The sequence below is a fragment of the Falco rusticolus genome, chromosome 2, assembly GCF_015220075.1.
Source record: "Falco rusticolus isolate bFalRus1 chromosome 2, bFalRus1.pri, whole genome shotgun sequence".
In the NCBI taxonomy this organism is placed as follows: Eukaryota; Metazoa; Chordata; class Aves; order Falconiformes; family Falconidae; genus Falco; species Falco rusticolus.
Genome location: NC_051188.1, coordinates 93,224,168 through 93,296,256, shown reverse-complemented (window position 1 = coordinate 93,296,256; position 72,089 = coordinate 93,224,168). Strand labels below are relative to the sequence as shown.

At 42.6% G+C, this 72,089-nt stretch overlaps 1 protein-coding gene and 1 long non-coding RNA gene across 2 annotated transcripts; both read right to left on the bottom strand.

Annotated features, from left to right (window-relative positions):
• Positions 1-21,922: 21,922 nt before the first annotated feature.
• Positions 21,923-36,574, bottom strand: LOC119143258. Its single transcript, XR_005102641.1, has 4 exons — positions 34,556-36,574; positions 33,086-33,287; positions 23,057-23,198; positions 21,923-22,140 (listed from the first exon to the last, which is right to left on the bottom strand). It is a non-coding gene; the product is annotated as an uncharacterized LOC119143258 (long non-coding RNA).
• Positions 36,575-43,096: 6,522 nt separating this feature from the next.
• ASB9 (ankyrin repeat and SOCS box containing 9) lies at positions 43,097-62,619 on the bottom strand. Its single transcript, XM_037377323.1, has 8 exons — positions 62,159-62,619; positions 55,724-55,803; positions 54,481-54,588; positions 53,337-53,487; positions 51,057-51,191; positions 49,509-49,700; positions 45,958-46,123; positions 43,097-44,735 (listed from the first exon to the last, which is right to left on the bottom strand). Exons 1-7 carry the CDS (start codon positions 62,250-62,252, stop codon positions 45,999-46,001), a joined length of 885 nt encoding a protein of 294 aa, XP_037233220.1. The 5' UTR covers positions 62,253-62,619; the 3' UTR covers positions 43,097-44,735; positions 45,958-45,998.
• Positions 62,620-72,089: the final 9,470 nt, after the last annotated feature.

The window sequence follows — 72,089 nt, the reverse complement described above, 5'->3', positions numbered from 1 at the left end:
CAGAAAGGGCATAGACTATGTCAGAAGTCTCAGTCCCTAGCCTGAGGGTTTTCCAAGAGGGGTCTCAAGACTGCTATTATGGTTGAATTTCCCTTCCATCTAGACTGGTGAAGGACCTGGAGACTGCATCAGGCCCTGCAGATCCCTCAGCATGCCAGCTCGTTAGCGTCCTGTTAGCTTAGAAGCTGCTAAGCACACCAGGATGGGCTGGCCACAGGCTGCCGGCGGGCACTCACACCACCAGCCAGTGGGCTGCCTCTTCATCCCTGCTGCACAGGGAAAGCGTGAGCAGCAACAGCTTCCAAAGCCTTTTGCTAAGAGCAGTGCAGCCACCCTACTGACCTGAGAAGGGAGCAAACGTGTGTCAAAGCACTGTGATTGCATGAGGATGCTTCTCTGACGCAAGGTCTCTGTGTCTAAACAAACCCCTCTGATACTGGGACACCTATGTTGTAATGAACAGCCTGAGTTCCAAAGAAAGACTGCAAAGGGCAAGGAAGATCTGTAAGTGGTCCTCCAGAGAAAGTGGCATACCTTTCACCTCCTCTTGCCCTTTTACTGGACAAAATCTGTGATTCTTCTCTTAGCAGTCCTCAGCACCTTGAAGCCTCCCTACCTGGATGTTCTTCTGGCAAAGTGTAGATTTCATTTGGATCCCTTTCATTTTTATCTGAAGCCTTTGTTCCCACAAATACCACATATTTTTTCAGAAACAGCAGTGAAGTATTAAAGCCAAGTAAGCTTTAATGAGATTTTTCTATAAATCTCTGAAATTTTTCTATTATTTTCTAACAGGCATGACCGATCTTATGAAGACTCAGAGTTTTAAGCATAATTGATGCAGGAATAAGAGCAAACTACTCCAAAAATTGCCTGGTTGTTTTAAAGACATTGAGTTAATTAGAGACATATTCTTCTTAGTGGTCGTTCATTAAAAGATCCTTGATGCAACTGAAATGTTAATTTTAGCAGAAATGATCTAAGGGACACAAAATATTAATTGATGCATGTTTAATAGTTTTTTAATTAGATGTTTTATTAGCAGAAATAGTATCCAACTGCAGTGACTTTCACTAGATTTTTAAGTGTTTGACTACACAAGGTTGGATTCCCTGATCACATTACTACTGCTGTCTTATTGCCATTCCCAGGATGCCTTTGGATTTGCTCAAATTGCAATAACTACTTTTTACAGTGCATTAGTTTTGCAGCCTGTGATTAGCAGGGCAAGGTGCTCTGTAAGAAACATTGGGGAGTGAATCAGGAATGGAAACGAGAAAGCCAGTATGTGCAGAGGCAAGGTATTGTTAATCACATTTTACAAAAGGTATATGTGGTCTATGGACATAGAAGGAGAAGGTAAGAAGGCTGGGTCCACTCACTGTTAAGAAGAAAAGGCTCAGGGGACATCTCGCAACTGTCTACAATTCTCTGATGGGAGGGTGTAAAGAAGACAGCCAAACTCTTCTAAGTAGTGAACATTAATGGTACATGAGATGATGGATACAATCTGGAATGAGGGGAAAACCCAGAGTAGGAGCTTAGAGATGTTCTAAGATTTTCATCCTTGGAGATACTCAAATGCAACCAGGCATGACCCTGAGGAACCTGCCCTAGCTGGACCTACTTTGGGTGAGGGGATGGACCAGGTGGACTACAGAGGTCCCTCCAGATCCATTTCAGCCTGTGATCCCATGGTTTACACTACAGAACAGGTAATGACTGTGCAGGAAGAACAGCCCAACAGGTTTCTCTGGTACTTCTGAGTCATGACAGTAACCAAAGAGACAGACCTCCCAAAGGGCAGACCTACTGTCGGTGACAAACAAGAGAGGTTCCAGACACAAAGATCTAGTATGTGCCTTCTTGGGGATCCCAGATTACACAATATCCTAATTACATGTTCAGGGGTACGTGTTCATTCACCTGTTACGGTCCCTGCCCATCTCTGCTGGTATGTAAATATTTGATTCTTGAATGTGCAAACAAGGGGCTGATGTGGTTGTCAGCCAAAAAATAAAAAATCCTGGAAAAAACAGGACAACGCAGTGATCTTTACTCACAAACTCAGGAGAAGTGGTACTGTTTCAATTCCTGTGGCCTTGGAAAAAGTTGGCAAGGTCTGAGAAAGCACTCCTGTAATGCAGTATTGAGTGTGACATGCGCAGCAATGAGGTTTGATTGTATTGCAAACATATTCTTAGCAGCTTATGTCTCCTCTGCTGCTGAATTGGGAAAAAATCAATCCATGTAAGCTAGGAATACTACATCTGCCCTCAAGAATCTTCTCATTTTCAGCTTTCTTTAGAAATTCATATTAAACCAGAGGTTTATTAAAAGCAAAACAAAGCAAATAGTTGATTCATCAGTCTTGTATCACTCAACTGAAGTTAGGGTTGTACCACATCATTAATTTTCCTGTTATCACCATCTTCTCTTTCAGGACAGGGCACAAGCAGGCACTGCATGTGATTGTGTTAAGGGCAGGCAGGGGCAAAGAACAGGTCTAACATTTACTTTTAATGGATGATTTTAATAGATTCAGAGGCTAGAGAGAGCATATGGCAACTAACACTTTTGCAACACTCAACAGGATACAGAATTGAAAGATAGTCAACTGTCCCTGAGGAAAGACTTGTACCCAAGTGGATTAATTTTCCCCCATTTGAAAAACTATGGTCTAATTAAGTAACAGATGCAGATGTTGTATTTCAGACTGTGCCTGGTATTTGCAATTAGCAAAGGAGAAATGATGTTCATTTCTAAGATGACATGAGTGTTGGGAAGGGGGGGCAGTTTATTTTTCCTTTTCCTGTAGTGTTGTGCATTTTTAGGATTGCCATTCTCGAGTGTCTGATCTTTCTCAGACAAGCCGAACGAGCCACCTTGAGGGGTGGCAACAGGGGGAAGATGCAGACCCTAGACGATGAGTTCAGATGGGGTCTGTCATGTAGTTCTGGCAGTTTTCTGTGCTTTGGTACAAGCTGTTGACAGGTTTAGCTGGGCGAAGCCTTTTGGAAAGCACAAAGGCCAGTGCTTGTGCTATACATAGGGGATGTGCCTTCTTCACAGACATCAAGGTGGGGCGGTGTAACCAGCCCTCCCTTCCTGAGCTGCCATGTTAGTCTGCCCTTGGCCAACAGGACAGGCTTCATGCATGGCAAGAACCTAAATTTTCAACACAGATCTGCAGTGCCTGGCCCCAGAATTGGAGGGTGTGTGCCTGCAGGGACATGTGTACTGCTGCAGCCTGGCTCCTGAGCTGTGCTGGCAGGGCTGGGCTGGGCTGGCAAACCAAGCACCTGCCCCGAGTGGAGTAACCAAATCAAACAAATGCCATTTTCTGTTACCCTACTCGATTCCACAGCAGGAGTCTCTGCCCAGCATCACCCGTACCCCAGACCAGCACAGGTAAGTAAGACAGAGGAACTTGTTCCCCTGGTGCCCAAATCCTCCGCTTACCTGCAGACAGAAGCTTCACTCCTGTACTCTCTTCCTCACCTTCAAAGAGTGCCTTATCTTCTGCTGTTTCAGCCTTACCTGAACACATTCCCTGTAATGGCATGATAACAAAAACCAACATGGGGATTAGGTGGTTAAATCCCACTAAGCCCCAGTTAATGGTATACATGGGAATCAGGCAACATATACTTTTACTTTCATTTATCACTCCCGGTGTGTCTTATGTGGCAGTCCAAGTATTACATTTTGCTTTTATCTGCAAGAATATTTTTGCAACAGCCAACCTTGGGCATTGGACTGAAACTAGCAGCTGAAGAAATTACTTGCCATTAAAGAAAAAAGCTGTTTCTACACCACTAGTTAGTAGAGGAATTGATTCAGTCAGTTGGGGAAAAGTTTTCATACGCTGGCATCAGAAGGTAAAGCTTCAGACTCGTCTGGTATTTTTCCACTCAGACTTCTGAACTCAGAGAATTCCATTTGCTGATCATTTTACCAGAAAATTATCACTTCTGAAGGAAAGTTATTTACTCTGACTGCTGTATTAGCAGCCGCAGCACAGACCAGGTGTGCACAAGAGCTATGAAAGAGTGCCATCTCCTGGGCCTTGGGCTGCTCTGGGAAATCTTGTTCCTGGGCTTTTGCACATCCTGGCACGCACACTCGGAAGACAGCTGTGCAGAAGCCATTGTGTAATTAGTGTATAATGCTAATTCTAGAAGGAAGGCCTTTTGTTAATGTCATCGTTTAGTAGCCTGTTAGCTGGGCAGATAAGCTCTGAGACTGTCTAATTTAGAAAAAAAAAAAGGAACCACTGTGTTAATATTGCATAAGCTTGAAGAATTGCAGCCATTATAATGCTCATACAGCTGCTGTATTAGGGAGATATGTTGAACTGCAGGTGTGGGGAGCAGTTTTCACATAGCTCAACAGCCCACAAGCATTATGAAATGCCTGCAGCACCAACACTGACTGAGCTGCAGGGAAGCCAGGTGCCTGCAGCTTTTTTTTTTTTTTTTTTTGAGCCTTTGGTTTTGGGGCTATTTAGAAGACTGCTCTTTTCATTTCTACTAGTTGGTGATCTCCTCCCATCTCACATGGCTCAAATTTCCTTTTTCATTGAGTGGAAAGACACAGAGACCACTTACCCTCCTGTTAAGACTCCCCAGGTGACAGAGCCAAGTTGGGGAGGAGCAGTGTCGTGAGGAAATTTGTGGGTTTGTGATTTGCAAGGAACAACTGAGATCTTCTGCCTTGTGCCTTAGCCCATACTGCTGGACTAGTCAAAACAGCTGACATTTTAATACCAGCCTTAAGAAAAAGAAAAAAAAACCACAACAAAACAAAATCAAAAAGAAGTATTATTTAATGAATCCCAGTTCCAGGGACAGAGCTCCCCAATTTCCAGAGCAGTTAAGCTATACTTTTTCCTGCCTGTAGTTTGCCCACTTTAGCTTGATCAGAGAAAGCTGTTTCCCATCTCCATCATTCCTAAATTATACTGGTCTTCCTCTCATTGGAATTAGTCGCATCATTACATCAAACTTTAATCACTTGCATAGAAAGTATCGGGTGTCCGGTAAGCACAATTACATGTTTAATGCTTCAAAATCCATTCCCATCCTACCTAACCTGTCCATTCACTGAACAGTTGTGATTTTGTCTTGACTGTCATGGTTTGACCCTAGTGGGCAACTCAGCCACACTCAGCTGCTCATTCATTCTCCCCCAGTGTGATGGTGGAGGAAATCTGAAGGAATTAAGAAGGGTGAAGCTGAGAAAACTCACTGGGCTGAGATAAAGGCAGTTTAATGGATAAAGCAAAAGCTGTGTGCACAGGCAAAGCTAAAACAAGGAATTCATTCACCACTTCCCATTAGCGGGCAGGTGTCTAGCCATGTCCAGATAAGCCAGGCTCCGTCATGCGTAACAGTTACTTGGGAAGACAAACACCATCACTCTGAACATCCCCCACTTCCCTCTTCTCCCTCCACCTTTATATTCTGAGCATGATGCCATACGGTATGGAATATCCCTTTGGTCAGTCGGGGTCAGCTGTCCCCGCTGTGCCCCCTCCCAACCTCTTGTGCACCCCCAGCCTGCTCGCTGGTAGGGTGGGGTGAGGGGCAGAAAGGCCCTGGCTCTGTGTGAGTACTGCTCAGCAGGAACCAAAATGTCTCTGTGGTATCAACAAACCCAAAACATAGCACCATATCAGGTATTATTAAGAAAATTAACTTGATCCCAGCCAAAACCAGTCCATTGGGCTAAAGTCGAATTTCTCTTTATCTAAATCTGCAGTAGAGGAAGTGTTGCAGTGGATTGCAGTTTTGCCTGCTTCTCTTTGTCTTTGAATTTTCCAAGACTTCCCCCCTACAAATGATAAAAGATCTTAATTTATCTGCTCTTTTTTCTATTGCTGTTTGCTCCTTTTTCTCAGATTTTTCAGTGCTTTTAAGATGCGTGAAATAATAGAAAATAATCTGCTAGACCTGCATATGCAATGGGTTTGATAACAATCTGGGAAGACTATTCTGTGTTTCTAAAATTATTCCATCTCTTCATTAAGAAATTCGATCACAGTTCATTTGTCACTGCACTTAGCATTCAGGCCATGCACATAATAAAAAACTTGCTCAGGATTCTTTATGTTCTGCACTCTCACAGTCTGTGCTCTACCCTACAGGTCCCAGAAATGCCACTAAAACATATCATGGAGTATTTCATTCTTAGAAGATATAAAACTAGCGCAGATGAAATAGTATTATAGCCTTTTTTTTAATACACAGCAATGGCTAATAATAAAAAAATAAGCATACCTCTATTGATCAATATATATTGGACATACATTTTGAGTACAGTCTGATTGAAATTTGCCAGGACAGAAGTAAAATGCCTTTGCATTTTCAATACTGAAAGCAACCTCAAGAAATCTGAGTAGGTACTACATCCTGCCTCTGTCAAACCAGCTGGCAAGATCCTCGGTTTCAACAGGACAATATTTCAATTCATTCCTGGCCAATACCAAGAAGTCAATAGCACTTACTATCCAGTCCAATACCTTACAGTCAGTGCTTGGTTCCTAGACAAACTATTTGGGCTTCTTAATCTAAGACCTGTCAAACACTCTCCACTCCTGCAGTACTATGTTACGTGCACATGCTCCCACTTTTTTATTCTTCTGAGAATGGTGCAAGTGACTTAACTGGGTGAAATAATACAGAAAGTAATCTAACACTGATCAAATGTATCCCAGTTAGGTTCCTAAATACCTACAAAGATTTGTCCTGTGTTGTTTTCTACTGTGCCATCTCTCTCTTGATATATCTCTAAAATATATTGCTCTGTTTAGCTATTAGTCAGTTTTATTGGTGGCTCTGTAGAGGTTTGTAATGAAAATACTAAGATTGATGTGAATGCAGTATGAGTGAAAATCTTTGTGTTTAAGCAGTGGAAGAAGCAGCAGAGCAAAGATTTTTAAAAAGGTCTGTAATGGTAAGAAAAGACACCGTGCTTGGCATACCACTCCCAGGACACCATTTCTAGCAGTAAAATGGGAGCGTGCATTGTCATGCCAAGCCCAGAAGATCTGCGTTATGAGAAGACCCCAGCCTGCTGTACTTTCCAGCAGACCTTGCATCCTAAACCAGGAGGGTGGCACCAACATGGCAACAGATCACATATGCCTTTTCCTGTTAGCCTAGCTGGAAGTCAGACATATTTTCCAAGGGAAAACAGAGAATGGGCAGCAAGCCTGCTTGCTTACAGCCCTTGAAGCCAGCACCATGCTGAGACTAGGGACTGCTCCCTAAGAGCTGATGGGACCTAAGGGTTATAACAGGTCTGTCCAAACTGTCATTTGTGGTCACTAGTCAAAAGGAACTCCATAGATGGACTCATGAGGACCTGACAGCCAGAGTCCTGCCCTCTGAGCATAGTCTGCTTGCACACATATGCCTTGGCACTCATGAGGATGGAGGATGTGGGTGTAGGAGCTGTGCAAGAGGAGTGCAGATGCATAAACACCACTTAATTAGGGATCTTGTAAATAAATATCATCTTCCCTTCTATACCATCTCACACTGAGGTTTTTCACACAATCCTCCCTACAGTTTATAACTTGTTTCATACTAGTGTTACTGGTTACCAAATACACTAGGTGGTGAAGAGTAAGCCCTTGACTGAAGGTACTAATCAGAGCATCTGAAGAACTGCTCTGCATTTCTTTGGGTTTTGAGTGCTGATGGCTTGGGAAGGAGTGCCTGTATGGACTCAGCTGGGGACAGGAGCCTTCTACAGCATCACTTAGGGATGCTGCACAGTGGGAGAGCAGTAGGTGTGTGTCTCCAGGGGCTGTCAGGGTGGAGGATCCTGTGACAGAACAGCAACGATCATAGGACAACTCAAGGGGTGATGTTAGAGCAAACACCAAGAAATGTGGAGGAAAAGGGAGGAGAGGGTTGCACATATGTGGTGGAGGACAACAAGAATAAGGAGGTAAGGAGGTGAAGGAGGTGAAGGAGGTGGGAAGTCCAAGGATACAAGCAAATACATCACATGAAGAGTAAAAATATAAAGACTGTGAGAGGAAAAAGAAAAATAACCTGGCATAATATAGGATAGAAAGTCTGAGAAGGACAAAGAGTAAGAAGACTATGTGAAAACTTAAGTAGCATATGACTAATAGAAGAAGTGCAGTTTGTGGCTCTTTTATGAGGCCTATGGATTTCACAGGAAATTAGGCAAAGTGAAATAGAAAATAACATCTCAACCTGTGTAGGTCATCGGCTCCATGGAGGATGTTGGAGGTTTTATGCATTTATTGCTGTTGAATTATGAGGTTGAGTTGATAATTTTGAACAGAGAAAAGTAGGAGAAAAATAAAACCTCTGGCTGATTTATTCTTTAAAATAGGTGACAGTTCTGTGAGGGAGGGGGAGAACTTTGATCTCTGTGGGGTCAGGGTTTACAAATCTATGGTTTTCCCTCAGTAGGTGCAGTGAACCACAAGAATAATCCTCCACCTAAACAAGGTAAATGGCCAGGACAGGGAGGAGGTCCCTCAGCCCTCACTCAGCTAGTTTCAAGCTACAGGTAGATAGACACTGATAAGGAGGAGGACCACAAGACTTTCACTCAGACTAGCATCAGCCCCATTGTGCTGCAATGCATAGCACTGTGACAGGCAAAACAAAAGCAAGTCCAGGCATCAGACAGCACTTGCTCCCAGAGATGCTACCAGGGAGCTCAGAAAGGGTCACCATGGCACATAGCATCACCATACTCCCACTCCGGGAGAGTCATGCTGGAGGTTGTCATAGATTTGTAGAATCATAGAATGTTTTGGGTTCAAAGGGACCTTTAACATCATCACATTCCAGCCTCTCTACCGTGGGCAGGGACACTTTTCACTAGACGAGGTTGCTCAAAGGCCCATCCAAGTTCTTGCCAGAAATTCTGTCCTGGTTTTGTCTAAAATCAAGTCCATTTTCTTCTTAGTAGCTGGTACAATGCTGTGTTTTGGATTTAGGATGAGAATAATGCTGATCACACACTGATGTTTTTAGTTGTTGCTAAGTGATGTTTATATTGTCAAGGACTTTTTAGCTTATCAAGCCCTGCCAGCGAGAAGGCTGAAGAGGCACAAGAGGCTGGGAAGGACACAGCCGGTACAGATGACCCAAAGTGGCCAAAGGGATAGTCCATACCATAGGACATCATGCTCAGCATATAAATGTGGGGGCAGAAGGAATGGGGGAACATCTGGAATGATGGCATTTGTCTTCCCATCACCATTACATGTGATGGAGCCCTGCTCTCCTGGTGATGGCTGAACACCTGCCTGCTGATGGGAAGTGGTGAATGAATTCCTTGTTTTGCTTTTCTTGTGCACATGGCTTTTGCTTTACCCATTAAACTGTCTTTATCTCAGCCCAGTGAGTTTTCTCACTTTTACCCTTCTGATTTCCTTCCCCATCCCAACAGCGAGGAGTGAGTGAGTGGCTGTGTGGGGCTTAGTTGCCAGACAGGGTTAAACCATGACAACTTCAAAGAATAAAGTTACATCACCTACAAAAAATTCCATGAGACTGGGAGACAGCTGTGTCCTGCCTTCCTGCCAGCTCCCCTGCAGGGTTTCTGGTTTGGACTTCTGTATGGTCAATCCTGCGTCACCCAGGCTATGCCCTTTTGGTCTGGCACCTGCGGAGATACCTGGCAGGAGGTAGGATATAAGTCCCCATGGAGCAGCAGATGGTCTGGGAGCAGTGAGGTTCACAGGGGTCATCAGCCTTCCAGCTTCCTTGCCATGTAGCCTGGGCACCTTGGCACTTTGCTGTTCTAGGGTCAAGTCTGTTTCAAAAGTAAACTTGTTCTCAGACCTAAATTCTGTATCCTTCTAACAGAACATTTCTAAAAACAAAACCAAAACCAAAGTAAAACAAAACAACAACAACAACAAAAAAACCCCAAACAACCTAAAAGAAACACAAAAAAAACCCCAAAAAGTAAAAGAAAAAGTGTTTTCCCATTCAGAACAAACTGTCGATGAAAGGTGTACCTTTTAACTAGCTCCAGCTAGAGATGTCAGCCAGGCTAACCATGTTCACATGTTTGCAGTCCTGACTGAAAGGCTTTGTTATTGCCATATTCCAAACCTGTTCAAGTAGGAGCAAAAGGTTAGTTCTTATTATTTTTTCATCAGGTAGGTACACTATAGGGCAGTCTTGTACTCTGTCCCCACAGAGTTGTTCATTGTTTCTGCTATTCATTCACACTCCATACAAACATAAATATGGTGAAGGTATCTGCTATTTTGTCTAAAGCAGAGATGCTTCCTTTGAACAGAAAACTCATTTTTTTCATAGTGGACTTGAGGAACACTTGGGAAAGCTGATCCAAATTAGCAGTGAGTGTAAAATTAAATTGGAATTTAAGCTGACTGAGTGTAATATGCCATTCTCATACTGGTGCGATGCCCTCATTCCCCACTATGAAAATGAAGCAATTACTGAAAAGAAGTAAATCTTCAGAGGTTGAGGACTGCAGAGTTAAACTTCATTAAACATCAGTTGAGGCTCTTCCTCAGAACTAAGGGAGAACATCTCCCTCTGCCCGAAGAGGTGCCACACAGCATGCCTCAGCTAGGCTTACCATCCAGAAGCAATATTGCTGCACTCCTACAGCAGTTCACCTGTGCTAATGGAGGCTGTTTCTCAGTGAAGATAACCATCTGAGGCAGAGCTCCATCTTTATTATGATTACACATCTTCCAGCTCCCAATTAAGCCTGGATACCCTGATGTGCCACTGTATTGCCTATGGTACTGACAGACCTAAGGTAGAATTCATTTAGTTTAGTATAATACATTTTGAAAGTGACTTAACTAAGTATTGGGATGACTTCTACTCTGAAAGAAGAATATTTGCATAGGGATTTAGTGAAATGGAACTAAATTTGCACAAAATTTTGAAAGACAAACTTTCTTAGGTGATCTCTGCTTACAACCCCCCCCCAAACAAAACCAACTCTCCTTTTCTTTGGAGAAGGTAGAGATAGGAAAATACATTGAAGGGGAATTTAAATGTACAGCTTCTACCTGCCCATCTGCCTCTGACCGCCCACTACCTCCAAAACCAGAGAAAAGAACCGAGAAACTGTAAAAGATTTAAGAAAAAAAAAATAAAGACTGGTGCAATGAAGGGGTAAAATGCTCAGGACTTTCAGGTTTTGCTGTTCACACTTCTGACAAAAGGTACCTTCTGCTACTCCACTTACACTCTCTCTCTATTGCTTTCTTTTACTTGGGACAAAGGACTCAGGAAGTGTTGGGGGGTGAGGAAGAGAGAAGGCAGGGATTTATAAGCATGGGCAGGAGAATAGCTTTTGACCCCTTCACAGTGCTGAAGGTGTTCCTTCCAGTCCTCTTTCTCTATTAAGTAACTGTGTAGGAACTAAGCTTTAGAGATTTAAACCAAACTCGGAGGTCTATGAGGTGGGGGAAGAGTAAGGGGAAGGCACTCAGGCTCAGTCTGCCACCTGGAAGGCTGGAGAGATTTTACAAATCCTCACTCACAACTTTCACAGCTAGTATGTACGGAAGAAACCATAAGTAAGAGATAGTGAAGTACCTTGCACTGAGGCAAGATTCTCAAACTTGCACAAAAGCAGCTTCATATCTTTTTTTTCCCAAAAATAATTTGCCCTTCAGTTTTGGCAAATAAATCTTGGCTTTTTCTTCACCATTATTAATACTTCCTGTGTTGTTGAGAGGAGGGTGAGAGAGGAGGCAAGAACAATCAGTGTGAAATTCATGAACATGGAATGCATTGTCTGCCTGTGGACAGTGAATAAAAATAAAGATGCATTCCTAGTAGGAGCTGGAGGCTGTTTGCTGCCAGTCCACAAAGGACTGGGGTGGATGGTTGGTGCTGCTGAGTACTGACCTCTGGGAAAAAGTTCCCTCCAGCCACCGCAAATCAGCACTTGTCCTGCAAGGAACAGATAACAGAAGAAATGCAGTGCTCCAATAACCCCTGAAATGATACCAGTTATAATTCCTTTTGCTCTTTTAATGTAGTTGATGGAACAAATTGTTTGGAATTGTGATGACAAAAACCTTCAGACTAGATTGAGTTCTCCATAAAAGTTTACAATACAATTTACAACTAACTACAGCTACAAAATGCAAACAGCTCTTTCCTTTTACACGGCTTTTTCCTCCTTTCATGGCCAGTGTGTCTGTCTTCAGGATATACTGGTGTATGCCTAGGAAGAGTTCATCTAGGTGCATGTATGCCTTCGGGTTAAATGATGGCTGTAGTCTAACAGGGACCTAGGCAGAGATCCAAGTAGTGCAACAATAACCAGTGATTTATGAGTGAGTGATGTAAAATGCAATAAAGATTCAGAATCAAGTGACATAATTGGTGTGGACATTGAATGAGGTGTTTAAAAGGCTTAATATACTGAAAGGTGAAGCTAGGACATAGGAATGACTGAATCTTTTCCAGTAGGGTGTTTGAGAAAACCTATTACTGTTTGATATAGATCAACAAAAGGAAGGTGAATTGCTTTTGTTAAAGTGTATGCCTCCCAAAAAACATTCTGTTTAAAACTAAAAGTGTGTGGTATGCAAACTTGGTGAAGCATTTTTCCAGAACGGCTTCTTGTCAGAAAACATGTTGATTTTGCAAATAAGTTAATCTTTTCATAAAAAACCTACAAAATGAAAGCAACCTTTCATTAAGAAGCTTGTTGAGATCCAGTTTATAGGAGAAAGGGACAGTCCCACTCAGTAGTTTCATGATCAGACAGAAGACCTATGTATTTATACATGGAAATACCATGTGCAAGAGCCCTTGCCTCTAGGTATTTTGGTGGACAAACCCACTCTTTCTTTTGCCTGAACTGAACTTTGTCAGAAAGGTAAAGAATCCCACAGGCCCTGAAATGAAATTGAATCACAAGATGTGATTTTTATTTGTAACAGCTGCAGTTCATTAACATAGGTTAAAAGATAATTCAATCTTTTGGTCTTTTCTTGGATTTCATTAATTGAAGAAGTAGAAACCTGTTGCACACAGATTCAAAGGCTTCCATCCCTTTTCTCAAAGCTCAAGATTTGCTCCTCTTGTTTTACTGCAGCAAGGCTAGTCCTTGGCTAGTTCCAGGCTACCACACATTCCTTTCTCTTTTCCTCCTAATAACTGACTATTGTCTGTGTAACTGTATTGAATAGCACCATCAAAAACAATATGCAGGGCATGGCAATCCCTTCCTGCAGAAACATGCCTCATTCACCCATCACTAAATTCCATCTCCTGAATCAGCTAGCCACGGTCATAACATAAATGAGCTCCTTCACCCATGAAAAACTCTGCCTGTATGTATTGTATTGTGGTACAGACCATGATAATATCTCCCACTGTCAACCAACATTTTCATAACCCAATAAAACCATTCTGGGTTTGCTTTGACAGTGTGCTCTGTCCATAACAAGGTGCTGGCAGCCCTGGCAGCACCATTGACTGAACAACCCAAGTATTATGTCAGGAGTCTGAGAACACTCCTTGCGCTTCCTACACCAGAGGGGATGCTGTTAGCGACTCAGCATGGACATAGAAGCTGGAATAACCTGTCATGTAACAAACGTGTCCTCTAGCAGCAAGGTCTCTCCTGTTCAAGCATATAGATTAGTTACCGATTTCTGAATCTGGTTCTAGAAAAATGCCTGAGCCCTCAACTGCAGGTCAGCAAACTGCACCCAACAAAGGGTACTCAACAAAAATTACTTTCGGAGGTGGTAGTGTCATGGGGACACCAAGACACTTAAAATGAATAGTCCTTACTTTACCCTACTACAGCCTCCCCTGACTCTGCTTCCCTTGAAAATCATCTCATATATACATATATGTGTGTGTGTATCTATGTGTGTACATATATATGCGAGATGTCTCTCCATGGTTTTCACCTATATCTATAGACAGGTTTTGCTATCTGGTACGTGCCCTCTGGGCCAGAGTCCACAGCCCACTGAGCAGTGTGCTTCAGAGACACAGGAGACTTAGACTGCAGCCTTTATTGTCAATCCCCTAATTTACAACTGTTGATTCACCCTCCTGGAGCTCCAGGGAAACAAATGTAGCCTTTCTCCTTTGGTAGACAAAGATATATTTAATATGACATAATGCAGGAAATGGCATATGAGAACCATTAGTCAAAAATAAGAGTATGAGTAGTTTATAGTTTTCGTTTACCTTCTAGAGGGAGCATACATCTACTATACAACTACCTATACTTAAACTAAGTGGTGATTACAGGACGAATATATTATAGAAGCATGAGACAATGATAAGCCAGCATTTTTTATTGGCAATAGATTAAAAGAAATGTTATGAATGCCAAATAGTCAATAGGAATGTTTTTTACCTCTTTAGACTAAGATGAAATGGCTTGATCATATCCTATTACCTTAAAAAAATGTTGCTCACTGTTGATGGAAATAATGAAAGGTGAACAGAACCCGTTTTCATTCCTCTGTCCTTGAACCTGTTTTCATGCAGAGGTTCTCATCTGCAGGTATCATCACCCATATTAATTGCTGAACTTAAGTAAGAGGCATAAGATTTCTGCTTAAATATATATTGTCTTCTTTTTAATATCTTCAAAATGTTGGGTACCCTCGACTTTATATATCTACTTTTCTCCTTTTAGAATTGTTTCAAATTCCATTCTTTAGGCACATCACTATTTTTGAATATTTTCTGCATATTGTTGTAGCACCTGAATTTGCCAAATCAAAGCAGCAAAATTGGTTTTTTCCTGACCTAAAAGCTTAGTCTCTGTGGGGTGAGCTAATTCCTCACTCCTATTTGGGGGTCAGCATAGAACAATTATGTTCCAAAAACCTTGAAGTGTTGTAGATGACAAAATAATTTCCATTTTAGCATCAGTTGTAATTACTGATCATTTAATCTCTGATTTTTACCGACACACATAAAAGCCTTTGAAGTCCAAGCAAGATACCAACAATCTGGAAAACAAATTTGTAATTCTGCCATGTCTATTCTTCCAGGTGGGGCTGACAGAGTTAATCTAGTTATGAACATATTTACTGATGCCTTTTTATACCTTATAATGAACCTTAACCACTATTTAGAACCCTCACTCTGTGTTATTACTCTAGGTTTGTTTCATATGTTAAATGGGAATACAACCAAGTAGTTTAAAAAATTCCTTTCTAATATTACACTTTCTACTTTAACACACAAGCTCTAAAACTGCTCAGAGCGAATTAAAACAAATACAAACAGAGAAGTGAAGAAAAATTAGAACAGAAAGATATAAACTAATTTTTAAAACTCCATTAGGAAAGCAGTTCAGGAAAAGCCAGAGGGTCCTCACGTTAGCTGACAGTGATAAGAGGAATGGAGTATATCGAGGACAAGACATTATATAGTAGAAGTCAGAGAGTCAGCTTGAGGGGTAGGAAACTCATTTCTTCTCCAACAAGTGTGCGGTGATTATAAAATATAAGCATGCTTATTTTTCCAATAAGTTCTTATTAGCACTATAATGCTTCACATGAATCCCAGGTCACTAAATTATCACATCTCTTCCTTCATTGTTCAATAGCTCAAATCTTTCCCATTTTCTTCTTGTGTGGTTTTAAGTCAATATTCATGATAGCTGCAAAATGACCTTTAGCTAAGATGAGAAGACGTTGTCACTGATGCGTGAATGCACATGTATCCATGTACACAGGTACACACTTATCACTTTGGCATATATTTATAGCAGCCCTGGATTTTAATTAAGAGTGAAGAACTCTTGAGAGAGTGGGTCACAATCTGCTTGTCACAGCAATTTATTGACCTGATTGTCAGCATACCAGGTATTAGCCATAAGTACCAAGAAGGCAGAACTTGATCCCTCCTATTGTCTGTGCTGAATTGTCAATGGGATACAATATAAACATCATTTTCAGCTGCCTCCTAGGGTGAAATTACATGACACAAAAACCACCAAGATCTGGGTCACTGCAGTGGATTGACCCTGGCCAGACACCAGATGTCTACCAAAGCCACTGTCACTCCCCTCCTCAGCTGGACAGGGGAGAGAAAATATGACAAAAGGCTCATGAGTCGAGGTGAGGGCAGGGAGATCACTCAGCAATCACCCTCACGGGCAGAATAGACTCTACTTGGGGAAAAAAATAATATAATTTATTACCAGTCAATCAAAGCAGGGTAATGAGAAATAAAACCAAATCTTGAAAACACCTTCCCCTCACCCCTCGCTTCACCCTGGGCTCAGCTTTACTCCCAAATTCTCTACCTCCCCCAAACAACGCAGGGGGACAGGCAATGGGGGTTGGGGTCAGTTCATCACACACTGTCTCTGCCGCTTCTTCCTCCTCAGAGGGAGGACTTCTCCCACTCTTCCCCTGCTCCAGCATGGAGTCCCTCCCATGGGAGAGAGTCCTCCATGAACTTCTGCAATGTGAGTCCTTCCCACGGGCTGCAGTTCTTCACGAACTGCTCCAGTGTGTGTCCCTTCCACGGGGTGCAGCCCCTCAGGAGCAGGCTGCTCCAGTGTGGGTTCCCCACGGGGTCACAAGTCCTGCCAGCAAACCTGCTCCAGCCTCGGCTCCTCTCTCCATGGGGCCACAGGTCCTGCCAGGAGCCTGCTCCAGTGCGGGCTTCCAAAAGGGTCACAGTCACCTCCTTTGGGCACCCACCTGCTCTAGCATAAGGTCCTCCACGGGATGCAGATGGATATCTTCTCCACTGTATGCCTCCATGGGCTGCAGGTGAATATCTGCTCTACTGTGGACCTCCGTGGGCTGCAGGGGGACAGCCTGACTCACCACAGCCTTTGCCACAGGCTGCAGAGCCTGGAGCACCTCCTGCCTCCTTCTGCACTGACCTGGGTGTCTGCAGGGCTGTTACCCTCACATAGATTCACTTCTCTCTTTGGTTGCAATTGCTGTTCATGGTTGGGTTTTTTTTTTCCTTTCTTAAATGGTTATCATAGGAGGCCTTCCACCATTGCTGATGGGCTTGGCCACGGCCAGCAGCAGTTCCATCTTGGAGCCTGTTGGTATTGGATCTACTAGGCATAGGGGAAGCTTCTGGCAGCTTCTCACAGATGCCAACCCTGTAGCCCCCCACTACCAAAACCTTTCCATGCAAATCCAATACAGTCACAAAGACCCACCACTGACTCAGTAACCCTTGAAAATTATCAGCACAGAATGGACTACTGATCAACCTGTGCCACCTGGTAGTGTCATTGCCTGAACACATTTATTTTCCAAAAAGGATAAAGGTTAAAGGAGTATCTGATGAAACTGGTTCTCATCAGAAGCATGTACCTTCCTCCAGATCATTGAACGTGATAAATGAGAGCGTGCCAAATAACAGAAAGAGCAAGTTTGAATATATCCTTCAGTTTTATTTCTGTAATGGAGTAACCAATGTGCAATTTTAAACAAGTACTTTCCCACTTACTTTGCTGGAATAATAGGACTAGTAATAGAAGTCTTATTGAGATTAAGAATAAGGCTTTTAAAATGATTTAGAAGACATTAAGTTCAGTGCTCCTGGGAAAGGGAGCATCTCTTTCTACAAAACAGCAGTTTTCACAATGTCCCTTTCCCTACCAAGCTGCAGTGATAAGTTCAGGGACTAGGGGCATCGACTGTCAGATCAGGGGAGACAGATCTCTCTCTGCTCTTCACTGGTGGTGGATTTTGAGGAGACAGGTTACAATTCTGGTTGCATGTATGTCCTGACACAGGCATTGCAACACAATCTATGAGGAAGACTAAGAGGTTTCAAGAAAAGCTTACCTGAACCTTCCACTGTGACTTGTGGAAACCAAAGTTTCTTAGGAAAGTATCGCTTTTTGCCAACTTCTAGTTTCATAGGAAAATAATGAAAAAGCAACACTGAAGCTATCAAAATAAGAGTCTCACATTTGGTTTCAAATGTTTTTTCCTTTCCAAGTTGTTACAGATTAATTATAGCAAAAAATGTAACTTTAAACTTAAACCAATTTGAAACTACCACAAAACCTTTTTTTATCTAATGGAAATACATTTTTGATGATGAATTATTTTTTAAGTTATCATTCCAGTTTCAGATGGAAGAGAGCCTTCTCTGGCAGTACCAAGGACTGAGAGCAGCAGTATTCTTCCACATTCAGTTTTCCAGGGGAAGGATGGAAAGTTTGTTTATTTGAGTGTAGATTTGAATATAAGGCTTCCATGGATCTCCCCTTTAGATCTAGTGATCTGCCATGTAGCACAACTTCAATTGCCATTCCAGGACACTCATCAATGTCCTGGACTTCACCAATGATGGAAAAAGTAAATGTGCTCTACTGAAACATTGATGCTGCTCACAGATGTACGGGAAGTAAAACTAGACTCATTTACAGCCTTTCCTTCCAGCTGTGAATTCAGCTGTTACAAAGAGAGCTCTTGATTATTCTTGACATATTTTAGTTTTCATGCGACTTACAAAGCCTTTCTAAAAAGTCCCTTTAACAAAAATAACATCTTAATGTAATTAATGGCAGTTTGATGCAGTCATCTAAAAGTGATGGTGTTAAAATATCTGCAAGCCATTATCACATCTGAAGGAATATCACACTATAAATTAGAATAAGATTAATATTATAGTAAAATCATTTAAATAACAGGTTCAATGACTGGTATTTTCTTCCACCTCAATCCAGAACCCCATAAAAACTGTATGTTCTTTAGTATGTAATGAATTTTTACTGCATTAAAACACTTTCTAATCAACTTGGGCTGCGTGATTTATCTGCTTGATATGATTCCCAGTGCTTTAATACAGAGCAGTCCTCTAAAATAACCTGAAACAATGCAAGCTTCCTTCTTATTTTTTATTTAGGAAATTGATTCCTATTTTTTCCCCTCCTCATTCCTCACTTACCTGCATTCACAATGTAGAAAAGTTTACTTACTTAAGGCCTGAAAAAGTAGTTGGAAAGGCATTTCATTGCCTTTACTTGAGACTATTCTAAAGTAATAGTAGTCATACTTGCACAGAAGTATTTGCATTAACGTTCAGTCTAGGGTACCTTGATTAAAACAATTTTGAAAGGACAACTTGCCTTACCCACTGATAATAACTCAATCTGGAACTGCCTTGGTTGAATAATTTCTGAAAGTTTGTAGCTCTTTGGATTAAAATGAAGTCCTTGGGATATACTGGACAAGGAAGGCCAATAGCTATAAGCATTAGAAATAAGCATTTGAAAACTGTCATCATGATTTTGGGTTTTTTTTCTTTTCAGGTTAAATGAATATCTCCAACAGGAAAGAGTAGAAGATTGATTTGAACAAATGTTGAGCTTCACCATCCCTTTTTCCCTTTTGCACAAGTTGTTCAACATGATGGAATACAATACAGCTGCTCCAGAGCGAAGGCATTCTGTTCTGTGTAAAGGTCCCCTCAGAGGGGAGCGTGCTTTCTTGTGGCTGCAGCCATTTCTTCTGTAGTATTGATGTTCTCCAGGTGACTCATGTGTGAAGCTCCATGTGTCTATGTTAGATATGTCCCTTCCATATGTCTATTGCAGAGAATGAGTGTACTGGAAGCACTTGGCAGTAAGAGAGATATATATTTAGAACAGCAGGGGACTTCCCCTGGGACGGGGTCCCAGCAAAACTCTGGAAGTGCAGTAGAGACCAGGAGAGTCTGCAGATGGGATTAGCTTTCAGGGAAAGGAAGACAAGGCATGGTGCTTAGCTTTTCTTACATCTACATGCCATACTGAGAGTGATTAAGGGGAAACCGCTGACCTTCTACATATATCCTCTTCTGCTCTTCATTTTCCCTAGAGAATAGACAGCTAATTACTACAAATGACTGGGGAATAGAGCTATGAAAGGCTTTTAGTACTTACATCTTGCCTAAGTCCAAAGTTGTGATGCTTTAAACCTGTCTCATCTGGTGCTGAAAGCCTGGAAGCATATATGCATATTTAGTGCAGCATCCATATGAACACAAGCTAGATTTAGGTATTCCAAGTAGAAATAACATTTTCAAGCCTTGAAAGCCCAGATCCTGCACTTTTGGCCCATGCTTACATCCTCCTGGCACTCACAAGCTAGATACCCCTCTATCTGTGCCAGTGAAGGGGCCCAGTCTGCCAGATATCCATACACCAGGTCACTCGGATCATCACAATGCAGCACGGTGACAGTCAAGTGGAAGGGCCAGAGTGCAGGAACTGAGTTCTCCTGACCTAGCCTGTGTCCTCCCCCTCTAAAACTGTCTAGCCACTAGATCATACACTTGCTATAGCTTGCCAAACAAGGAAGAATTTCAACAGACATATCTCCTTTCACGTCCAAAGCACATCTCAGATTGCAAAACACCCTGTAGCTTTATGTTTAGGACACTCTGGTTGGAGGGAAGAAAAAAACAAGCACCAAAACCAACACCAAAATCATCAAATGAAGCAAAAAACCCCCAAACCCAATACCCTGAATAACCTGAATGCCCTTAAACCAACAACTTGAATACCTTTATTCTTATTGCCTTGGAGAAACAGATTAAGCCTTGATAATCCAACTGAGTTCTTATGGCAAATCTTGGCACTTTCTTGGGGAGAAGGGAGGAGTAGAGGGGTGCATTCAATGCAAAACTACCAGGTGGGGACTTGTTGCCAAGATGTAGGTGCCTACATCCACAGTACGTTGGGATTTAAGACTTATTTCTGTATTTCTGAGTGGCGATATAAATGTCTTATTGTTCAGTGTGGTAGTTCCTGATTATCTTCCTGTGATACCCCTCATTTTTCCACTCTTCTGCTTTATGGAGTAGTACACCCCGTTGTGGTGGTCAGGCATGTAAAAAGCAAGGTAGCAGAGCACACTGCCCTCAGGCACTCCCATTTTCTCATGTTTTTCACTGTTGGTATTTTCACAAGAGGGGAAGTGAGGTGGAGACATAAGCTCCATTCACCCATGACCTTGGATGCAATTTGATTGAAGGTTATCTAACCAAACATAATCTCTTCTGAACACAGACTCACAAAGCATTAGCTTGCTGTGATTGTTCAAATAGATGAGGAAAAGATAGAAAGGGAATTTTCGGAATCTAAACAAAGTTAGGAAAAAGACCAACAGAAAGGTTATCTTTTTTGTGGAGGTTCAAAAAATAATTCATCTTTAAAATGACTACATAAAAATAGAATACTTGGTTTCAAATTCAATGCATCTGGCCAGGTACTTTTGAAGGCTTTCTATGGCTTTGTGTGCCTGTAGCCGAAGAAACCATCGTGGCAGACTACAAAAGGGGGAGAAGGCACTATATGGTGGCATCGGCTACATTTTTCATGGATAACGTTACCTGCTGTCTACCTTGAGACATCCAATCCTTTTAAACAAAAAAGCCCAGGAGTAACTTTTCATATTGAATACAAGGCAGCTCTTCCCCTCGAGAAAACCTTTGCCAAAATCTTTCTGAGCCCAATTTCCATCCTTTACCAAGTGTTGGCAGTGCACTTGCCAGCACCAAGACAGGCACCGGCATGTGCTGGAACAGAACCTACTCAGACATGTACGTGCCCGAACAGCAGAGATTTCACTGGCTATCCCCTACCTGGCAGAAGTAGGCAACCCAAGTTAAGTGTGAAAAGTGACACACAGCAGACAGTTATAAGGTACTTTACAAGGTATTGTCCGTATTTTCCTGTTTTCCAATATATAAGTAGAATATTCTTATCTTTTTAGACACATCTTGATAACAAAGAATCTGCTCTATTCTTTTTTCATACCATGTAATACCCTTAAACAAACCTCTTCTGTATGCACACGGATCAGTCTACGAGAAAAGTTTTCTTTAAGATCTCCACCAGCCAAGAAGCATGAGGGACACCACAGACTGAATAAATAACATAAACCCCAGGAAAAAAAGACTAAACATGGGAGAATTTATTACCTTGATTCCCAAGCTTCAGATAATTTATTTGGTGCAAACACCCACCCCACTACCCATCTGCCTGAAATTTCAGGAAGACCATGTTTGTTCCATATTTCCAGGACAGCCCCCCTGAACTGGCAAAGGGGGTTTCACAAATTTCCTTGGCCAAAGGTGTCTCATCTGCTGTGTCACAAGGCACTTGTCCCCTGGGAAACTGAAAAAATCAATCCACATTTTATTCCTTAAGCAAGATTTACGCAATGCATACCTAGTTCCACCTAACATACTTTGGTGACAGGGAAGAGAAGGGCATCACAATAAAGTTAAATAAAAAAGACATTCAGACATCTCCAAGTACAGTATTCTTTGACAAGCTTTTCTGACTAATATGCAGCTGAATTAATTCACACATGGATTCATCCACTTAATAAGGCAAGCAGCTATACGTGCACTTTCATTGGGGATTATTGAAGGGCACGTTGTCATTGATAATAATTACAGCGTAACAAGGCAAGTGAGAAGCTCACAGTCATTCAGAGTGAAAAATGCCATCCCTAGATCAAGAAGTAGGGGTAACTTTTCTAGTTACACTGTAGGTCAGCCCTTGGTGTAACTTAAAAACCATGTCCCCACTGGGAGCTGCACGGCAGAGCTGGTCCACATTTGGTTTTTAGTGTTGTCATGAAAAGCTTTCTGCAGAGTGCCCAACCCTAAGCACTTCTTGTGCATGTTGTTTCCACGCCACCATGAGCTGTGGGACCTGAGCCACACATCCCATTACTGGTGGGGAAGATGGCCACGGGCAGAGCCTCCCCAGTCATGGCACAAACAGAGGGAGGATGGCTCCTCACCTGGCATGAGTGTGCAAGTCCTTGCATGCATGGAAGTGTATGCACTGCCATAACCCTGCCGCTCTGGATGCGAGGATCCTTCGGTGCTTTGACTAGGGATATGAGGAGATCTTTGGCTTTCCTCAGAAAATAAACCTTTTTCCCTGACCCCCACTTCCATGCAGTATTGTAATCCTGATAAAACACTCCCCTGTGGATGGACACTAGCCACTGAATTAGCAGTGAATTATAAAACGTATCACTCAGATCAAAAGCACTGATGTAATTTTGTCAACTTACCTTTTTACATATGCAATTTGATCCAGTCTTCCTTGGAATAATCTCTTTCCAGAAGTTTCCCTCCTTTTCTACTGTTTAGCATGGAGGATGAATGAGTCTGATGTCTAGAAGAGCACATCCTCCCTCTCCTTCTGCTGTTTCCCTGGGAGAAGGATAGAAATCCGAGTAACCCTGTCACCCTAAGGTCATGCAGGCAATGGTCTTAGCCAACAGAGGTCTAAGAGTAGCCACTTTATATAGAAAACTCAGTGGTTTTGTCTGCACTGCCTCTTAGCGCTGTTCTGGAGGGGACCCAGCTGCTGGACCCCCCGCATAGCCTGGGAGAGCAGCAGTGTCGCAGGCTGGCCCTGCAGCGTTTGGTCACGTTGGTGGGCACAGCAAGCCCTGCTTGGGATGCTCTGAGCTGTGAGGCCTTTCTCCATGTCCCCACAAGGAAAGAGATGCACAGGAGGCTGCTTCAGGTATGTGCTGCTTATCAGGGATGAAGTCTCTCCGAGATGCCTGATTCCAAGCAATAGGCTTGGTGTTTCCTGCGTGTAAAACCAGAAAGAGTAACAGAGCCATACCTGGCAGGAAAATCAGATGGTGATGGTCAGAGGTTTGTAAGCAAATTTGAGGCTGCAATTTGCTGCACCATCCCTGAGGTCAGAGATCATTTTCCTCCCAAAACACACAGTACTGATTGCTCCTCATCCCCTCCAAATTCCAGAAGCTTGAGTAAGTCCTTTGCATTGGTTACTAAAATAAGTAATTGACAGTTTCTGGAAAGGGAAGGGGAGAGGGCTTTCGGAAAACACATTCTTCTGAAAGCAGAAGCTAGGCAAATTGAACTTGAAATTGAAGTGCAATTAATCATCAGTGAGGCATTGCAACAGCTTAGCTAGAGATGTGGCAGATTCCGTGTCATTTGAAATTTCCCCCCTGTATTTCAAATCTCTCTGGAAGGAAAAATTTAGCGAAACCAAGTCAAGATTTTTCATGCAGGAGTTGTTGAGTAAACAATATGGCTTATACTGATAAATGACCACATAATTTATTTTGTAGCTTTAAAAATTATTCTCTTTCTAAAAACAATACATAATATCCCACAAATATTTACTTTGCAAATCAGAGGAGCATGTTAGTAAGCGGATATTTCTCCATCAGGGCTGAGTATGATGTGTGCATATTGTCGGTCAGCTCAGAATTGCAGCCACAAATGTGTAAAGGACCCCAGACACTCATGCACTCTTGCTTCCTTTGTTAGCTTGAACCAAACATGTGGTTTGCAACCTTTTTTTGATCTGCAGACCCCTAAATACTTTGCATTAAGCTTCTCTGTAGTATACTGCAGATTGCTCAGAAACTTTCCTCTTCCTCATTACCATATCTGTATGCTGTAGAAATAGTCATGGGAATGAATTAATGGATCTGAGAGTCCTACAAACCACTAACTAAATTACCTTTTCCTGATCCCATGACTATTCTGAGTTCATGCCCTGTTATCCTTCTGCTACTCTTCAAAGACTAAAGCCTTCAATAGGCATCCCCATTTGCCTGCATAATACAAAATTCATCCAAATCCTGTTGGAGTCTTCAAAGCCCCAAAGTTTTGTTCACATAGCAGGGAATGGTTTGTACAGAGAAAAAAGTAATAATGTTCCAGTAAGCCTAAAGAAAGTAATCAGTTAATTTTATTCTGGTTGGAGGAAAAAATCATTCTGCTTACCTCTGTGTCACATTTCCTATGTCTCGTTCCCTAACTCTATGAAAAGACCTAGTGGGTATTGAGGGTATTTTATTGTTACGTTGTCTGTCTGCCTGATGTAAACAAAAATATGTCTACTAATGACTTTTTTGGCTTAGTGTAACTCCTAACAAGACAGTGATGCTCCCCTGCTGTCTTGTACCGTATGCCTGGTTATTTATATCTGTGTAGGTGGTTGATATTTAAGGTGGCCAAGATGCAGTAAAAGCATAAAGCAATTAAAATAAATGTATCATGTCTCTCTCCCAGGTTTTGCCAGGGAGCCAATACTTAATGAGGCTTAACATTATCTGACAGCCCTTCAACTTTCCTCTAATTAACTTGCAGCAATTTGAATAAATCCTCTGAACACAGTGGGACTGTCTGTGAATGCAGTGTTTTGCATGCCACTTCAGAAGACGTTGACCTCCTTGGTGTGACTGTGAGGCCGGGGCTTTTAGTTTCTTTCTCCTTTAATTGCTCTTTCCCTTGGGAGCTGCATTGATACATTTCCCTAAATAGAAATTTCACTGTACTTTTATGAGAAGGCTCAACAGTGTATTGTATATGCTCCAGAATTCAAAATATTAATGTGTATCTTAATAAGCAGGATTCCTTGTGTTTACCTGCTACAAGTCATGTTCTCCCTTCCAAACAGTGGTCAAAATAATGGAGGCCATCTTCAAACCCCTGCTGAAGTCTCTGGGATCCTTTTCTTTCCCCAATGTGTGTCATTCTCCCCTCCAAATAGAGCTGAATAAAACCCTTTGGATGATAATTTGAAAGACGTCTAACAGGAGAATATTCATTCCTACTATCAAAGGTGACATTATTGACCAAAAAGCCTAATGTCATATTTTGAAATCCCACTTTAGTTCATCCAGATCTAACATCTTGTCCCTGTCATGAAGGGTAGGTGTGAAGCAAGTTATGATCCCTTTCCTCCCTTCACTCCTCATCTTCTGTCATAGACTAGCTCATATATCCAAAGAGATAAAGCTGAAAGATTTAAATCCCCTCAGATGGAAGAGATCACGCTTATCATCAGATATGGCTGCAAGGGTGTGTTGTGTTGGACAAACCGGAAGATTCTTTATCCCTGCTTCACCATATCCTACATGTAAAAACCTTCCTCATGGCAGAAGGATCATTTAGAGGAGAGTACACCCAGTCAGTGTTCCCCGCAGAGAAATAATTTTTCTTCTTTGTAGTGGGTACTTCCCTTGGAATTTTGCATGTGGTATAGAGGTCAAAAAAGAAAATATAGTGAAGATGGACTGATTCTCAGCAGATGCAGAGGGCTACTGATTCTCACTAGTGACAGTTGTGCTTATCTTTGCTAATTACTTACATTTTAAGGTCAAGAATAATTGTGTACATACCTGAGAAGGTGTGGGTGCCCAAGACGCTACATACTCTCCCAGCATGTGTCACTTGCTGTCATAGACAGGTGAGGCTGACTGTAAAAGTGTTTGCTTAATGACTTGTTAACTATCAGTTATCAGTCTTAATTCTTTTCAATATAGTCCAAAAGCTACCCTCAAGGTTAGCTTTAATATGACAGAAAAGGAGAAGGAGCCATGTTGCTAGGTCTTGCATAGTTGCCTGAAATCCCCTTTGACAACACATTTACCATAGCAACGGTGCTTTATTAGTGTTTTGTCAATTTGTGACCACTAATTTACGGCATAGTTCTGTAGCTTGTTGTGTTTATACTGGAAAAAACCCTTCACAGACATTTTCAGGTTCTTTCCGTGGTTGTTCCGGTCTCTTATTAGGACACTGGTTAACAAGCCAAGCTTATACAGCTCAGCTTTTGCTTGTACAATTCATCCTACCTTGTCAGCTTGATTTGGTGCTGGGAAACTCATATTCTTGAGCAAACAGTTGCTCTTCTTAAGACTTACAACCTTCTGTATCATCAATATAAAGTGTTGATCTTCAGCTCTTCTTTTGGGTTCTTAGAGTATACCCTTCCAGGGAAATATTACTTCATTTGTCATTCAACAGCTGAAGTCACCTTTAGTCTTCCCATTCAATACATTGGCTAGCTTCAGTCATTACTTTTTTTCTAGAAATTGCTTTTGCCACACAGTAGGCCCCTTTTTCTTCCTCCCTTTTTTTATTTTTGGAAACGGACAACTTTGCCAGAGTACCCTTTGATGTAGGTTATACTTTTCCCTACAGCTTCACAGATAACAATTCATGTGCAGGGTGAGAGAGCTCAGAAAGGGCAGAGAAGCAGAACCCGGACTAACAAAGTGAAATCCTGGGAAAGGAAACAGGCTTGATATGAAGTTTTCCTAATGTGGAGGTCTATTGACTCACAGAATAGTCTGCAAAGAAGCAGGAAAGCCCTGGTAAATGACACATTTTAAACTATTTAGGAGTAGAGCTTATGGGGACTTTTTCTGATGAAAGGTGAAATGTGAACCACTGGAAGGCAGGATTTCTCACAAAAGAGCATCACCTAAGTTTGGTAAGTTGGAGTTTCTACTCAGACATTGGTGGAAAAGGTGTACTATCAACCTCCTAATGGTCAACAGTTTTATGAGTAGGGTGCTTATCTGCACTGTGATTCCACCTTCCACAAATACAAGATATTGAAACAAACAAGGCCAGGAGGAGAGAAGACACTGAAAAACTTGGACCTCAGGCTCAGGAAATCAGTGGAGAGCCTGATGGTAAGTCCTGGTCTGCATCAGGCAGACCAAACAGAACAACAGAATGGAAGGGACCTCTGGAGGTGATCTGGTTCAACCTGTCTGCTCAAGCAAGCCACTTAGACATGGTTGTCCAGGACCATGTCCAGATGGCTTTTGAATATCTTCAAGGGCAGAGACTTCACAGCCTCCCTGAGCAGCCTGTGCCAGGCTCCGTGACCCACACAACAGAAGTATTAAAATTTGTATTTCTGATATTGCTTTTCCAGCTTGTCATGGCTTTTCTAATGTCCCAGTAGAAAGGTTTCTTGTAGAAACACTTTTCACCTAGCTTCCATTTTGAGAAAAGTACTTGGAAGGTACAAAAAAGTAATTTACTGCAGTTCTCCTTGTTTTCAGAATGGCAAGGACAATTATGTCCACAGCAGTGGGATACGGGTGCTTTCTCCAAGAGCACCAAACTGCCATTGGTGCACGTGTAGAGCCTGGGGATAAAAAGATAGGCTGAGGGATCAGGAAGGGCAAACTCTCCTTGAACGAGCACCTCTGCAACATATTCCAGAGTAACCCTGTTTTCCCAGTAGTCTTTGGCCTCAGATACTCCTCCCTGGATTTTGAGGGCTTTGTCTTGTTCTCAGATGGTAAACTGGATTGTGGAGGCTAAATATTAGATCAAATGAGTTGTCATGATACAGGATCCCATGAAACAGTTGCAGGGAGCAGAGGATTCTTGCCCTCCTATAGGCATGCTCAGACAGAGTAACTAATAACCTGTCACCCATGCCCAGTTGCATTCTGTGTGGAAAACTAGTAACGTAACAGAAATTTATGCTTACCTGAAGACATTTACAACCAACAGCTTGTATAACATTTGATATGAGTACATCAGCAGCAAGACAGCAAGACTGAAGAGGTTGGGGTAACATCCCATAGCCATCTACAGAAAAAGCCTTTGTATTATTTTCATAATCCACATACCTGCTGCTCTTTCAGGGATGAACCCTGGAGTCATAAAATCTTTGAGTGCAGAACCCCAAAGACAAGCTTCCTGGCAGAACCATCAAACACATTTGCATTCATATTCCAAATCTGAATCGCAAAACAGAGAGAAGATGCTGAGGTGGTTGCCCTGCAGGAAGCCCTAAAATAGGAGCAGAGGGCACCATTCAGAAGAGGGAATGTTGCCATTAGTACTAAACTTCCAGTTGTTTTGTCCTGCATGCATCATGGGACCATGAGGTAAAAGAAAATGAACACTGAGAAGAACACACTGTTATTACGAAACAATTCTGACTGTATGTATTTTTTTAACTTATAACCTTCTGTTTCCTACCTGGCAATGAGATGTTTGACCTTGAAGTCTCAGTGTATTAACTCTTGCTTTTTGTTCTTTTTTTTTTTTTTTTTTTTTTTAATATTATGCCTCTTCATTGCCTTAGTGGCAGAGCAAATTATGGACCAAGTGAGAAACATGTAATGGTCTGTTTTCACAAAAGCAGAGAAACCAAAAAGAGTAATGTCTGCAGGCAGTCCACAGAAGTCTACAACACAAGTATGTAAAGTGTTTCCTGATAAATTGCAAAGGGATCCTTTGAGGACTGCTATTAACAAGTGCAAATTTTGGAGAGAAATGCCCTTCTGCCTTTCCCTTAGTGGGGATTATCTAATGCATGTCCCACAGGAAGAGAAAGAAAAGAGGTCATCCTACCTTTTTGAACAACCCCCATGCATAACACTTGTCTAACCAAGAGATCACATCTCCAAAGGGTCTTACTTCAGCGGAGGAACTAATGTGACTCACAATCTTGGTGATGATTTCTTCAAGAGTCTCTTGCATGAATGGACATCTTATACAATCACAGTCCTTTTCTTACAAGAGATGTCCTTCAGAGAAGGTATTACCTAATAAGGTCTTCACCCCACAGAACGACTCAGATCTCAAACTGCTTGCAGAGCCTAAACTTCCCAACAATTAGAACATCATCCTATTGTCAGGGACAAGAAGGAATGGCAGCAAGAAAATGTGGACACAGGGCTGCTAAGACAATCAATATATTTTATGTTCTACCTCCTCAGTCACTAAAGAATCTCCCCATGCAATTTCAAGTAATATCACAGACAGTAATGTGGGGGAGGAAGGGCATATCTATCTATCCTTTTTTTTTTTTTCCAGATTATAGTTTTCTGCTTTTTGAAGATAGGTGCAATGTCAGCAATTCTCCAGTTAAATGACTCGATAAAGTCCTTGACAGAAGTCTTGCAACTTCACATGGTGAGCCTTTCAGTCTATTAAGGTAAGGTGGTCTGTCCCCTTGACTTGAGGACGCTAATCTCTCAGAGTATTGAGTCAATGCAGAGGTGGCAATTTTTATTTCTATGTTTTTGTTCTGTTAGCTTTTTCATCTAGCCCCAGTTTTCTTCTTTGTCACCCAAGGATAAAAATAAAAGGAAAGCTATGGAAAAGTTTGCAGGCTTCTGCATTAAACTCTTTCAAAGCCTACCTGCTTGGGGAGTCTTCATGTACAACAGCCTTACTGGGTTTACAGACCATCTCTTGCGCCTTCCTGACAGCTCAGCAAGGTGACGGAATGGTACAGAAACCGAAGTAATGCTTTTGAAGGTTTAGAAAAAGAATTAGCCTGTGCAACAACTATCAAAACATTATTGTGAATGACTTAAATGTTAACTACCAGATGAAATAGCATCTGAGAGCTAAACTGGACTCAATTTGAACCAAGAAGTCTGTTTCATAGTTAAGGTTTATGGAAGCTGTATTGCTAGAGGACTTTACAGAACTACCATAGCCTGTTTGCTATGGTATATAGCATTATACAATATATAGCATATAGCTATATACAATATATACATATAGCAAAATACAGTTGATTGAAGTAGTAGAAATCATGAGGATTTTAAGAATATCCACTGTCTGTAGATTTGTCGGTGATTATCAAGTGATATGTTACAGTCTGGATTTTAGAAACTAGGAACTGTTATGCTCAAAAGTTTTTTTAAATGATTTGTTGTTAGTATAACTGAAATGGTAACAGTAAAATCCATATTAGTCCAGACTTAGTTACTACAGGTAAAGAAAGAATAACAATACAATCAGAGCTGATAAACAAACACTTCTTATTTTCCATCACTTCTGAGGAATTATGCTGACCCTTTCCCTACTCCTCTGGGCCCCAGCATAGGTGGTTTCATGCTGCTGGCGGTGATGGGGTCGTTATAGCAAGTCATCAGCATTTAAAAGCTTTTGCTGGAAAGAACACGATGTTCACGAGGATGGTTTCATCTCCCTCACTCCAGAATCCAGCTGGGGGCATTATAATCTTTGCTAACATGTTTTACACCTTTACTTTTTACCCACAGACACCCAGTCAATCTGAAAAATCATTATTACAACTAAACCAAGTAAAACAAAGCTTCAAGCAGGCCACAAAATAGTCATAGAGAGCAAGCCTGAGAAGCTGCAGTCCTGAGAACTTGCAAACTCAGCAAAAACCTCCTGGCCTATCACTAGGAGCAGCAATACCGTATTACATGCCATAATATCAATATAAGCATGTTTTTCAAATGAAAACTTCAGTGATGAACAGTTTGCCTCTGCTGGCTGCTATGTGGGCTCTGCTTTTCACTGGAAGCCTTTCTTAAGCAGATAGAAAACTTTCCTTAAAATCTGTTGCCTTGCACAGCACATTTGCAGTTCCCTGTCCTGCAAAATGTTATTCTGTACTGCTTTTAATGCTAGATAAAAACTAACTGGGAAGAGGTCAAATGGCTTTGCCTGCTCTGGGAAGAGTTTGCAAATCCCTACAAACAAAAAAATAACAGCAGCATTCACTTCAGTTTCTGTGAAACTGCCCTTCACAGCCAGAAACAGAGGTCAGGCTTACATTTACAAATCTACTTCCAATTAGTGCAGGTGTGAAATGAAGGTGACATGCAGGTAATTGAATGCTACTGTTGTGATTGTATGGAGAAGTGTAAGCAAACTGTGGACGGTGGACCAAGCTCCTTCCCCTCTGGAAGCTACCTGTGCTTTCAGAATAAATCACAGAATCAGAGAATAATTGGAGGCTGGAGGGCACCTCTGGAGATCATCTAGCCTAACCCCACACTCAGGGCAGGGTCAGCTAAAGCAGGTTGCTCAGGACTATATCCACTCAGGTTTTGAATGTTTCCAGGGATGGAGACTGCACAGCTTCCCTGGGCAACATGTACCAGTGCTCAGACACAGAATAATTTTTTTTTTTCTCTATGTTTAAGTGGAACCTTCTGTGGTTTGGTTTGTGCTCACTGCCTCTTGTCCTCTTACTAGGCACCACTGAAAAAAGCCTGGCTCTGTCTTCTTTACTTACCCCCATCAGGTATTTATAGACATAGATAAGATCCTCCCCCCCCAGCTCTCTCAGCCTCTCCTTGTATGAGAGCTGTTCCAGTCCCTTAATCACCTCTGTGGTCCTGTGCTGGACTCACTGTAGCGGTGCTGTGGAGCCCAGAGCTGAGCCCAGAACTCCAGCTGTGTCTCAGCAGTGCTGAGCAGAGGGGAAGGATCACCTTCCCTGACCCGCTGGCAACGCTCTGCCTAATGCTCCCAGGAGGCTGTTGGCTGCCTTTGCTGTAAGGACACATTGCTGGCTGATGTTTAACTTGGTGTTACAGGATCTCCTGAGTCTTTTCCTGCAAGAGTTTTGTGTCACTTGTAAACAAGCTGAGGGTGCACTTTGTCCTGTTGTCCAGGTCATTGGCCCCAGTATCAATCCCTGCTATATGCTATTAGCCACTAATCTTGTTATAAAAGGCTATCCGTTTGGGTAAGCAAAACATTCCCTTCATAAATCCATGCTGACTACACCAAATCGTCTTCTTACTCTTCACGTGTCGGTCTGCAGAGAGCTGCTAGCAGCCAGAAACTAAAGGCTAGAAATAAGGGCTTCATTAACCTCATCTCAACTTTCAGGTGATGAAAAATTTCCTTTCAGTTGCTTTTCCTAAACACCGGTGCCCATGGTGTGCTGGCTGTCTGAGAAGGAGCAGCAAGCACCATTCCATTCTGCTGGCTCCCAAGCACGGTACAACAGAAACCCACTTTTTTAAAATGAGGACAGGACTTGTGAGGTAGGAGAGTGGGAATGACTGCAGAAAGAGATTAGATGGGGAAAGCTAAATCATAGAATTCTTGGAAGAAAATCAGGGCTGGGGTTCAGAACATGGGGGGACCAGAGTAAGGTGGAAAACCTAGGAAGAAAAAGATTAAATCTGTATGGAGATGGAAGATGAATATAGGAAAGGTGTGGGTGAGCAGGTGGGAGATTACTAACTGAGGAAGAACCAGGGATGAGTTTGGTGATGGGGTCAAAGAAAGAAGGGCTTCAGGACATGCTGGACCACCAGGGAGGAGCCCCTGAGCCACATCAACACTGAAAATGTGGTATGGCCTGAAACAGAGGTCAAACTAATGAAGGCTGCTGGGATTATTGGTTTGCATTTCGCGACTGGTTTGCATTTCTCCAGTCACTGCCAATTGCAAGGGGAAAGGAAAATCAAAGGGAGAAGCAAGGGAGGAGGGAAGAGAAGGAAGAAAGGGAAGAGAAAGGTGGCAGAAGAAGACACAGAGCTGGGAGCAGAGCTTACCATGTCCTGCTATCAGAAATGTTCTCTCCTTGTCCTTCTGGTCCTCTGGATTTTAGAGATGTTGTTAGTCCTGTCAGATGTATTTCTCATGGTACCTGGAAGCTACAGTTCCTGGTGGAAGGATGAGGTCCTGGTGCAGGGAGTTGTAGGCTGTTCTAGAGATGTAGGTCTTGCTTTGCCCTTATCAACTGCTCTGTACATACTGCCAAGCAAGATACATAAACATGGCATTTTAAAAGAAGCAATCATGATGCTTACATTCTCTGTATGTCTAGCTTGATGAACAATAACTTCCTCACAGTTGCAACTGAAATGAAAACCAGCTGCATATTAAGTATTTACAGCGCTACATAATACTAACAGCTGAGGGGAAGAAAAAAAAAAAGATGCCAGATACCTCAAGTGGGCATCCAAAATTAGGAATCTTGCTGTGACTTTGCTTCCTGATTGTACAGTGGGGACTCCTTGCTGAGAAATTGTAACAATGGATTGACTAATGCTTGCGTAGAAGACAGTCATGGCAGTGATCAGCTGCAGAGAAAAGCACTGGAGGATGGTAATAACCTTATCACCAGGGCATGGTTTGAATAGCCTACAATGAATGAGTCAGGGTGCCAACATGCTGAGCAATGAGAAGGAACCACATTATTCCACACGCATCTGCAGTGATGATGCAGGGTCTAGAGGAAGGACAGTTATCATACAGTTAAAGACCATAGCAGGATTCATAGATCCACAGAAATTTAACTGAGGCTGAAGGGGCAGTATCACTCCTAGCATTGCTCAGCTTTTCAGTGATTCATCCTGAAGCTTTAGTCCTTGTGATTGTAATTAGTTGGTATGGGTTAGTAAAATATGCACTAAAAAGTAGAAAAATGGAGAAATAATTTTAAATTGTTTCTTTTGCTTCATGCCTGTTAAAAAAAATATAGACTTCAAGAGAGGAATAGGGGTTGTCAAACATCAGTGCTGCCTTTCCCAGTAGTGTTCAAGTTAAGTCCAGTAAGCTTCCCACCACTAACATCCAAAGCTACATCTTCTAAAGCTCGGTCCTCTCCTGAAGGCCAGCCCTAAGGGTGACAGAGTCCTGGTGCCCACACGGCTGTGCAGGTTAACCTGGCTGCTTGCCACAGCCTCTGATGGAGAAAGGCAGGAGGACATCAGCACGCCTGTTTAAAGTCCCACAGTCCCTCCCTTTCCTTATCCTTGGCCCATCTCTTGTCATCCTTGTTATTTTGGCATCTGAAATATCCTAAGGATGTGCACACTCCATCTAGTGCCTGACTTCTGCAAGAGATGGAAGCATGCAGTATGCACATGCCATCCCTCTCCCCCGTTAAATTTTGAAGCCATCATGTTTAACGTATCATGATAACAGCTGGCCAGGCAAAGAAGCAAAACTATAGCTGCATCTCTAACGTCTCTATTATAGAACAAAATGCCCAGAAACACAAACTCAAAATCTCTTACCATACTGTTACACTGTTAGAAAAGCAGCGTTCCTCAGAGGGGTTGGTTTGGGAGTTAGCGCAGGCCAGGAGGGACCAGTCCGGATTGCTGATGCAGTCACTTTGTTTTGGAGAGGTTAATGGTAGGGGCCTGGCAGTTTTCTTTGCTATTGGCCTCAGAAGCAGCAAACAGCCGCAGCATATGTATTAGCACAGCTGTAGCTTATCTGTGTCCGCTCAGAGAACAAGGCTGCTGCCTAGCCATTAGTAAACACCAGAGAATCCACATAGGAGAAGTTAGTGCCTATTCTCTAGAGGGCTGACAAGAAACCCTAGCTGGAGTCTGACCTGTGAGATCCTTGGCCTAAGGATCTGTGGGCTAAAAACAAGAGAGCTTGTTCTCTGTGTTCATATAATATTCCCTCCTAAACCAATTCACCATCCATGCAGAAAAACAGCTTTAAATCACATTCTTTTTATCGTATTACTGTGGGTTACCTCAGCAATGTGCTTGCATGACCAGGCTCCACAGTTTCAGCTCTGGAGGTACACGCTTCACAGCATTCTCTGTGGTCAAGAAAAAGTGGTGCTAGTGGAAATAGTCATGCCAAGTGAACTTTGCATCTGAGGCCTTAGCACCTAAGGATTTAAACATCACAGTCAGTGTCCTGAACTGCACCTGGAGATCAGGTGAAGTCAACCCTATCTCAAAAGTAATGTCGCTATGTTCTCCCAGTGTCCACTTTTTGCTGAACAATTGGGCAATTTGATTTTATAGCAGCTGTAGCTTGATCTCTCCCCAAACAGCTGACAGTACTGCACAGGACATTAATCCAAACTCCAATCTTGAAGTCAAGATATCTCAGGTAAAAATTTGTGTTGTGGAGAAATAGCTAAAGCATTTGTACAGAGCAAAAATGACCAGCAAAGCCTCCAAGGTTTCCCTTTATAAACACAGGGCAGAATGAGGGAAGGGTAGGAGGATGCATTATATTGTGCTTATTAGCCTGGTGACATTCTTTGTTCTACACAAAGCTGTAGGATAAATGAGCTTTTCTTTCTTTTTTTATTTTTTGTCATGTTTTCATTTCTTTTCTCTGGGAGAAGCATCACATCCAATGCTTCATGAAACAAACCAGCCAAATTATTCTGATTCATTTAATGACCATTTGGCACCCTTTCCTTGCTCACCCACCTACCAGATAAATAAGCTTATTAAACCTTTGGACTCTTTAGATAGGTAAGGACTGTGAACAACATCCGATGATTCTCAGCCACACTGAGAATAACATCTACAATCTGACCATCTGATTGTGCTGTTTCAGATGTGCACGGAGCTTCGTTCTGCCCCTTTGGTGGGTGAGATTCAGGTAAATACTAACTCCGGTTCATACCCCACTTCCCCCTTAAGTGAAAGACACCCACTCACAGTGGTCTGAAGGAAGCAAAAGCACTCTCCAATCTGGTTCCTGATGTTGGCAATGGGTGCAGAGGAAATCAGGTTGTGCTGTGGCACCTGGATGCTGTTCAGCTTCAGTAAAGCCAAATCAAATATGGACTTCTTTTTCTCAAATATGAAACACTTACCAGAGGGAATCCTTAATTCCAGTTTCATCATGCACTGCAGTTGCATATGGATGAAATGCTGCCCTTAAGTGCAAATACGTGAACCTATATCCTCAGGTCATCCACACATCAGAGAAAGAGGTCCCCTGCAGTCATGGAATCTGGCTATAAGACATCCAGGAACTACTGGTGCAATGAAGAGTACACTTACACACCTTATACTTTGGAGTAGCAGGGATTTGGGGATTTCTTTACAACTAATTCCTGAGATGTGTTTGAAAATTTAACAGGATTGCGTAAAGTAGTGAACATGCCCCTACACTAAGGGCTGGCCACCTGTGAGTCCACAGGACCTCTCATTCACACTCTGGCACAAGCAAAATTTGTGTACTACGGCATCTAGATAGCTTTGAGAATCTTGATATCAAGGGAGGTTGTGTGACTTTGTCATTTGGAACATGAAAAAAGTTACCAAACTTACAGGAGTCTTTTTTTTTTTTTTTTTTTGGGGGGGGGGGGGGGGGGAAGGGGGATGTTGACCTGGATTTGGATTCAAAAGTGCCTTTGAGGCAATGTATAATGCTCAGCATTTTATTTTATTTTTTTTAATCTGCCTTTTGAACTCTTTCAAAAGTGCTTTCCAAATCCCTCAGCAATGTTCACATTCGTGTCTTATACTTGTGACACTAAAAATACTAATGGTAACGGCCACCCTTTCATGAGGCTAAGGGAACAGAAGTGCCTCTTAAGTAACTACAAAATGCTGCAAACAAAGAGCTGCAAGTTTTCCCTCAATGAATATTTCTTTGGAGATTCAGCAGCTGATATTTTACTGAACTTGTTCTGCCTGTGGGCAATCATAATAGCTCTCAAAAAAGTAATCCACACCAAAGCTTTGAGCTATAAAGCAGAAAGTTGCAGGAAATTAGGTTTATTTTGCTGTTAATGGACAGAGGCAAAATCCTGCAGTAACTCAACTGTTTTTTTAATTTTTAAATGATCGAAAGAGATTAATAAAATTTAAGAGACAGAATAACTTGCACTTGCTATAAGCATGAAAGGGCACTGCATACTAAGTATGCAGCAATGTATATATGTAATGAGCCAGAAAAGGAGCCAGGAGGCAACGTGCTTCCATAGATATGAGTCAATAAATGCATTAATGAAAGAAAGAACGGGTTCTTAGAGAGAAAATTATTTAAAGTGATCAGAAAAAGAACAGAAGTAATCTGTACAAAATTCCACCAAGAAATCTTTTTTTTTCCCTGGTTATATTAGAATATCTGCACTTTAATAGAAGCCTGAGGCAATCAAAATGGTAGTTAACCCACTGTGCTTTTACTGTCAGCCAAAGTAGCCTCAAAGGCTGATGTGTGATATGAAACAAGGTTGTTAATTCCAACCCACATGCTCCGTATTACCAGCCAGCGCACAAAATACAGTACTGCTGAGGGAACAGCAGCCTCAAGATGACCATAGCTGGAGCTTAATGGCAAAATATGCATCAGTTAAGATGGGGTCCATACTACATGAACCAGAAACTCTTCAGCGCTTAGCTGTCTGTGATGCATGGTTTCCACCCACCTGGTTACAGCACTGCTCCTCTGATGGACTCAGGCTGCAAGGGTAATTTCTAATAGAGCGAGCCCAGAGGCATGCAGATGATCGAAAGCAAAGCAGACCTGCTGTCTCCTTTCCATTATGGTTTTCATGGAGCCAGAAGAAACTGGTGAAGGAGCTCTGCATCCTATCTACACCAGCCGGCTGCAATCTGCTGCACAGAAGCAGCACACAGTAAGTTTGTGATGCCATTCCTGCTCCCTACATGTTTTTCTCACTGATATTTGCAGTAACTCTAGGCAGCTCCTGTAGAAGATTCAGAGAAATGAGAGCACTATCAAAGTAACTGCCTCTGTCTGCACCAGGCAAATGCAAGTCTTCAGGCAGCCACTTGTATGTCTTACTAAATTACCTTACCTAGAGGGATGTGTGAAGATCTGCTGTAATAATTCACAGCATATATTACATTTAAAAGGCCTAGCCTACATGTAGTCAGTATGTGAAGTCATTTATTTCTAAGACATGAAGCTGAATTAGATCATCAAACGTAATGCCTACATCTCCTAGACAGCAGACTGTGGAAAGCAGTATGAACAAAGCACTGCAGACAGGCCATGGAAATAAGACGTTTCCCTGAAGTCAGAGTCACTGCACAGTGTGCGACAGTTCGGTTGGGTGGCTGTGACAGCAAAAGGGTTTGTAAAGTCCTCTGCTGCGTGTTTTTTAGGAGAAGGCTCCAAGGAGCACTCTTGCCCAAAATAAATTACAGGAAGGACTCTTGCCTAGGGCTGCTGTCTGGAAAGTAGTAACAGCCAGCCTGTGAAATTAGGAAGCCAGCAATAGCAATTACTTCCTTAGAAGAGAAAAAGGCTTTTGAAGGGTATTATACTCCAGTAAGTACTCATTCTGAACACCCAGGCAAATTTCAGTGTCTAATTTGTTAATTATATGTAATTTCAGTAGGTATGGGTGTCCCATTTTCTGAAACCGTTATTTTTTCTGTTAAGCGTTAATGAGTGTTGGGGGAAAAATACCTTAAGCAAACTGCTATGTAAAAAAACTGAGTCAACGAGCAGACATTTCCAAGACTGGAAGTGCTGCAGGATACCTCTAATTACCAGGTCACTGACAACCAGTGACCAAGCGAGAACATTTGCATTCATTTTTTGTAGACTTCTCCAGAGCTTTCTTCACAGCATCTATGAATGGTAAAAATATGAATCTTCACCATAAAAGGAAGGTAAATATAAAGCACAGTTAATCCATCCGTTAAAAGAAACCCTGAGCATTGTATGCACCCTGCTTAATCCTGCTTTCAGACAGTCGATGCAGAAAGACTAGGCAATAGTAGGAGGACAGTGAAACAAGAAAGTTTCACTGCCTTTGGATGGAAGTGGCAACGATGTCCCTTGTCCATGTGAGCCTGAGGTGGCATGCACTCCCAGCACAACTCTCCTAGCTCAGTTTTTTCCCTGATTATTACTCTCACAAAACTTCTCTGCGGAGGTGTGTGCCAGCAATACCATCTGCTGGCTAAACCTAGCACTGTCTGGAGGTGTAGGCAAAGGGAGCAGGGCAGACAGCCCACGGTGGCCGCTTCTCTGCCCCTCGCCCTGCCACTCCACAGGGCTCCTGTGCCTGGGGCAGCAGCCAGCGCTGGGCAGCTGCTGTGGCAGGGGAAAGGCAGCAAATCTCTCTCTCAGCCTCCTGAGCCAGAAATGTATTCAGTTACTCTTGTCCCACAGCTCTCAGTGTTCCGGCTTTTAGTCCTGGTTCACAGGGTTTGGGGGCTTTTAATCACCATGCTTAACAGGGAAGAAATACCTTGCCTGACCAACTCTCTGCTCCGCTGCCCAGGCACACAGCAGAGCAGATGCAAACTCCAGACTGCACAGAGATCAGGCACAATCACTTTGCCTTATCTCAGGAAAAGAAAACCTCTGTGCTATGCCCTTTGCCGGAGCTTTGCACAAAGCAGTCCCCCTTTAAGCCAGAATAAGCATGCAAAACAATTAAGATCATTTTTATGGAATGAGATAACTGAAAGGAGAGAGCATGTGCAAAACCACTTCAGGAACTGAACTGAGAGTGTTTTCAATAGCTATTTCTTTTGGATTAAGCTGTCTGGTTATATGAGCCAGGAACAGAGAAGTATCTGAGAAACCCTACAGGGCATGCAAGGAAAGCAGCCAGGAAGATTGAATAGCTTTGGCCATGTTTTCTTTTTTTTTCTTTTTTTTTTTTTTTTTTTTTGAGGGAGTGGGATGGGGAGTATACTTTATTTACAAATAGAATCACAGTATTTCAGTCACCCAGCTTCTGTCCAAGAAGTGGCTAAAGAGGCTGGGAGCCTTCGGCCTGGGGAAAGAAGAGGCTATAGAGAAGGATGACATAGAAGACTATCAAGGGAATACCGAGGAGTGAGGAAGAAACAATTGTTCATTTTCTCAGTTAAAATTAGCTGGAAAATCTTGCAGAACAAATGGGACATATTAGCCATATACAAAATATGGAGCTATAGATCTCTTTATAGGATGCCATGTGTGCTGAGAATTTGCATGGCTAGGCAGACGTCCAGGCTCTGAGGGTGCCACCAGCACTTACTGCCCCTGGCAACCCCCTGGGGTTGGAGGAAGATCTATTTCCAACGTGCCAGGGATAGCAAGGATAGAGATTGACTCCATTTCATTCTAGGAGGGGATTTGAATTTTGCTTTCATCACCTCTAAAGAACGTGTCCCAATAGCCCAGCTGGTGGATAATGTTTATCATGTGTTTTGTTCTGTTCCTGCAAGAAAAATGAGCAATTTGCTTGATTTGGATTGAACTGTTTGGGTTCTAGCCTTAGAAGTAACAGAAGTAATTATAGCTTGAAAGAGAGAAGAAGTTACTTCTTAACCTTTGTTCTATGAGGGAAAGGTTTTGTGTAGGGTCTTCAGCTGACTGAAAAAAAGACTGGGGGCTGTGAGCAAAGATATGCCCCTCTAGCAGCCAGTAAGCACAGACAGTAAGCTGGTACTGCCAGGACCTGAGGAGTGCTTTGCCTTTTCTGTGGGATGAATTAATAGATTTAACCCCAAGGAAGGCACCTTGCACTCACTGAGGTCTGATTAGCTGAGGAGCGGAAATACATGCCACCTAATTTGAGCCTGTGAATATGAATGGAGTTATTTTGAAAACGGGATATCTCTAGTTCTTATTGAAAAGACTTGGATAGGCAGAGGTGCTGCCTACCAGCTTATAGGACAAATTATATATAAACAGTTGGAAGGGGCTAGGAGTTTGTCAGCCTTAGCTGTCATGCTCACCAGGAGAGTGCAAAAGGGGAGTTACGTACAGGGGTGATGCACCTTCAGAGAGGACTGGGGAGAGCAAAGCAGCTGCTGGGAGCTTTCCTCCATGCAGAAGCTCACAATATTAACAGTTTCTGTTTTGGGACAATTATTTAGTCAAAGACAAAACCAACACAATTCCCATTCGCCAAAAACAGTTGATAAAAAGACCAGTTTCAATGACAAGACAACCCTATACTTGTTGTATTCATAACATCTTTCCAGGGTCTGTTGTGAACATTCAGGATTCAGAGTCAGTGTGCTTTCACAAGACAAAGAGCTGCTTTAACTGCTACTGCCGTATTTTTGAGACCACAGAAAGAAAAGCTCCAGGGATTTCAAAAGCCCCAGACTCGGCAGAGACTCCACAGTTTAATTTGTGAAGTGAAACATCTGACAGATTACAAAGTCAATTTTACTTCACAGCACTAAAGCCATGAATCTAGTCCTGTGTCTCTTAAATCGATGATGATTGATGAGTTTCAAGCCCTTGAAAAATACAAAGGGCACTAGTTCAGAAAGGAAAGGCTTCACCTGTCATAGAAAAGAAATAAGAGCTTGTTGCATGATGACATGACCCAGGTATTATCCAGGTGTGTTACCTGAGCACTCAGATAGGGCTGGAACAAGGGTTACCATGTTGAATGGGGATATAAGGATTTGAAACATTTCTCTTACCAGCAATAGTTCATTGCTGTAATTTTAAAGAAAGGTGGACTACCTGAGGCATCCTAGAGAGCACTTTTGCATCAAATGTTGCCAGTGTGCATGAAATAGAATATACCTTGGAGCAGTGAGCTGAGCAATGTATCAAGGAATGACAAATAATTGATTGATATGCAGAGAAATAACTCGGGGGAATTTTTATCCAAAGCCAGCAGGGTTCAGGCTGGGTCTGCAGGGCCAGGCAGTCTCCATTTTGAAAGATTCATTAATCAAGAAAAAGTAGCTTCAAGAACATCAGCTCTTGGACCTTTGGCTCTCACAAACACGGATCTGAAGAGAATTGAGTACATCCCAATTTAGGGATATAAGCACTCTCTTTTCTTTCTTGTACCACTCTGTTTCTTGTAGCACCACTAATCTGCCCTTTTGCAGCTGTTCTGTACCATTTTGCTAAATTAGTAAAGTAAAATTTATTTCCTTCTTAGTCATCTTTAAATGAATTCATGATGGTGGAGCTGCAAGAGGACATTGCATACACTCTGAAGATGTATATTAGATTTACTAGATTAGGATGTCTGTGGTTTCCAGTTAAGAGAAAAAAATGAAGTGTTGAGAAACAAAGAGAACAGCTGTGCACCTCTGCACATGTGGATCCAAAACAACTTTGCAAAAATTTGTTGCATCAGACATCTTTAAAGAAATCAAAAGATAATTTTCTTGCTTAAATCAGTTGCCTTCTTTTGCTGAGGTGTTGGCTGTTTAGTTCTACAGTTTTCAGCAGCAGCTTTCTACCCAGCAGAAACGTCTTGTAAAGCAATTTGCTGGCATTGCCCTCCCTCTTTCAGCTGGTCTCTGTGGGCAGAGACTCCCAGAGATGCATCTAGCAGAGAGGGAATTACTGCTCTCCCATGTCTCTCCAGCCCCACAGTGTACCTGCTGGCTGCTGGCAGACACCCCGTGGGCTTCTGACCATACAGGGATCTCCAAAGACTCACTTCAGTAACGGGCTCCTGCTGTGTAGGCACACACCAGGGCACCCAGATCATTACATGTGCCTCTTGCTGAGGAGGCATGAGAAACACATGGATGCAAATCAGTTAAAAAAAAAAACAAACAAAACCAACAAACTAAAGATGGTGACCGTCTTCATTTACATCTTTTCCTACTTTGTGAAATCTCTGACTCCTTTTCACTAGCCCTCGAGTGGAAAAAGAATTGCAAGAATCAAACTCCACTTTAAAACATCAGCAAAAGGCAAGATTTGCACAGTATTTGCATTTTAGTCTTATCTTTACTATAGATCTATTTGAAGGAATTACTCTACATTACCCACTTGTGGGCAGGATTGCAAACAACTAGAGTTCAGTCCAAAATTCCATAGTATCAAGCAATCCACAAAATTAGTGCTATCATTTAAATAATGAATGAAAATAGAACAAAAAGAGTATAAGCCATTTATTTTTGAGCAAATATCCTATACAATTGTGGTTTGACTACCACTAAACTGCTAACAAAATAATAGCAAAGAATCTGATAAAATATATTCCTGAAAAAATCTTTCAACTCCTACATTACATTTGGAATTATTTCAAACACAGGAAAAGATCCAAACCTCACCTATAATGAGCTTATTCAGTTCGTGTCTTGTACAACTTCTACAGTTTATAACCCGATAAGTGTGGATGAAGAAAGCTGTAATTCACCAGTGTTGATCACAATTTACATTAAAATAAATAAGCAAATATACTAAGATGGTACAAGCTGAACATACAGAATTCATCCTAGTTACACTTGATCAGAGTGATTCAAGTAAACAGTCACACTATGAAATTTCCAGAAGAAAAGCAGTCTAGAAGCATCACTCATCATCTTCTCAGAGCAATTTTCTCCTGCTATTAGCATTACTCCTATAAACCCATTGGCTGAAGTTACAAAATAAGATGCTTAAAGGTAAATCATAAAACTAATATGTAAAGAAATCTCTCTTCATCATCTAAAATATAATAAGCTGGATCTTCCAGCTTTCCAGTGTGTCACCAAAGCAGGGATTCTTTACACTTTAATCTTCAACAGTTAAGCAGTAGGTTTGTTTTCTGTTCCCTACCTGTTCAATGTAGATTCAGTTTTTCCAAGATAACTGATTTTAGAAGGATCCACCTTCCCCACCCAAGATGCCTGCTTTTATTCAGCCTATAAAGACAGATGTCTATTTTTCTTCCCCAGCAAGAGGGAAAGAATATGGAAGGCCATCTTAAACCAGTGAAAAATTCACAGTAAAAGTGAATTTTTACATGGCTTAAATTATATATGATGAATTAGGTGAGATAAGTGAAGATTTCTGTGTGTCTCTGTAACAAGAGGACTTACAGACCTAACTGTGTTTGTCATTGTGTCCCATTAGGGTACAACTTAGTGTTCCACAGAGCCAACAGAACTGCTATTGCTGTGTTTGGTCACCACAAAAAAAAAAAAAATAAAATAAAGCTATCATACTGGATATCTATAGCCAGCAGTCATGTTGTCCAGCCAAGGATTTGAACTGTAGTTTATGTCAAATATGAGCACCCAGGAAGCATTTGATCCATCCTCTTTATCTTCCCATATGCAAAAGGGAGGCTTGCACCACACACATCGGCACACTAGTAAACATCAAAATAAGTTTCTGTATCTGAAGGCTGACAGTCTCTCCATTTACAAGATGAGGACTCCATACATCTTACTGCTGGCATTAACAATGGCGTCACAGTTTTTGTGCACCAAGCCCACAGTTACAGGTGTCTCCACAGCAAAGTGAAAAAGAAGAGGATCTCCAAAAGCGTCAAATTGCATGGCCTGCCCCTCCAGTGCAGGGGCAACATGGCAGCAGCCCCTCAGAGGAGGCGGTGGGTGCACTGCAGCTGCCAGGTGATGCAGATGCACCAGAGTTCAGAGCTGGAGAGGGTACAGGGTGGCAGGCAAAAGAGCTGGAGCTTCAGCATCCTCATCATGCACATGTCAGGCAGCTGGTATTCCCAAGGGAGCACCCAGGAGAGGGCAGAGTGATCCGAACTGCACTTTGGTGTGGCAGCAGGACATGTTTCTGGGAGGGAAAGAAAAACACCCAGTGATAAATTTTAGCTGGAGAAAGTATTTGTTTTTACAGCTTCGGTGGAATAAGAATGACATATGTCTTGTTTGTTTGAGAGGCGTGTGGGCTGAGCCAGCAGCTCAGCAACTCAGCAGGGGACACAAATTACCCATTATCTTTTTAATTTGGAATGGACTTTAACGTCAGAATTTTCATTGTTCATTTTATGACCACACATTAGAGATGGTATTATTACCACTTACATGGAAGATGCTATGAATGAGGTAACATCCCTCCAAGAAAAAAATAATTATCTCACTCTTATGATGATCTCTTTTCTTGGGTGGGGAAAGGGGAGAGAAGCTGTTGTTTTTCTGATGAATGCTGAGAAATGCTTAGGAAGTATCACCTAATTTTCAGGGCAGAAAGGGGGAGCTCTCGATGCCTGCAACCGATAGCCTGTTAGCCTGTGTCCTTGAAAAATAATGTGCAAGGAGTAAATGTGTAGTTCTCAAGTGTGGCTCCCTTAAGTCTCAAAGTGTCAGGAATAAGTTATTTTAATGGATGATTAAAAAAACTTTCCCCCTTATGATTGCACTGTAGGGAGCTGCCATCAGCAGCGACCTACTTGCTGTCATGGCAGAAACGAATGTTTCAGATGCTGATGATTGTTGGCTGGTGCTCATCTATCTGCAGTGTGATATACTTAAAAAATAGGTAACATCTGCCAGAGGGCTTCACTGGCTTTGCAAGTACCTTCGGCTGGGTTCCCTTTCCTTATCCGTGCAACGGTGTAGGTACAGCCTTCACAGATGACAGGCAGATGAGCGCTGCTTACAGAGAAAGTGTAGCTATCCTTAGTACCCTTAATATATACATGACATGCTGTTAGTGCTGGGCTGAGATATGCATTTTCTTTGTAAGAGGCTGTCAACCACAAGCCCTCTGAAACTGTGCCAGAGAATCAAGAGATCTAATTTAAAACATTATGTTCATTTTCCATGCTTTCCAGGGGGCTCTTAAGTCCCATTTCCAAGTTTCGCCATGTAACCATGCAGAATGGTTCCTTGCTAAATGACGGATTTGCTAGGGGTGGTGGCAGTGAGACCTGCGAGAGTTGGTCAGTCCTGTGTTTCTTGGACCCAGGGCTTTACTAGAGACCAACAACTATCACAAACTAACATCGCAGGCATTGGCAACACTACTGATGAGAAGAAATCTTTCCTCAACAAACCTTCCTGTGTTATTAGAGGCACTGTTTTGAACAAGAAGAGCTTAAACGTGGAGAAGGAAATGTTTCAGCTCGTCCGGCAGGAGAAGTCCAGTTATTTTTTGATGCTGCTTGTGTCCAAAGCACCTCCTGATGCACAGGCGGCACAGCTGCATCAAGGACAGTGGCCCTGGGGAAAAAGCCAGGGAAAAGGTTACACAAATGGCTTTATTGCCCCCAAATTGTGAAGCTGAAACAGCAGCTGTGCACCACCACTCTCCCCACCTCCTGCAACACACCCTGCACTGGGGGTGCATGGCCCCCAGAATGCTCAGCAGTGAAAAGCCAGACCTGCACCCACCAAAAGACATGAGCCCACCTGCAATTCAATACAATCCTTGTCACTCTCTGTCGTTACACGGCCACAAGTTGTATTAGCAGCATCAGTCTTTCCCATTTAAGCTGCACAAGTCTGGAGCAGTTTGTGTTGTCTGAGAAGAGATGCTCTATGCTTCCTTCAGAGTCCTCCCCCCTCCCACTCCCCCAGTGAGATCCAAGTTTGTAGCTCCCTGCTTTCTTGATACTTATTTCACAACAGTGACAAACACATAGCAAAAGAAATACTATATAATCCTTTATTTCAACCATCTGTATTAACTGTTCCCATGCTGATAAATACAAGCCCTGCTGAAGAATCTGTGGTGCTTTTTTTAAATGTAAGTATAATGGCATTGTACATTTATTTGGGTCACTTATCCTTTTCAGGAAGAGGTAGTTCCTGTGTGATGTTTTAACTGCGGCACCTGTCAATATCCAACCCTGCAGTGCGCTATTTGTGCGGCGACGTGCAGCATGCAGGGGTGACAGGCGCAGACGGTCGTGGGGGGCTGTGGGAGGGCAGATAAGAAGGGCAGGAGGGGAGAAGCAGCAAGCACAGACATGGGGGTTGGATGCTGGGAGCAGGGAGGAGAGAAGGAGAGACGCTATAGAAAGTAAGAAGGAGGTAAGCAAGCTGGGAGGGGACAGTTTAGGTGTTTCCCTCTGTGCCTGGCTACTGGGTGGGTGAGATAGCAGTCACCAGAGAGCTGAAGTGGCAGTAGAGTGCACTGCAGTGGGAAGGAATAGGGGCTGCAGCAAAAATGCATTGAGGTGGCAGCTTTAATCGGTTTTGAGACTTCCCTGGTGCGGGGCACCGCATTTCCAGCAGCTCTGTAAGGCTGAAAACTGCTGCACTGCTGGAAGGGCAGCACAAAGGGCTGCACCCTTCTGCTAGGAGGCAGTGGAAGAGTTTTAGTTACCCTGTGCTTGGGCACAAAACAAGGCAAGCTGACATGGAGCAAGTTAAACTGGCTGTCACACTGCACGTGTGTGTGGCCATTCTGATCCCATGGAAATGCCCTGTCTGTAAACATCTAATTTTAAAAAGGTTTCCATTAACAAAAAAATCCAAACAAACCCAAAACTTAAAGACTTCTCAAAACACAGTGCCACTGCACTGAAAAATATTTAGCAAGCACAAGCATACTCCTCAAAAACACAGTGCATTTTTGGATCATTAGCTAATTCTCCCACCTACACACAGGACTCTCCCTGCAATGCAAGCAGGGTGTGCAGTGGTCCGGCAGCGTGGTGGGGTCCTGGGAGGGGAGAGACCACCACATGTACTACTCTGGGCTAGTCCTGGAACGACTGGGTCAGCACAGCCACTGACTCATCTCTAGTGGCAAAGCAGGCTCCCTCCAGCCTGGCCTGGCCCTGGGCACAGGGCTGCTTCCCCCCAGCATCTGTGGTGTGAGGGGAGAGGAGCCATGCATGGGAGCAGGGCAGGAGAGCAGCAGCTCAGCTGTGCCAGTGCTGAGGGGCCGTGGGACTGGTGGGATGACTTTGATCCTCGCAGCACATTTCCAAACCTCTGTGTGAAACCAGAGTGGTAATGTTTGCAGCACTCTCCCAGGCTGCAACTGTTCAGCTGGCCAAAGAAGTTAGACATCAGCTGCCCATCAGGCGTGACCCTATTCAGTGAAAGACATGTTGGAGAAGATCAGAAAAACACTATTCAGCAGCAAAATGCCCTTCAGGCATTTATCTTTCTGACTTTGATTGCTGAATTTCACTTTGAAAAATTCCTTACCGCCCGAGCTGTCAGCTCAGCCCGAGCAGCATTCTTCAGGCCAGCCCTACAGGGTGTGCCTGAAATATTTTCCTATCTCAAATAAACAGGACACATGCAGTGCCACAGGAGTCAGGAATCTAACACAGCAGGGACTGAAGCTCAAAGAGATCACTGCCCTGTGTATCATAGATTAGGCTGGGAAACCAAGTATCAGTTATTCATACGTAACTTGCATAGAGCAGTTGTTTTCACGTTAGTATTTCAAGAAGGGCCTGATTATTCACTTTGTTATTCCCGTTTTACCTTGGTGGAAATCTTTTCATGATGATAACAATCACATCAACACGTGACTGACATAATAGACTAATGGATTACACCATCAGCAACTTGTTTAAAATAATGAAAATCCAGATTATTTGGTAATGTGTGTAGTTTACTGACTGAATAAGAGCATCTAAAAAAGCACACAAGTGCACCAATGAGTAGATACTGGAAACCTTATTCTAATTTTCCTCGGGAATGGTAAGTAAAATTTTTATCCGTAACTCATTATTCACAAACAATAAAATAAAAAGACCTGGAACTATTTCACGTATGGGTACAAAATAAACACTTTCTAAAGGTTAGGCTTACAGTTTGATATGGCTGGATTGTTCAGCAAATAATGTTGGCTTTTTAAAAAACCTAGTGTATAAATGTACACACGTATATGTATATATTCATTATATCCTGTGCAATTTTCCTTGATCCCTCCCCAAACGAGCTATCTTTCATTTTAAAGATGTCTTTACACCTACATAGAACTTGGCCTGACAATAAAAGGGCAAAGAACTAGAAGATCAGCCATTCAATAAACCTTTTTTTTCCAATATCATATGGATTAAAAATTTTCTGGTTCCAATTTTGCATTTATGCTGAGACCAGTAACTAGCATGCACCTGACAGTCAGCACACTGTATAACCAAAGATCCCAGCCTGAGCGCTCGCTAGCTAGCCTCAACTCTCATCAGAGATGATTTACTGCCTGCGCTTGTTGACATGCTCCAGATAACACTCCTGGGTGTACTTCCATCTCAGGCACAAGGGAACTGAAAGACTCCCGCTAACTTCAGTGCTTCAGATAATCAGAAAAAGCCACCATTAATTTCTAAGGAGCATTTTGCCTGGTTTTTTGCCCTAAACTTTATTTTGCATTATTTTGCAAGCTCCACATGAGTATTCCCCCATGCAGTAGATTGACAACCTGTGGGTTGAAAGATGGGTAATTATTACCATTACCAATATCAGTGTGCCACTTCCATTCTGACGCTAGAAAACACAGTGTCCCTATGTCAGCTAAGGTTAGTTATTCTCAGTTTTATAGTTCTAGTAGCATGGAATAACATAGCTTTTTGCAACCGTTTGTGTGGGTTTTTTTCTAACAGATCCTGAGCGAACAAGTAAAACAAGTGTTAAGGGGCACCTTCTTTCTGCAGGAGCAGTCGGCCCACAGGACTGCCTGCTGGGACCAGCTCCATCGGCCTCTTGTTTTCGGCGTTCTTCACCCAAATGTCTGCTCCAAAGTCAATCAGCAGTGTCACCAGCTCTGCACTGCAATTCCTGGCGGCCACGTGCAGAGGGGAGTCCAGGCCCTTGCCGCTGTTCACGTTTGCTCCTGAACACCAAAAGATGACAAAGAATAATGACTATACAGTAGCCTATTTCCATTTCCTGCACTAGCTGCTAATTCTCTGAATAATCTGTAAATCTGTATGCTACCCAGGTGTGGATCTCCTTATGCTGAGGCTTGGTACTACAGTTTGCATGTGCACATGCACAACTCACATTGGTTGAGGAGGAGTGGGTCTGTCACTAAGAAGATGATCCCAGAGGAATAGCGCAAGAGGAAGTCCGTCATCCACAGCACAGCCCACGGACAACTTGAAGCAGGACAAACATGTAGTTCTATTTACAGCCCACCTTTGGTCCCCATCCCAGTGCCCTATTCCCTTAGAATACACCCTGCTCTGTACCAGAGGCTTAAACTGGTGGAATTTGCAAATGCCAAAGTATCTGTTGAGGAAAAAATGTGAGGATGGAAAAGTTCTAGCGGCCCTTGGTAGAGAAGGGTATAAGCAAGCACCCCTGATGAGTGTTCCCCACCCATTATACTGGGCTAATGGCTCCTGAGGCACCCTAAGAAGGGTGAGCTGCAGAACTTATTAAAAACTATTTATACTGTTTTTATAGTACACATTCTCATTTACAGAAGGCAGCAAAAAACATATGACACAAACCAGAAAATAGTAACTAAATATTTAATATTTAGCTTAATTTGTATTTGACTTCTTTAGAAAAAAGATCACGTGCTGAATCACCTACCTAAAAGGTGATCTACATGATGTTTGCTTGTTTTTTCCAAAGTGGCTTTGTTGGTCTATCATTTTTTTACTAGCTATGAGGCTACTTTAGTTTATATGACCCCTTTGGTTAGAAGAGTTGCACTACTGTAGATAGCTAGATAGCAAGAAATGGTCTTGCATAATTATCCAAGGGCTTGACTTATAGCTAGGTTTGTTCCAAAGTAGTGCTGAACATTTTTTCTGTGTTGGAAATATTTCCAACTTTTTTTGAACTCAGTGGAAATTAAAACATCTTTGCAGAAATACTATGTAAAAGTGATTGAGTCATATCCTTTGGGTAAAGAGGGAGGAAAAGAAAAAAAGGAAACTTTTTCCTGCCCTTTTCAAGTAACTGCAGCATCACACACACAGGCAGTGGAAAGGACGTTTGTTCCATGCACCACCAACCATGTGGAATCCAAGATCACTCATCATTTTGTCAGGAGCTGTAAAGTTTGAGCTCCTGGCCCTATTTACCCTGCTACCCCATTTAACCCAGGGCTGCCATTAAGAGCAAAACTTCACCAGGTCCCAGAGCAGGAGCTCCTCTAAATCTTTGATGTAAAGAGTATCCAAAGATAGATGTTGCAGGAAACAAAAAGTACACTATCCTTTATTTTCCTTTTTACCTGACTCAAGCAGCTTCTTGGCACAGTTCACTTGCTGGTTCTCACAAGCTACATAAAGCGGAGTACCCAGATGCTTGATGTTGTCATCAATATTTACCCCATGGGACGCGAGGAATTCGACACATTGTACGTGACCTTAAAAGGGATAAAGGAAGAGTCAACTCACAGAGATTAGGCATTTTTTTTCCCAGCAAATTCTCTATTGCAGCAGTGTAATTTGGCAAAGATTCAATGTTTTGTCAAGAGATGGTAGTATTACACTTTCATCTGCTCTGATGTTTCCAACCTGGAAAACGGGAACTGCAAAGCCACAGTTAGTGAAACAGGCTAAAGCCCGTTCATTTTACCTGACTCATTTCAGATGTCTACCAAGGATGAGGGGGGGGGTGGGGGGGTGGGGGTGGGGTGGAGGGGGTGGAGAGAAGGGAGTTTGATCTCTTTGATCTCTACTCTTTGATCTCTGCCAGAGCCCCAGGAAAGCCGAGACCCTTGTGCCCGACCAGTCTGTCAGTGTCCCACCGCAGGGACCCATCACTGATCAGTCCTGCTGGATCAGAGCTACTCGGCTGCCTTGTTCAGGGGAACGCAGCAACAGCATCGGGGGACTCCTCAGAGGGTCTGGCCCACTTGATTCGAACGCATTACCCGCTGCTGGCCACTGCTAGCACCACAAAGGACTAACACCAACAGTTTATGGAATAACACTATTAGTATAAAATTGTAACAGAATAAGGTTCAAAGATTGCCAGTGATAAATACACTGCCTGCAAAGCAAGCTTTAAACGATGTATCTAGTAACAGCCAGCATAAGTTCATCATAGAAAAAAAGTTCTAACCCAACAGGCGTCCCTATGGGGGAGAAGACAGGTTCAGGCTGTGCACTGATCCCTGAAGTTACGATGGAGTCTTCCCTAACTTCTCCCCTCATCTGTCCACTTTTTAGACCCCACAGTACATCGTATATTCATTCATCATACACAGGACTGGTTAGAAATTTCTCGCCTCTAATGCAAATTAGTACGCATCCTCAGACAGCACTGCTGAAGTTCTCTACTAACTACACATGCTCCTCAAGTGGGGTTTTGGCCTCTTTCGGGGTGGGGCAGGGGGAGCTATTTGAGTTGGAGGTCATGATCTCCCACTACCGTAAATATCTTTGTCTTATTTTCAACTAATTTTCTGTTGATGTCAGTGGATTGCAACACCTTATCATCAAGTTTCATAGACAGAACTTTCCTCATTTGAAGGCTTCTTTCTGCATAACTTAGATAATGGTGTTCTTTTTCACTATTTATTCTTTGCTTCTCATCCTCCCCAAGGCTGACTACCTCATTTATAAGTCCCTTCATTCAAAACAACTTTAGAGGGGTCAGCTTGACCTAGCTTTGTGAACACTGAACGAGAGCTGGGTAATGTGGGAGTCTAGACAACAATTCCCCCTCCTCTGAATTTACTTCAGTCTAGGACTAGTCCGTTTCCATCACTTTCAGGTAGAGCTTGAGTGACTCTAGCCATACATATTGTTGTTACTAACTGGCATCACGTGCCCAGTGAGGTGTAGTAGTACCTTGGAGGCAGGTAACTTTGGGGTGGAGGTGTGTGTTAGTATTACAATGAGATTATTTCATCTGAGGAAAGTAAATTTGCCACAATGGTTGGCTCAGCAGTGGACATTCTCTCATGTATTCTTCATGCAACAACTGCTATGTAGCTTATCAGCTGTGTGGTGCCATCATGTTCCCATTCCTGCAGGGAGCACAACAGAGCCTGGCCATGGGGTCTCCACTCCGCTCCATCCTCTGTTTCTCCTATCAGCAGGTGCTGAGCTGGCAGGATGTGTTTCTTAGGGAGCTGTGGTAAAGTAGATTATGTGCATGCCAGCCACCCTGAAAACAGTAGCTGTATTTTACCCTAAAAAGCTTTCTGTCCCAATTCTCTTATTCTCCCACACCAAAATTATTTTCTCACAGAGACAAATCATGTTTCTCTCCACTGTTTTTGAAGATTGCCAGCTGACTGCCTGAGATGTCCACATTGTAGGCAGCTGACTTGGACAATGCATCCCCTACCAAATGTCACCACACAAACTCAGAGTCCTGGAGAGCTGAGCTGAGCTGCCCAGGTCAGCACTGGGGTTGGGAGGAACTGCACCACTCGTGATGAGACCAACTAGGAAGGTATTTCACATGACCCAAATCAAGAAAGTTATCTTCTTTATGTCTCTTCTACTTCAACACGCTGCTACCAACACGGAAAGGAGTGCTGATGTTGGGGGGTTACCTCTTTTAGCAGCTTCATGGATGGGGGATGCCAAGTCACAGGGTGGGTGCAGGCTGGCTCCGTGCTGCAGCAATAAATTCAAGCAAGCTACACTGCCACTGACACAAGCGCTAAACAGCGGCGTGTGCCAGTCTACAGTGACTCCATTCACCTGGAACAAAAATAACACAATCAGGCTTTCTTTTGCCTTCTCACTCTTTCAAAATTGACTAAAATTATCCAGTTCTCAACAGAAAGTAGGGTTCCCAATACTTTTTATTTAATTCCTTGTAAAACTTGCCTACTGCTTCTGAAGATTGCCACTTTTTATTAAAAAAAATCATATTAAATATTTTTTCATTTTAAAAATATATTTTAAAATTGCTCCCAAGGAGAGCAATTTAAATTTTAAATTTAAAAATATATTTTTAAAATTCTCCCAAGGAGAAGTCTCTTTTCCTGCAAAAGAATGTTTAACCAGACCTCCAGGGTCTCTTGAGAGTTGCCAAGTTACCAAGTTAAATGTGTGCCCATTTCTTAGTTATCTCATCTGAAACACACCTGCCCATAGTCCTCTCTTGAAACAGTCCATTTTTAGCTGAAAGTGTGCAGCCCTCTCCTTTTTTTCAGTTTTAAACTGAAAGGTAATATATGTACAATGAGTTAATTTTCATATTCACTATAATTTCAACATTAGCCTGAAAAGCAGCTACCATGAGACACACTCATTTCACCACTTTACTTGCATGTTGTTTCTATTTTCTTCCCATTTTGTCGTTAGTTGATCCTAACAATCCTAAACTCCTGCTTAAGACTGCATATTGACACCAATAAGATTAGTGTGTGCAGAAAATAAAATACACCCTTGACTGCTGCATCATTATAAACCCTTTGCAAGGGGAGCTTCCCCTTATTCTTTCAGTAAACAATGAGAACATTGCACATTCACCTAAAGAACAATAATAACAACTGGGTTTTAGATCTGTGCTTTTTGGATTGCTTTATTAAGAAGTGTGTTTTATGACATATGTCCCTTAAGCAGCGCTAAGTACAGAGTGTAAATCACAGTGATATGCTGACATGAAATAGTACATCACCTAGCATTAAAATGTGACAATACAACATACTAACACTAGAGACAATGATCTGTCCATCAGGTACTCACCCGCGCACCATGTTTTAATAGGACACTGGCACAAGCAGCATGACCCCCTAGGCAGGCTTCATGGAGAGGAGATACCTGATCTTCTGTAACAAGATTAACATCACTCCCCTGATGAAATAATGGAAAATTTCATTACAACCAACTATGAAAACCCCAATAAAATAAAACAGAATAAAATAAAAAAACAACCACATTTTCTAGCTTTAAAGCTTTATGTAATAAGACCTTCCTCAACTGACTGGGGTTACTCATCCCAATAGCAGAGAAAGGCTGTGATGCTTTGACTGGAGTGGATACTGGCACAGCATACCAGAGGTTGTGCCTTCTACACACTGCTAATCGGCACGGAAAGCTGTAAGCAGTGGACTGTCCAACGTGGCAATACAGACATCCTTTTAGGAGCTCAGTACGATTTTATTCCTACTGCACCATGAATAGTAAAATCTGAAATAAATAGTAATAAAAAAAGATTAAAAATTGCTGCTAGAGCTCTTGGCAAGGTAGTGACTGCCACCTTTCTACATCACTGCTCAAGCCTTCTGACCTCCTGCCTGCTGAGTCTGCAGTTGTTTGACTAGATTGAATCCAGAAATGCTTTTGAGGGTTTTCTGTTCTTTGCAGCGAGGCACACTCTCAAGGAAAGCCAGCTCCTGCATTAGAGACCATTTGTTTGATTTTTACAGGATCTTTCGTTTCTTCTAGCAATCTTGGTGCTCCAGAAGGTTAAGCTGGAAGAGTCTCCAATATCCCTTCCCTTTCCATCAACTCCACAGACTAAATCCAAGAATTTTGAACAAACAGAGCAGTGAGGTTGAAAAATCATTTCTTCCTACCCTGCCCTTCTGCAGCAGGAGCAGGGACACTGGATACCCTCAGGTACTTCAGATACAGATGTGTGGGTGGCTCAGCTGGAGCCTTGCCTGGGTCTGGAGCTGCCCCCAACCCAGGGCACCAAACGCTTCTCACAGGTGCAGGACTGCAGAAGGAATCCCCGTGACTATGTTCCCATTACCTGCACCAGAATTAAAGTATGACCCAGGATATTTCAGTACATCATCAGCTTAGTGCACAGAGCTTGCACTAGGCAAGGAACTGCTTGTAGAAAAAAATCTGTTACATGCAGATTTCACTGCGTTCTAGTCAACATGATTTTCTCACCCTGGAGGTTTCACAGTAAAGCACAGAACACATTCCACCACTAAACAAACCCAGTAGAGATCATAGCAACCCAGCACGGGGGTACCTGTTTGATGAGTTTCTTCAGGGTAAGCAGACGCCCATGGACCGAGGCATCATGTAATGGAGACCAGTCTGAAACAAAGTCTGTATGAAGAGAGAGACAGGAAAAAGGCTAAAAACTATGTGGACTGTTTCATCAGCATAATCCACTTCAACTGCATGACCCCAGCTGCGTGACTCCCTTCTACTTTATTTCTTGAGCTGCCAAGCTTTCCTCGGAGCAGCTGCCCAGAGGGAGTGAGACAAGAGAATGGCTTCTCTCTGGGCATGTTTTTAACTCATCCTGGAGCAGCTGTGCTCCCCTTCAGAAGACAAGAGAGAGATTTTCAGGACATCACTTGCTCTGACTGAGCTCGTTCCTCGCTTTGAACTATTTCCAATGCCTTTGTTTGCACAAGCTCATTACACTTTATCAATTAGCTCAGAAGGACTACCTTTTGAAAAGGCTATGGCTGGTCAGTCATTTACCCCTAAACAGAACTGGGCTAGAGTCAACAATACCTAACAGGAGAAGGTATCAAAGTACAAGGAGATAAATTGTGTCCACGTGTTGATTTTGCCTTTCAGTTTTCAGTGTTTGGTGTTAGCCTGTGCCGTGGTGCATTTTAAGTAATAGCTGTATTGTTGAAACCACAAAGTGAAGTACAGCATGTATATGCCATACAAATATTAATAGAAGGGTATCTTCAGTATTACAGATTTTATGGCTCAGAGCCAGCTGACAACAATAACCCCTCTGGGAGATATTTACCTCCTTCAGCTTTCATCACCTCAAAACCCAGCGTCTGGTCTACGTCAATGGCCCAGGTTTCCCCTAGGAGGGAAGAGAAGCATTTCCAGATGGCATTTCGTGCCCAGCTTCTTTTGGAAACTCATTTTGCTGCTCTCCGATTGTCCCACTCTCCTTCCACTAACTACAGGGAAAGTCCCAATGACTGACTTGGACACGTTGTTGAAGTTTTCAGGGGCTATACTACATCATATGCATGGAACAGGATGCTTAACAGTGAGAATTCTGCCTTCAGCAACAAACCCTAATAAGCCACCATCATTCTTTAGAATAATTTTTACAGATTAGCTGACGATGTTAGTGCTTATACAAGATCTGCAGAACATGCATGAGAGAGCTGAACTCCCTATGGCCCACATCCTTCCCCTGGCTATGCCACGGTGTGCTGGAAGGAGGTAATAACCAAACCAACTGTGTCAGCCACCTCCCAGCTCATTTAGCTATTGCTCTCTCACCTTTAAGCATGTTCAGTAAAGAACATCAAATTTAAACAAGATAAGATCTAGTATAGCGAGACTTACAATGGTTTTGTGATTGAAAAATTCTGCGCTAAGTAAATCGTGACCTGAAGATAGTGGTATCTGAGATGTATTGTTTATCACACACAGAAGAGCTTTGCCTGCATATCTATGTTAGGTAGGGGGATGGCTTTTTCCCGGCATAGGGGTCGCAAAAGGTCTGCTATAGATCTATAATTACTCTCGCAAGACTCTTTTATGACTGTGCAATAAATTTGTCTGGAGTTGTTAATATAGGTATAAGAATATTTTTACAGTTACAATACACCATTTTTGAGCCACTTGATGTTCATCGCAATGCTTATCTGCATAGTACACTTTTGCAAATATGTACATATTGCACCATATTGTCTCTGGAAGGTGGCTCATTGGTGGACTAAATCAGGGAAGAATTTAGTGTTTCTCTTTTTGGACATCAACAATGGGTCTCCATAACAAGCAGCTAGTCAAGTTGGTAGTAGTTACACACACATCACAAGAGGGAAGCCAGCTGGTCCCTGTGACAGTTCTTATTTGAATGAAATCAATGAAAAATAAAATCTAGCAGAATAATCAAGACTTCACCTTCTCTTTTCTTAACAATATTCCGGCATGCTCCTGGCTCACAGGACAATCCCAGGGATATTCTGGGAATAACCTCAGGATGAGTTTGAAGCCTGAAGGGGGGTAATCTTGTGGAACAAGGCCCTTAGGAACAGAGGTCATCAGGGAGATTGGACAAGCAGCTGATTCAGAATTTTCACTATTTCTCCTCATTTCCCTGTCTCTGGTTATGACTGCTGCTTGGTTAGGGGAAAGGAAAGGGCGAGGGTTTATATAAAATACTAGGTCATTCATTGGTTTATGCTAGGTTTATATTTACTTGATCTAAGCTATCATTGGGTGCCTCTTGAGCCAGAAAGGAGGCTTATTTTGTGTCCACTGGCAACTGACTATGACTACAGCCAGGATGCAGATCTGATGGCTGGACCTTCTGTTACCTGCTCAGTATATCTTGCTCATAGGTGCAGTTAAAATTACTATCGATCAGCTTTGAATTCTGAAGGAAAGATGACTTGGAGAGCCGGCTGGGAGGCACCGTCAGCCCTGGGGTTGTGCCTCCTCCAAGCATGGGGCACAGCCTCCCTCCTGCACTCTCCCCAGAGAGAAAGATTGCTGCCTTCTCCTGCTCTTGGCATGTATTTGTTATAGCTGTGGGTTTGGGTCTTTTCCTTCAGATCACAAGTTTGTTGCCAGGGAACTTGGAATGTGTTTGGTGATCTATTGAGCATGGGCTACAGACTAGGTGATTGGTGGGCACTTTGAAACCTGCCATCTACTCCACTGCTGTCTTTGACTATAAGGCACTGTACAAGACTGTGCAGACTTGGTAGGTAAATCTATACTGCCAAGTAAAGAAAGCCAGGAGGCTAATTCAGTATTGAGCTTTAAGCAGGTGAAGTCTGCTCCATTTGGTCTGAAAGACAGAAATGGTCCCAATCTTTTTTATTTAACAGTATAGAAATAGCTTAGAACACAAGACTCCATTAGGTAAGTGATCTTTTCCAGTCTTGTATTATTTTCACTATGAAAAGTCAAAGTGAAAAAATGAGAAATTGAGAAACAACTCAAATTTCACTGGCACAGAAAGATTATATCAATTCAGATGTGACTCTCATTTAGGAGAAGCCTCAAAATCAGAAGGCCAAAATTAGAAGCACAATAGAACTTTATGGGCAGTACTGAGAACGTGAAATATATAGAATGAACTTGGGAAATCTGGGAAATGTATGTCAATTAGTTTTTTTTAAAAAAAACTGTATTCTTTGTTATTAGCATCATTTGAGCTCTGCCTGCCTCCTTCTGTGTTCTATGGGCCATGTCCCACAACATGTTGTTCCAGTAAGTTCACAAAAATCCTTTGGCTTTAGCAAATTGACAGCCATTTCCAGAAGCTGTTGTTCCGGTCTCATAAGGATTACCAAACCATGCTACAATTATTAAAGAACAGTACTATTAATTGACTAAAATAGCTTTGCTCTAAGTAATATGTGTCAAATGATGCTTGTCTGATCATGCTGTTGTTCTTGCTGATCCTGCCTGTGTTACCATTGGCTGTGTTTCCAGGCTCTGTAAAAAGCTTTTCATTTTCCAATTTAGAAACTGATGCCATTGTCCAAACTGCATGACTTGTAAGGGAAGCATGTTCATAGTAATCTAAAAATCAAAACTGAGGAACAAGTTTTCTGAATTGTAGCTTGATCTTTTTTTGGCCACACGAACACAGGTGGGGTTTTGTGCAATCTACCAAGTTGTTATATCATTGTGTCAGCATTCTGGTCACCACAGGGGAAGTGCATGGTCATGCCATCACATCCACATGCAGAATTCATAGATTCAGTGCTTGTTTGAGAAAAGGCAAGTTTCTACTGACCAGACCAGACCATAGTCATCTGTGGACTGGCCATTAGCTTGCAATCTTGCCAAGTCTTAACAATGAATTAAAAGACTGATCACATAAGCATCAAAAATAGACAGAAAATAAAAAGAGGTCTGTGCCAACATATTGTAATCCAGCTGGGAATTCTGTACTGAGAAAAAAACAAGGCTGCTTTTTCTAAACAGAAGTGGAGGACTATGGTAGCTTCATACCAACCTTGGATACATTGGGAAGAGGGTGTTTAAAGGTCTGTCTGATAATTAATTTCCATGGCATATGTCCAAATCTGCTGCCGTGAACATCATGGCCCCAAGCTGCCATCTCTCCTTCCCTAGCTTTGCCTGCAGCAAACACATCCACCCTCAGGCAATGCTGGGGAGGCAACCTCCCTGCAGAGGAAGGCAAATTTCCCCAGTTCCTGCACCCAGGGCATCACCCTCCTGCAAACCACAAAGTTTCTATTCTCTACCCACTCCAAGCTGAAACTCGTGTTTCTCACCTGGAGGAGGGAGACCAAAGTGGATGTTGGGGTCTCGCTCCCTGCTTCTGCACAGCACAGCAGGCATGGCATTAGACTATAAATGATCAGTATTTATACCATACACAGGTTTTTGACTAAAGCCTAAGCAAATGCCAGTGCTAACCAAGCATGGACTTTAAAATCCTGAAATACTGAGTTTCTGGAAAGTCCTCAAAACACTGCCCATCAGAGCTGCCCATGAAGGAACAAGGCTGATGTATGTGGGTGTCACAGCTGTATTCAGTGTATGTACCACCACAGGAACAAGGATTTCTGATTGCCAAAAAATAACGTACAACTGCTCTTTCACAGAGGAATGAGACTGTTTAGCCAAATGTGAAATTTACCCACACCTTAGTCCATAGACAAGTTGATTCAGGTCTCAACAGCTTCAGCACCTAGCCATCCAAAACCCACTGGCTTTCAGTGCCACTGGGTCACCTAGCTCCCCTTTCACCACTGAAAATCCCAGCCAGCCCAGAGGTTACATTAAACCTCTGGTCATATTTGATTGCATTGCCATCACTTGGGCGTGTGAATGCTGGCAGTGTGATGGTACAGAGGACGCCTTATAGCAATAACCACACAAACATGCAAACCCTGACTTGTCCCTGTGGACAACAGAGCATTCACAGGACCTTCCTAGAAAAGCACTTGGATTTGTGTTGATGGCTGAAAGTATCTTTTTCCAGGCTCTATGGGGAGGGTGTTGCACACTCTGTGCCTGTCCCCAGGCTGCTTTCCTTCCACTGTGGTCACGCACAGTGCAGCTTGCAAGGGGCTTTAAAATCCTTTTGATGGAGGTATGCTCTTGCATACATATTGCATATATATCTATATATGCCTATGGCATTATATATAACAGTTTTACAAATGGTATTTTTCATATTCTAAGGCTTTCCCCTAAAGTTTGCGATATAAGCGTCCTGAGCCAAATGCATTCCTGCTGTAAGTTGCCAGCAGAGCTTATTGATTCTGCTAAGGAGCTGGCAGACACAAGAGGAATGGATAGAACTCTGATTTTCAAGGACCAAATGATTTATGTGCAACAGTGCCGCATGTGGGATCCCCGCCTTCCAGCCTCCATTTTGCTGGAGCTCATCTCCAGCGTGGATCTGATTTGATTCACACTGTTAATAACATTGCTGTTCCTTCCCTCCCGCCCTGGCCTCAGGATGTACATATATGACACGCATGAGGAGAGGCAGACTACACAGCAGATGTACCGATCATCTTTGCATAGTGGGTTTTGGGTCTTAATTTTCTCTTTGGTGTGAATGTAAGCATCCTGAAGAGGCCAGGAAAGGAGTGAAGACAGTGTAAAGTTGCATTATCTTATTTTACTTAATTCCCTCTGCATTTGCTACGAGATGAAGGAGTAGCTTCTCAGAAAACAGAGCTACAGGGAACACGTCCAGCTAAATTACTATGTGAAGTTAAATTACTTGTCTTTTGTCACCATGTGATATTTTCAATGGCTCTGAGCTAGACAACAGAGCAAGGATCAGAGTGAGGCCATTTGGCTGAATAACTGCTCACTGGTGACCACAACTGACCGCAATGTCCTGGCCATTGCAGAAGAACCCACTAGGGCTGGTGACTCAGCCTGGGCAACAACACTGGGGTATGCTCGTCTGAAAGAAAAAGAAAAAGAGAAAAGATAAAGGAAAAAGGGAAAAGGAAAAAGGAAAAAAAAACCAAACCAAAAATAACCAAACAAAAAAAAGCAACCAGAAAAAGAAAAAAGGCAAAAAAAAAAAAAAAAGAAAAAATAGAAGAAGAAAGGAGAAAGGAAAGGAGGAAAAAGTAAGACAATTAAAAGAATGAAAAAGAAAAGAGGAACTGAGCCAGTGCTGAGCTTCCAGCTGGCACTAATCTAAGTAAAACGTGCCACATTGCAACTTCATTTTCAGCATGCTGTGGTTCAAGTGCTGCGTTTGTTTCCGCTTGTACAAGCAGTGGTAGAGAATCAGACACTGATTTCTGTGATACACCAAAAAAACAACCAAAAATTCAGTATCAAATAGGAACAGCTTATTCAAACCCCTGCTGAAGTGCAAGCTCATGGGAACGTTTTGTGGGACTGACTGTGGTCTTGCCCTGGACGCAGGACGTTGGGAGCAGCATGCCACTGTAGCCTGACCCTGCCCTTTACTGCCGCTGGCTCGTGGCGAGGCAGGAGTGTTACTTACCCCTCATCAGCGGGTTTGATAGGGATGTTGCAGATGTCTGGCCTCCAGTTCCTTGCAATTCGCTGGCATTTTGATTTGTTCCCTCATCATCCATCTCAGCCCTGTCTGTCCAATTTCTGTTTTTTCACTTCGTGGTCGGTCTCGAGAGTTCAAATTCCATCATCCCCGGCGAGACCCCAGCGATGGGAGTGATCTACTAAGCAGACTCCACACGCACAAGTCAAACAGACCTTGCAGCAGACCGGGATGTGGTGCCAGCAGCACTTTGTGCAGAAACTTGAGTACCTGGGTTGGGATTTAACAAAACAGCTCCCTGGCTGCCCTGGTAGGCAGCCAGTGATCCAGCGAAGCGAGAGATGTGCCTGATGTCACATCCTCTCCAACACGGCGCCCAATCGGTGCGCCAGCCCTCCTTTTTTATCAGGAAGGAAATTCTTAGTTTGCCAAAAAAACAAGACAGAAAGCCAGTTCAACTAGTTGAGCAAACTCTGCCTGCAGGGGATTTGCAATGAAAACCCACAGAGATATGAGCGCACGCGGATCTGTATCACTCCCAAGCAAGCTGCTCCCGAGCAACTTTGCCACGCACTGGACACTGCACACACTGCACCCCTCTTATCTGCCAAGCCCTGATGGTATGCAAGAAACAGAGAGCTGCATGCCTGCTGCACAGCAGTGATCACCGCATACCCTACAGATATTGAAAACACATGTCTGAGGAGCTGTGCTTCCCACCGGAGGCCCCGCGTTGCCTGCCCAGCATGGGAACCGCAGTGCTGCGCGGGTCGTTTCCTTTCCCCCCAGTTCAATCGATCTCACTGAGTCACACTCACACCCGGAGTTTCATATCTAAGCAATGCCCTTTTATTTTTAAGCAATTTCTCAGTCTAAAACAAACATCGCAAATTACCAGTGAACAAATGGCAATGCTTTTTTCAGGAGAACCTTTGCCCCATTTCTCTGGGTCTGTTTGCAAAACTTTTCTTCTCACAGATCATCTCCATTTGCACTTTTTTTCTTGCCCAAATTAGTATAATTTACAAGCTCAAATTCCTTTTTCTGTCCCTGAATATTTGCCCATTTGTGTACAATTGCAAGCAGGCAGAATTTCCGTAAAGTCTAAACCAGGTAAATAAAAATTATGTTTTGTGGGTGGGTTTTTGTTTGGGTTCTGTTGGGGTTTTTTTTTTTCCAATTTGTCTACTAGAGCAGAATTTGCATTTGTGTATTTGGAGATACAAAATTGCTAATCCTGGGCTAATTCTGATCCTAACTCTGCTGAGCCTAAGCAACTTGTTTTCATTTTTATTCCTATCTGTAACACATGCAAAAGATCTGGAATCATGTTTAGGGTTTATTTGTCCATATCTTTAACAATGATCAGTTATATTAAAAGATACAAACAACAGCTGAATGTCATCCACAAACCCTGCCAGCAGGGAATCTGTGAAGGCAACCTGGGCACATGCTGATGCACAACTGCTGATGGACAACTGCTGCTGGGGACAGGACCAGCCCCCTCCAGGGCTCTCCCTGCTGAATGCCTCCTGGCTCCTGGGTTTGGCCCTGCATGCAGGATGCAAGCTGACACTTTGGTCTGACTGGAAATCACATTTGTGTCTTAGCCATTAAAATTTCCGCATTAAAAATGCTGTGGGGAAAAAAAAAAGTCTAAATGGAGAAAGTAGTATAAATATTGTTTTTTAATGATTAACATGTAAAACAAGACATGGAAAAACAATTTTTCTGCTTTAGTGTTGCTTGAGTTTAGTGGTTTGGTTATATGTGATCATATCTTTAGCAGTATTAACAAACATGCCAGCAATTCCACCACAAAAAGGAATCAGCATATGCATCCAAGTATGCAATGGCAAGGGTTATAAGTGAAGAAACATTAACAAAGAGCTTTAAATTCAACAATAGGAAGAAGGAGCCTACAAGACAGAAATCCCTTAGTCCCTAGTCACCCACAGATAGGGAGACTTTGGCCATTTGGTCCTTTGGCCAAAACACCTGCTGACTGATAGGATCATCATTTGAATAGTCTGTTATTAGTTGCACATACTTTGGTCATGTTGTGTTACATAAAGCTCTGCCTTGGCAGATGAGCTGTAGCCTGGGCTTCCTGGAGGCTGGCAAGGTTGCACAGAGCACCCAATGAGGCCCATGAGCCTGCAGCCCTCCCCAGGAGGGCAGACATTCCTGCTCTCCACCATCCTTTCTGAAAGGGGGGCCTCTGAGATTCCCACAGCAGGTTAGTAACCCACAGGCATACTTTATCCTGGGTTGCTGGTCTCCTAGTCCACATGTATTTGTACCTCATGGAGTAAATAGACATAGGGTTCAAAACCAGGAGTTTCTGGTTTGATCACACTTGCCTTCTGCCAGCACCAGAGGGGCAGAGACCGGGGCGAAGCCACAAGCACAGGATCTGGTTGCCACAACCATTCCTCAAAACTGGGGCTCCTTTCAGGCTACAGGACCACACTCTAATTTCACACATTGGGCAGGATTTCTCATTTGGATCATGATATATTCCTAAATAACTAGACACCTACCCCTGGACTGGTCCTGAAGTCTTTAATTAGTCAGAGCATCTTCATTCTTGTGATGATTCCCCAATCTTTGTTCCAGCCTGGAAGTGTCTTATGTTACAAAACCCTACCTTTCTTCTAACAAAACGAAACATGTCTTCTCCTGGAGAAAAGTGGCCCTTACCTGGGACGTAGCCATCCCATTTTTGGAGTAAGCAGAATTTCTTCAGGTGTTAGTCTTAGCAACAACTCTGCTTAAAATTAGGCACTCAGCTGGCTCTGGCTCTTTGCAGTAAGAGTATGAAGCAAGAAGTCAGCTAATTGCTTCAAATCTACAAAAAGTTCATAAGATTAAGTAAGTTTTCACACATCTTCAAAGAAGTATACCAATTTTATTTCAAAATACACCTTACCCTGTCTTTGCATCCTAAAGGGCCTACAGATATAGACTGTGTTAAGCCATTAGGTGGGAAATTGAGGGAATCTGTAAGTGATGAGACAAGATTATCACCTCTATGCACACAGTGGGGTAAAGCCTCCATTTGGAAGAAATGCTGCAGTCCCTGGAACCACATGATTCCATCTCCTCCAAGTCCTGCCTGACCCATCTACATTGCTATCTTGCACAGCAATCTTTGCAGGATTAGGGCAGTGCAGGGGGAGGCCAGCACAGGTCCCTTTGCCCATTAGGATTTAGGTGGGGAAGGGAGCTCTGCCCAACTCGGGGATTGATTCATACTGTATATATATACATATATATATATATATATGTGTGTGTGTGTATATATGTGTGTGTAGACATACATTTATACAGAAAGATATGTACCTGTATTTATGTATGTGTATGTGTATAGGTCTCTGTACACATATATAACCAATTTACATCTTCTACCCATTTCATTTAAAACAAGTTTCTCCCGTCACACGGTTGAAGAGCAGGAAAAGTACCTGCTAAGGGTCCTATCAGAAGTGAATGCCTTAGCCACCACCCAGAACAGTGCCATTTCTTTTGCACTTATTAAGGGACAAGTAGGTCTGCTTGGATTTACAAGCTGACCCCAAAGGATTGAAGGAAAAGATGTCTCATGTTGTCTCTCTTCAACTGGCAGTTGCAGTGGCAATTCCCAGGCTTTGTCACTTCTGGAAATGCTTTTGTGGTCCTCGCCCATGATGAATGAGGCTGTATTTTCAAATCATAGGCCCACAAATATTTTCCTTGCAGTTTGTGAAAATGCAGGTTCCTGGGTTTCCCCATCCTTTGCATTTGTCCTACGTGGCATCCACTACAGTCTCTCTCCAGCATATGCACACCTTCTCCTCAAAGAATTATTTTCTGTTTGGCCAGATTTCACCTATCGATAATTTTGTGTGTCCTATACATTAACAAGTTTGGTACGTTTTACAGTTGTAAGGAGTCTAGTTTAAAATTCTGCTGAGTTAGTAGTAGAGGCATAATGAGTACAAAGGCCGAATTAGTGACACAGAAAAGAGTGAAAAAGAAAGAAACATCGCTTTTCTTCCCAATTGCATTCCTTTCTCTTTGTGGTGATTTTCCCCACAGCAGTATGGGCAGCTAGGAAATCAGCATGTGAGGTTCATAAAGCCTCCATTATAAAACATGTACCATTACCTCCCAAGGTGAAAGCCTTATTTGTTACACCTACATTGGCAATGAAATGTGAGTCCCTGGAGCAGTGAGCTCTAGGGAGCTTCAGAGGGAAGGTTCAAACCCGGAAATGTTACTTTGAGTTGAAGCTCTCCTTCACCTCATTTGCAAGTGTGGGGCATGCTCAGAGCTGAGTGTAGTCACCTTCTCTGCTGACCAAGAATCGTGCTCCTCTGAGTCATACTGTAGATGTCCTCATACTAATATGCAACCAGATTACAGCAAAGAGTAGCTAGAAAACACATAGGTCAAGAGTTTGATTTACATTAATTATCTTTTAAGCTCTTGCTTTAGCTAGTGATGCAGACATACCTAAAGAGGCAGTATGCTGGCTTTGCCCCGGTGTGGCAAATAGTACTGTTTACCATAATACTATTTTACCATCTAAAGCCACTTGTTTCTTAAGCATCCTTTTGAAATGAATGGCATCATCAAGTTGAATGAAACTCCCCATATAAAACATCTTGAAGTCAGGGGATTCCTATAGGGTCCATACAGTCTTCCCAGGGTCTATACAGGGTGCCAGGAATACGTAAGAAAGCTTTGATTCATTTAACCTCATTAGTTGGAAATCTGTTTTGGAAGCAAGCAGAAAATTCTCCAGTAACAACAGAACAAGTTTTAACATCAGCCTGGATCTCAAGATTAACAGCACACAACTTCAAATACAGATCAGAAACAGCTTACACAACACAGAGACACACCAGAGCTTTTAGTCATCACAATTTTATTTTCCATTTGAATAGCATCTACATCCCTAAGTTCCACATAAACGGAGCTAGCTACAGAAATCACTTCAACTTTATTCAAATGCAGCCATCCTAGGTGTATAAAACTGCACAGTAAAGTTGAACCTATGACACTCAATATTATTTTTTCTGTTTACAGCATATCTTATTAACTGAATCACATTTTCTTTTCTCCTTCAAAATTTAATTTTTTACAAGTAATTCAATGAAATGTTTTACTATCTTGTTTTTTCCTCCAATTTGATAATCAGTTTTTAAACTGTGTACATCAATTTTTCTTCACAGAAAATACTTCATTATTATTTACTATTTTGGACAAGTATAACACTTTCTTATTATTATTAGCAAAAATATTGCTAAAAACACTGAAAACACTCTGCTGGTAAATCTGTCTTTGCATGCAGACTCAGCATCGGTTTCTGAGGATGCAAAATGCAGAATTACAGAAAATGTTTCAAAAAATGGACACAAAATATGAAATTTCTTCAATTTAACTTAAGAATCAGAGCCAGAAATCCTAGCTTTTCTTTAAGGCTAATGAGAAATAGGCATTTTAAGACCATGATTCATCTCACCTATTTTAGTTGTCTGCTGTGAGAGGACATAAATTGGGCCTTTAGAGTCAGCTTTCACTAACTCTAAAAGTGAGCCCTAAAGGATGAGCAGAGATGTAGGTGTGTACATTTAATCAGCTGAAACCCACCTTGAAAATACAGTTTAAATTCACAGCCAAGTGACCGACCGACCACCCATCAGCACTGCTGTGCCTTCGTACCACACAGTCTCTGGATGCAACAGCTTGGGGTGAAACGTCTTCACCCCAGCAGAAGGCCAGCATTCTCCAGAGCCTGAACCCCAAAACCTTGACTTTGGGGTACCTACACCTCAGAGGGGAGGATTTTGACAGACAATTCTGGCAGATACAGCTGCAGTGGTCTAAGCTGTCGCCCCCTGCCCTTTTCCTCACTTTCAGCAGCTAGTACACACGCCCTAACAGGGGATGGAAGCACTGGTCACAAACTGATGCCACAGCCACCTTAGTACAGTCCATTGTGTTAGCTCAAAACCCTATAAAAGCAGTTTTCTTCTCCAGTCTGTAAACTTGAGCCCTGAGACACTAACACATGTCACATTCTCCTCTAAGGCAGTAATTTCCAGCCAATGAGCAATGCAAACACCTGGGACACCAATGTTTTAAATCACTGCAGTTAAATCTGCCAGAGCTTGTCCACAGAAACACTAAATCACCGGCATAATCTCCAGAGCCACCTGGGTTTTCTTTGGAAAGCTGCTGTGAAATCTTTGAGCAGAGACAGAGCGAAGAATTTCTCCCCTAGAGAAATCTGTAATATTGTCCAGTTATCATCTCCCTAATTTCCTTTCCTCAAATCAAATCTCTTCTCCAGAGGCTTTCCTTCTCTTACAGTTGCTCTGAGCGTGCACAGTTTTCATTTCCCCTTCCTCTCACCCTTACAGAAACTTCCCTTTGCAAATATCCTGTCAGCCTGGTTGGGGACCAGACAGACTTCTGCAAGTAACGGCTGTTCCCTTATGCAGACTGGCAGTTTTACTTGAAAAAGAGTCTCTAAATCAAAGCCAACAAAGCCTGAAGGAAGTGACAAACACATCTGGGTGTCAGTAACACCTGGATCTGTGCTTTAGCTCCTTGCAGATGTACAGAAGCACCAAGATTTCCCAGGGAGCAGGACAAACAGCATGAGAGCTTGGACACAAGTTTCTTGTATTTTCTTTGTGGCAAAGAGGAGACTAGGGGCATCCTCCTCACAGAGAGAAGAGCAGCAACACCATTTTTCACCATCTGGTGCCAAATGTCTCTCAGTGAACACCTGCATAAGATATTCATATGCTGCAAAATAAATCTTGACACTGCTTTCTGAACTGGCTTTAAAAATTGCATACTACAGTCCATGCAAAAAGAATCTGAACCTTGAAAGTTGTTTGTGGTTTGGGTTTGGTTTTTTGTTTGGGTTTTTTTTCTTTTTTTTTTTAAATCATTGTGGTTCCAGGGCTTTCTTGGGATTTTTTTGTCCTATTTATGAGTTGTAATTATAGTTTGTCAACACTTCCAGGTTACCAGTGTAGTGAAATGATCTCATGTGACAAGTACACAGCAGTAAGCAGATGGCAGGTATAACAGCAGCAAAAACCTCAACCTAGTACTTGGTTGGGCTTTCTTTACCACAGCCTCCTAGAATTTGGCTAACTGTAAGGGAGTCTTGTCCAATATCAAATTTAAGTGAAACTCAAGTCCAGAAATAAAGTAGATTTAAATTTCTCTCTCTTTCTCTTTTCTAACTCCTCGTTATTAGTTCTGAAAAACAGTGGGAATTCTTTGGTTTGTTGGCAAATTTTTTTGGTTCCCAAACTCTTGTGCAAAATAGCCACTTGTGAAGAAAGCAAAATAACTTCCACCAAGATGTTATTTTTTTCCCCAGAAAAACAAATTCCATTTAAAAAAAAAAAAAAAGGTTATGATAGTTTTCCACCAGTCCCAGTGAACAGACCAGCATGGAGAAAACCCAAAGGTGTCACAAGGAAGCTCAGCACCATTGAGGTCAGCCAAGCTGGCCGTGCTAAGCAGTGTTTATGGTGGCAGATCCCATTCAGGGTGTAGTCCCCAGTTTACAGTCTGCCAGCAATTGTGTCACCTTCCCAAACCCAATAGCATGTGGTGGGTCTTACCACATCAAGCAACTTTCCATGTCTCCCCTAATTCCTCACTCCTCCCAGTGCCCATCAGTACCAGAGGACAACAGCAGTAACAGCTGAGGAGTATCAGAAGGGCAGATGGGAGGGTGATAAAAGACTCATGTGACAGAGGTATCTAATTAAGGGGCTCCTCAGCACTGGTGTTTCTCTTTCCCAGTTTCACTGGGGTTAGATGTTCACTGCTTATCTAGCACATTGCGTTACAATAAGCTTCTCCGCCCATGCTCATGGGCTGCTTTCCAGACCTTGTTGGCGCTTATCTCTAGAAATTTCCCTCACGTGACATATCTTCTCACAGCTGTCTGCAACAGGAACAGCCAGCATGCTACAGCTCTTCTCACCACCGTGGCCTCTCAGGACTTCCCCAGGGAGAAAGTTACAAACACCTTGTTGCTATTACAAAATACGATTTGTGGACTTGCACAAAAATTAGGCTGTGATCCCTTGAACACTTGTCCTGAATGGGAGAGTCTGTCGGCTTTCAAAAATGGCCTGAAGAAAGCTACCCTGTCAGCTCAACTGCTTGAGCAATAAAAGCAGAGAGAGACAATGTCCTTGGACCTTGCATCTGGTTCTGTTCCCTCCAGCATCCCACCAGCATAGCAGGTGTTTTCATTTTCTTTTGGCAAAGAATATTAGCAAATTACTAAGATGGGTGAAATTACTAGACTCTCCTAAACAACATACTTTTCTCCCTCCCCCTTCATGGAAGACAGCATGTGGTGCTGTGGAGAAGAGGGCTTGTGGAATAGCCTAAGTCAAATCTATAGGATCTGAACTGTTCCCAACATCATCTTTAGTCCTAAGAAATCCACACACCTGGTATCAGACAGATTAGCTGCTCAGATCAGGATCTATTTGTATTTTCTGTCTTGAAAATGCAAAGCTGGGACTGCTTATTGCAGCCATCTACAGTGGTAGTGTGCTTGGGTAGATGTTTCCTTTGCCGTCCTGAAGCACTGCTTTGGTTTCTGTTTTGCATGAGGCTGGAAATCCTCTGAAATAGCTAATGGATGCTGGCTCACAATGTTGATATTGTAGAAATAAGAGTTTCCCTTCCTAAGGGATTATGATCTGAGCACAGTGACAAGTCCCCTAGTTACCACCCATCCAGCCTGGCCACTGGTCTGAGTACCTGATGTTGTGGCAGAAGGGAAACGACCTCTGGAAACTGACGGACAGCGCGCAAGGCTTACCTGAAGCTGAAGCATAAAGACCACAGTGTGTGGCAGGACCACCTGGCCCTCCCCTTACTCCAGCTGTGAGGACATCCCAGGTGCATGGAAGGCTCCCGACAACCTCTCCCAAGGCTACACGTAACCTGGTGTGTAGGTCACTCCGCATGAGGTCCCAGGATCATCCCCACATTCCAGACCAGGAACAACAGAGCCCCCCCAGGATCCCAACTGCCCTTTGGCTGGTGGGGAGGGAAAGGTCTGCACTCAGATCTTGGCCTGTCAGGGGTGCATGGAGGTGGTGGGGCACAGACCCACATGCTCCTGCCATCCTCCCAGCTTGTGTATTCCCTCAGTCTGCTTGGAGTGGCCAGTTCTCCATGCACTCATCCTCTTCAGAGCAGACCTGGAAGGTGCCTGCAGCTGCAGACCACAAAACAAGAGTTCTCTAAATCACTCTCTATCTTGAAAAGGTGAGAGGGTTGCACCAAGATATTATTTTCTCATCACCTTTCCTCATGACAGCATTGGGGCAGGTTCTGAAGATCTGGAGCAAACCCCTCAATCAGCTTACCATTTCTTCTGATCACAAAGTTTGCTAGAGATTTATACTATCAAAGACAATTATCTGTTAAAATGTCTCAAGGATAAACAGTTTTAGTTGCTATGCCTGAGACACATGCAAAAAAAGAAAAAAAAGAAAAAAAGAAAAAAAAACAAAATTCTTAACAAGTGTTTTCATGATCAGCGGCAAAATATATTTCTTCCGAAGCTTCTGCAAGCATGAAAAGCTTAGGTATTTCTCATCCATTTACAGTGGATGGGTAGCAGACAGGGAAATTTTCTGCACAGAACGAGTCATTTCATCTAAGACTTTAATAAATTTCAAATGAGCTTCCATCTTCCCCGGACACCAGGCAGAGCAGCTGTGGTGCGTTGCTACCGTGGCTGACCACAGCGGGTGGGAAGGGAGTGTTTTGGGGGCAGAACTGGAAAGCACTGTTAGCAAAGAAGCAGTGTCAGGCTCAGGGTGAAATTTCTTGCCCTTTCTATACCAACAGCCTGTGGGAACGTGCT

Excerpts from the sequence above, each read along its gene's own strand:
- ASB9 (XM_037377323.1), bottom strand. The coding sequence starts at position 62,252 with ATGGATGATGAGGGAACAAATCAAAATGCCAGCGAATTGCAAGGAACT. Across the intron at positions 53,488-54,480 it reads TATTAAAACATGGTGCGCGG|GTGAATGGAGTCACTGTAGA; the intron begins GTGAGTACCTGA and ends TTTTTGTTCCAG. Across the intron at positions 51,192-53,336 it reads CCATGAAGCTGCTAAAAGAG|GTCACGTACAATGTGTCGAA; the intron begins GTAACCCCCCAA and ends ATCCCTTTTAAG.